Here is a 54,319-nt window from a genome sequence, read left to right as displayed (position 1 = left end):
GGTATGAAATTTAAGCTGTCTTCGAAACACAACCGTCCCAAGGTCACCTGCAAAATTTGTTGTCCATTTCGAATCTTCATCACTTGTTGGGCTACAAAAAAAACGTCAGATTTTATTTGCATGCCATCACAGTCTTACCGCCAAGTTACAGCAAAAACATGACACAACTAACGGAAGTCTAACACCACAACGCCATCGGCCGACTGGAAACAGGAGAATCATCTTCAGCTGTAGCCAGGTTTTTCCAAGTAGCACCAAGCACCATTACAAGACTGGAACCGTTATCGGACACACGGGACAACATGGGACCACTCCGAATCCGGTCGACCACGTATCACTATTACAGCACATGACAGATTAAAGTAAATCATTTCTGTTTTGATGTGTGAGGATAGCACTTTTTAGGACACAAAAGACTTATCAAACACCATCTGCTTGGAAACTCACTTGGATCTCGGCCATCTGGATGTAGAAGGTCTCAATCAGAGACGTGGTGTCCATCTTGTGGAAGGTCAGCAGCTCTCGCAACCCCTAAAAACATAAATAGAATATGTCATCTACTGACTCTATAAACTCTATGAACTGTGGATATTTGACGAATTCACACAAAACTGGACAATTGATGAACTCACCTAGAGAGACTTTTGGGAAAGGATATCCTCCATGTTCAGTCCTTTCCCTTTAGCATGGAAGAAATCGAGCAGAAGACCTAGGATGATTGCGGAAACGGGAAATTTAGTATTTTCCCGTTTTATAAATTGTATACCAGTAACAAGCAGCAGAGACTGGAAAGAGAACAAATGTTTATCCAATTGATTAAACCCAAGTTGAACTCTAGAATGTATAAATACTTTTAAACAATTTTACTTTACAAATACTGTATATTTTAATTCAAATTTCTTACACACCTGTGGGTGAGAAACCCATTTGAGATAATTGGTATCAAACATATGTGTGAGATCGAATTCCAGGCCCGTGATTGGCTACTCCATGGTGATGACCTGAGATCAGATCATGACGGACTACTTTCCTGAGTGTAAGTCATTCATAAGTTGCTGTGCTTCAGTCGATTGTTCACCTACGTCTGTATTGAACCACAGGACCGTGTAATTAATAATATAAATAAAGAAAGTCGTCCTCGTCTGCGAGTTTGTTTGTTATTATTATCAGTTACATTATCTGTTGTTATGACAACGTTATCGTTTTTCAGAGTGTAAGCCCCCTGAATGCCACAGCGACACATATGTCCCTCCTCTTCAACCCTCACTTCGAAGTCGAATAAAATTCAAAATACATCACGCAAACTAATACACTTCACAGTTTTAAATTCCCCCTTCTGTTTATCATTTACTGTCATTTTAGGCAAAGCAGAATTAAGTGACATCTGAAAATTAGGTACATTGTATATCACGCCAAATCACAAATAACGGCGTCATCTAATGTGTGTTTAGAAATCTAAATATCGGATATTTACTCGAATAATTAAAGAAGAAAAACAGCATATTAGTGATCACGGGTATCAGACAGACAGACAGACAGTTTATTCAGTAAGAAGGCCATAGGCCCACAATACAGACAATGGTTGATTGCATGAACTACCCATGCCAAGGAAGAAGTCGATTTAGTTTTCTCTTAGCCGTTGGACTTTATATAGATATACACATGTGTTATAAACAACATCAAAGTTTTCTGATGAAATAATTTCAGTAAAAGATGTTACAGTTTGAAACTTGATATACTGTTTAAGATACATATTTCTTAGGGCTGAATAACGCTCACATACAAGTAAAACATGAAATTCATCTTCAATAAAAGATATACCATTTTCTATACAATATTTACATAAACGTTCAGTGTATGGGACATTTGTGTATCTCCCCAAGTCAATTGCAAGTTTAAACATCTGAAACGAGTCATACATATTCTCATATGTACTGGTAAGGGGAGTGTAAGATATTTTCTACATTTAACAGGGATTTAAAATGTTTATAATAAAAGGTATCATATATACAATTGATAGAACTACACCATGATTGTTGAAGGTTATCAAATAATCCTTGCTTAAAAAGATGAATAAATACCGTCACATTGCCAACATCTTGTGTTAACCATACATATCCAAAACCTAATTTAAACAAAATATTCTTAATGTGAGTAGCCCATGTGGTGCGACCAGAATGGTCCAGTGATTTGAGCATTAAATAACATTGGCGAGGCAGTCTGCGCTCAAATCACTAATGACAATTCGTATATCAGCCTAGAATCGTTTAGAGTGTTTTGAGAAATACGCATACACGAACGCCGAAGTGTACGTTCCGCCATATTGGATTGTGTTTACAAAATGAGACGCCTATTTGATCAGGTATATTTCAAACTCAGATGCAATACATGCATCCCTGAATTCCTCAAACAATTTAGAAACAGATGACAAATGGTCTTTGTCACCAATGGAAATTATCAAGATGAACTCACGCGAAATAAATTAGGTATGGAAAAGAAAACTGTGCTCGGAAAACTGTACTTGCTGAAATGTAAACAAAGCAAAATTCAGATTTTATACTGTGTAGCATTTTTAGAGGTACTTTCGTCTAATTGTTGCCTACATTGGCTCGATCACGCGTTTGTTAATATTCATGGGAAGAGTATCGTTGCAGTAATTATGGAACTACACATATACATTACAATGATGTGGTAAATTCAGCAGAAGCCGTAAAAGTTTCCGTCCTGTGTGACGCCATGACTGACGCTAAATCACGCACAACGACGGCGGTAGTTATCTGCATTTCTGACTAATTCTCTTTGTTACATTGGAAAACACGGTAAAAAAATAACAGTACGCAGATTGTCAGAATGTTTCTGATTACTTACGTGACACATTTATGTATATACGATCCCTCAATCAACGAAAATCCTCCTCTGGATACACGATAAACTATCTAATTGTTTACATATTCAAGACATTATTTAAGTGGTGAAAGCAGTCATTTTGTGTTGTGTCGAAAAAACATCAAATTCCGTTTTACACATCGAGATTATCCATACCATGAACGAAAATTATGGGGGATATATATTAATCAAAATACCAGTGTCGGCTTTCTCAGACGTTATCAAAGACATAAAACCAGATATGACGTCAAAAGGAATGGTGTTATGTTTTAGGTATTTCATTACATTTGATGATAAGGCTAGTGCTCCATTAATAATGGTGCAATATTGGTCAAATTACACTTACACAATCAGGAGAATGTTGGAATCAAAGAACTAAGTTATAGGTTAGATAGGGCCATTACCTCTTTTTTATGAAATACGATTTTATCATTTTTTCTGGGTTTTTTTAATAACTAAATGTATACAGTTTCAATATGGATATTTGTGTTGGAATAGTTTGGTTCCTCGTGAACAAAACACCACGAAAATATATTGTCCTTACCCACAACTAAATCTCACCAAGTGACCTGACTTACAATAAATCAGTGCTAAGAGTAGTTGGTGGCCCCTCTTTGGGACCGCTCCTGGCTTCTGATTGGTCGGTTTCTGTGATGACGTCACTTCCGGTTCGGTCACGTGACCTCTGATGACGTCTTCAGGTCACGTGACCTGCGCAAGGCATTGTGGGTCACGCGTGCGCATCCAAGATGGTGGTCCTTCCGGTCTTGTGGTTCGTGCGCATCCAAGATAGTGGTCCTTCCAGTTCCTGGAGTTCCAGTCCGTTTCCGAGGGGGCCATCTACCCATTCAAGATGGCGTCAGGGCGCCTCCAAGAGGGTGGAAGGACGGGAAAAGGCGGGAAGGAGGAAGGCAGGAAGGAGGAAGGTGGGAGGGAGGAGGGGGGAGAGAGGAGGAGGGTGTGCAGGGTGTGTGTCGATTGCTTGTGGAGATGATAGCTCACTGAGACGACCTTATACACAGTCGATGACCCAGCAACTTTGTTGCTAGGTTGACGTCACATTGCCGAATGATCATGCAACAAAATTCCACAAATGACATCATCGGGTATTATGACGTAATTGTAAACTTTGAGGTGCAAGGTCACGTTCCACAAGGTGATAGTATTGTAGCGCAATGACAGTCGTTCGTCTAAGTTAAAGTATGTGAGTGGCGATCACCTTAGCGCTATGATAATGTTGTGGAACGGACACCTGAATTCTAAAGGTGAATCGACATGCATAGACATGGACGTGGTGTGTGAATGCAGGAAGTGGTCAGATGTCGATCTTGTTTTGTTTTTGATTTTTCTCTGGGGTGTGCATGCGGATTTTCCCATCCTAAAAAGACAACACAACACTCATTTGTGTTCAACTTTTTTAATCCCCCACTCACATGAATTAACACAACAAAACAAAAACCACAGGATTGGGGGCGTCCCTTTGATTTTTGTGAACATGAACTATTTTTTCTTCTTTACCACTAGGGTGTGAACGTATGTACACTCCTAAAACGCAGTGAACGTATGTACACTCCTCAAACAGGAACGTTGACAGTCAGGTGATCGTAGGTTCAGTGAACAAGTGTCAGGTCAATAAGGGCAGAAAGGTTGGTTCTTTTGATGTAGGGTACGCATCTGGGCATTCAGTCGAAAGGCAGGCATCTCATCCACAGAAACAGAGGTAGACCAACGTATCTAACACCTGATTAAAAGTCCACCCACGCACGCGATAGGTCAAGCATGTAGAGACAGTACACGCCACACATCGTGCTGTATCCATGTTGTAAGGGGGATGTATTCCATCGTTTTCACATTACTCTTCCTTGATCTCGATACTAGATGATAATACGACCTTTCCTTGATCTCGATACTAGATCATAATATGGACCACCCCAGCAGATGTCAACTCCGCGTTGTATAGCGTGTTGTAATGCTGCAATAGCCTCACACTTGTTCTTAAACCAGTGTGGGCCCTGCGATAGGATCCTCTCCGATTCACCAGGTGGGTAGGCCACTATTGTCCACGAATAGACTTTACTCATCAACGGACATTGTTAACTGTTGGTCTGGCACTTCATACAGCCGTACCGTGCTCGTGGGTTTCACCGAAGTGGTAAACGTCTGAAACCTGCATCACTTCGGGCTTTCCTCCCACATTAAGCTGACACGCCGCGATATGACTGGGATAATGTTAAAAGCGGCGTTAAACCCACCTCACTCACACTCATACAGCTGTATCGAGACGACATGGTTGATCTCTCCTTCAGTGCTAGGACTGTGGAGAGAGAGAGAGAGAGAGAGAGAGAGAGAGAGAGAGAGAGAGAGAGAGAGAGAGAGAGAGATAAAATAAGGAAAAGAAAAGAAAAAGAAAGATCATGCTTGAAAGGATCAGTTGCCTGATGTCAGTCAGCCACAACACAGGATGGCGTCATGTGGTGATGATTGGCTCGTCATCAATGATTTGCTGTGTGACAATACAAAACGGAAGTGCTGCGATGGTTCACCAGGAAAAGTCATCACCGAAACACATCCGTGCTGTATCTCACTCAGAACTTATTTGCCCAATAGCCGTAACATCACACCATCAGTCTGAATGCTCACTACATGGTCATCTTTAAAAATCCGAGAGATGCACCGCAGATTGACTCTCTGGCTCGCCAGCTGTTTCCAGCCAAAGTTCCTTTTCTGTGTGAAGCCTATAAAGACGCCACCCAAGAGCCTTACACTTACCTGTTCTTGGACTTGAAACCCACCATGTTGCAAGACCATCGCGTACGCGCCCGCCTGTTTTCGAGATCCAAGATGCCCCTGGTGTATGTGCAAAACCTATGAGATGTAGAGACTTTTATAAAAGCAGGCAAACCCCCACACCTTCCTTCAGTTGACCCACATCCATCATGGGGCAAAGACGGAAACAGGTTCATCCTACGAAGGGAAACAAAGACCAAGAGATGATGAATCATGTCTATGCCAGTATGGTCTCCCCCTCATCACTCCATCGACTTGTGTCCTCTCCATTTCAGAAGAAGAACCCTTCACCAGGATTGTCTCCCTCTCAGATGGCACCGTCAGCGTCAGCAGCAGCCACAAGCATGTCCTTCAACATCATCAGCACCCTTGCCAGCACATGATTTTCAACGCTTTCAACCTCTGCAATAGCAGCAGCAGCAGCAGAAGTCCCCGCCAGGCTCGTCTTACTCTTCAATGGTATGCTTGAACGTGCATCGTCAGGAACAACAACGCCCTTCCTCATCAGTACCCTCGCCACCCTCGCCACCCTCGCCACCACTAGATCTTCAACGCTTTCAACGTCTGCAGTAGCAGAAGTCCCCACGAAAGAAGAAAAAAGACAAGAGACTGTGTATTTTTCCGACAAGGGATGCGACAACCCTTGCCGTCAGAGGAAGAAATTGGCTTTTGCAGTGGTTAGCGATTGTCTGAGAGCAGGACACATCTCATTGAAAGCCCAACATATGACGTGGTTGCAGAGACATAATGAAAGCCTGACTTGTTGATCCAAGTCTTCCTATGGATGAACGTCTTGGCTACCTGATGCAACGCAGTGGTAGTGGAACACTTGCAGGGGTCTTGACACGCATTCTGTTGCAATGGCAACATTATCTTCAAGCACCAATCCTCAAACAGGGTAACACCAGGCGCCACCGACCAACAGCAACAACAACAACGACAACTACTAGGTCAAAAGTAAAGGCTCATGAAAATCTCATGAAAGTGTGTCAAGCTGATGCTCTCATATGATTGGCGCACATGCGGACCCAAAGAAAGTCCAAGAAGGCAGATCAACAGTTGCAACTCCCTCCTGCCACTACCTGATAAAAGAGAGAAGCTGCAGATCAGGTGCCTCATTCAGGCTAACACCTCCATGCAGGAAAGATGTCTCGGTGCCTCAGGAAACAGAAACACACTCTGTGTCATGTGCAAAGCCATTCTCAAACATGCTCCAGCCGATCTCATCCGTGCCCTTTGTGAATGTGTGGTGAACTTGTATGCAGGTAATATTCCCATGACCACAACGTCAAAACTTGCAACGACACGGTAAAGTCTTGAATACACTCATGAAAAAACATGTACCTTTAAGCAAGAAACGTAAACTTCTTCAACAGGAGGAGGATTATTAGGAGGACTCATTTCTCTTATTGATTCTGCCCTAGCCTCTTTGTTTGGAGGAAAGTAATAAATGGTCTGACACCAGGAAGGTTGGGATCAGTGTGAGGTGTGCTACCATGAAGTATGCACACAAGATGGTGTCGGTGCCTGAAGATACATGGCAAAGACTACAGGCCACCAAACAACGTCATCGTCAGACACTTCACACCAGAGGGAACCCTGACCATGGAAGGGAAACCTGTCCCTGGCACACACATGGTGGACTTGATCAACAATTTAGTGCATCACCGAAAAACCAAAGAGGGGCCTGCAGGTTGAACCATTTTGAGTCACCATTTGGCCAACAGACATGTCCCCCATGAAATAAATGGAAATCCTCATCGATGGCAATGGATGCAGAAGCAGCAGCAGCAGCAACACCATCATCACTCCACACCAAAAACACCCAATACCCACTTCCCCCTCCCCAAGTTCTCCCCGCAAAGTCACAAAGAGAGAAAAAGGAGGAGGCGATGGCAGCTGGATCCACAAGCGAGGTTGAAGAAGAAAAAGATAAGATGCCAACCCCATGGTTGATGACCCCACCTCCGTCTGATACCAAACAGGCGGCTTCATCAACAGGCGAGGTTCATGGATACCCTTTAGCATGACATAAGAAAACAAATCTCTCGCCTCTCTATAAAAAGGCCATTCATGTACCAAGTGGCATCAGTCTGAGAGAAAAGCGACTTACCAAGACGTGACAGGGCATTCTTCCCTCTGCTGCTGCAGGGAAACAAAACAAAGGATTTCCTACTTCCCTTTGGACGGCCTGGTTGGAAAAAAACTACTTTCATCCTGAACATCCTGCAAGTTTTGGAGGCTGGCGACCTTTGTGGAAAGCAGCACGCATCCACGCTCAAGGTGCAAGAACCAGTAAAAGCAAGAAGACAAATATGCCATCGCAAAGTCAAATCAAGCGTTGGTTACAAACCCAAAGTACCTACACCTTGAATAAACCAGCCAGACGTTCCTTTCCGAGAGACCACTATCGTGTGGGAGGCGTCGATGAATTGTGGCAAGCAGACTTGAGTGACATGACTGCAATTCAAGACGACAACCAAGTATTCCTATATCTGCTGTGTGTAACCGATGTGTTTTCAAAGATGGCATGGGTGCAACCCCTGAAGGCCAAGAGCAGTCCTGCTTTGACCGAAGGTTTTCAAACCTTGCTGATGCAACAAGCCAAAGGCCGACTCCCTGCTCAATTGCAAACAGACAAAGGCAGCGAATTTGTCAACCATGCTTTCCAGGCTCTCATGACGAAGCATGGCATTCATTTCTACAACAGTCAAAATCCTGAAACGAAAGCAGCCGTGGTGGAACAGTGTCAAAGGACTCTGAAAAATAAAATGTGGCGATACTTTACACAGCATGGGACCAGACACTATTTGAAAGTCTTACCCCAGTTCGTCAAGTCGTACAGCCGTCGTGTGCATCGGGCCATCGGTCAGCGACCTGTGGACGTCGTCCCAGGAGATCCCCTGTCAGAAATTCGAGTGTTAGACTACAAGGAGGAACAACAACAACAACGGCAGCAGCGCAAAGAGAAAACAACACCCAAAAGACTATCGTCCCCCAGGACAACATCCCCCTCTCTTTTACTGCCAGGCACCCGTGTACGTCTGAACAAAATCAAAGGCACCTTTGAGAAAGGTTATCTCCCCAACTGGACCACTGAACTGTTTACGGTGGACCGACTGGTCACAGGGAGAACACCTCCTGTGTATCGGATCAAAGATGATCATGGTGAAGTCCTCAAAGGAACCTTTTACCCTGAAGAAATACAGCCCTTCTTGAAAACAGATGGTGTGTATGCCGTGTGACTAATAACTGCATTGCATATTTTTAAGTACCACAAACGGTGAGGCATTAATAATACATTCTAACACCCCTCACGTACTTTGCCTCGATAATACCCTAATTACTTCATGATATACATGACGATGAATGAGCGGCTACAGTGTGCCTTTGTTGTCTATGGTACGTTTTATAGCACCTGGTTGTGTTCAAAGAACTGTTGACAGGGTGTCTAGCTGGTTGAGCCACATTTCAAAAATGACTATTGCCGAATGCATCACATTTTCAGCTGTGTGCATTTCACCTACTCTAGCCGGTAATTAATTAATCAGAATACCGATACCTTTAAATGAGTGTCCCACATTTAAATTGAGTAAACTCACCTCAATTAGCTTGTAGAGATTACTAAGCGCGGTGTTCTTTAGAGACCAATGGCGGTCTTAATTGACATTGAGTTAATCCTGTTATTCATAACATATTAGAGTGACGTACAGTTCACTCCATGTCAGAACCATGGCTAATACACAAGTTCAAATAAAGTTCATTGAAAGTGGCAGAGGAGGCGTCATTTTGTACTATAATGGCATTGGGTTTCGGTGTAAGAGCAGTCGTGGTGAAAGAAGATACTGGTCCTGTACTGTCAAGGAGTGCACTGCAAGGATCACAACTCAAGGTGAGTTGTCCCACGCCATTGATATCATGCGTCACTCCCACGACCCACTACCGTTCGAGTTTGAGGTTGATGCCTTTAAGGCTAGACTGATGGAGAGAGGGAGGACAGAAACGATCCAGCTGGAGGAGAAGTACGCCCAGACTGACGGAGGCGACCAGTTCCTATACCGTGTTAGTGACGACATCCTCATCTTCACTACAGACAAGAACATTGAACATTTGTGTGCTGCAGACATTGTATTTTGTGATGGTACATTATATTCCTGTCCCAAGATGTTTGATCAGATTTATTGTTTACATGCTGAGGTGTTTGGCCATATGTTTCCATTAGTATACTGTTTGTTGTCCAATCGAACAAAAGAGTGTTATGTAAACATGTTTCAGTAACTCTGCGATTTTGCTAGTAGGTGAGGCCTAGAGTTTTCCCCACTTACAATTCAGTTGGACTTTGAACGTGCAGCTCACAATGCCGTGATTGATGTATTTCCTGGGACGTTAGTTAGAGGGTGTTTCTTTCACTTCACACAATGTATCTGGAGGAGGGTTTAGACTGATTAGATTCATAGAGGGGTGTCCGATACTTCATTTTCATATATTCATTATTCATCAATCAAGATTCACAAATGTCATAACAGCATCCACGGAAAATGCAAACAATATAATTTGTGATATAGTATATAGAACAGGACACTATAAATGTACACATGTTGTAGTTTTTAAATAAGCGCATTAATAAGTGAAAATAATTTGACACAGTGTCGTGATATTGCTGAATGGTTGTCTGGCCACTCAGGGGCTGGCGTTGGGTGGCCTGCAGGGTGTTAGCAGGCACCCTGTAATTTTTCTCGCTTGGACTGCTCTTATTAATATTAAAATGCCGGATTGGTATCATGTCGCCTACATTCCACTTTGCCTACAGTCTTATCACAACAAGTTATGGTCTGATAGTCACACGTTATGGTCTGATAGTTACACGTCTACCCTCTGTGAAGAATGGACTGAATCGTGTGGTATTCAACAAGAGGACAAACAGTGGGTATTAATCTGAGAGATGTTATCATTTATGATGCACTCTTCACGCTGTCGGCAGCTTCAATCTTCTTAATGTAAACGCCTCCTTCCTCGACACACAGTGACTGACGTCTGCCTTGAGTCTCCGTCCAGGAACCTTCCCAACTGACATCTGAGAGGGTCTTTGTTTTGTTTGTTTGTTGTTTAACGCCGCACTCAGCAATATTCCAGCTATATGACAGCGTTCTGTAAATAATCACGTCTTGACTAGACAATCCAGTGATTGACAACATGAGCATCGATCTACGCAATTGGGATACGATGACATGCATCAACCAAGTCAGCGAGCCTGACCACCCGATCCCGTTAGTCGCCTCTTACGACAAGCAGAGTCGCTTTTTACGGCACGCATGGGTTGCTGAAGACCTATTCTACCCCGGATCTTCTACCCCGACCAAGGGAGCGACGGTAGCAGCTGAAGGAGCATCGAGTGTTGACACTTCGTCCTCGTAGATCTAGGCCCTTATTTTATACCCCTCGTTTTGAGAACTTTAATTGAGAATTAAAATAATTACATTAAAACATCATTTTCCGCAGATAAGCATCAAATGCTGTTTTAGTAACCTGCTACTCAGCTTTTAATCTTAAGATAAGCCATTAATCCGACTGTCCTTATTAACCATGATACAGTCATTCACAATGTGTTCAGCAGCAGTTCTTTAATCTTTTGTGCAGTGAGATGTTTGAATGTAATGAATATTTAAACCTGTGTTAACAGTCTGTTTTGTGATCTCACTGTGTGATAAAGCTGTATGAACAGACAATTTCTGTACTGTGAAATGTTTTAATAACATGTCGGGACAGTCTATTTTTGACATAGGGGTGTGCCAAATCCCCTACATAAAACCTGTAGGCGTATTGAGGCGTAGGCGAATTGAAGTGTTGGCAATATGGAAGTAACCCAAAATGCCAGCCATCGACGTGGGTAGCTGAACCCTTAGTACACACCATCGTTAACTTCGCTCACTTGCCTGTGAGACGGTCCCTATAATCATCTATCATTGGTTTGCCTACCTTACACAATAGAAGCGGACATTCCGTTAAGTCCCACAATAGAATAGTTACATTACATTATTACATTTTTCTTGAGGATATGAGACATTCTTCAAATATCTTTCTCCAAAAAATGCTTTTCGCAATAGAGTGATTTTGGTTTTCTTTTTACATTGTTTCTGACACATGTTCCCTGGATAGAACAGTTATTAGCGGTGTTGGTTTTGTCGTTTGATGTTTGTAATTATTATTTAATTTATTTTATTATTAAATAATTTATTAAATTTGAGCTTGAGCGTATGTTCAGGAAAGTAAGCTTAAACGTATTTTTATTTCAACTTAAAATTGGGATCTGTAAAGAAGACAGCGCTTATTTGAATACCTCTCCCGACATAGAAATCAGGTAACAAAGATAGTCACGGTGTATACATGCATGATATTTACACAAAAAATACCGTGGTGGTCAGATATCAAGTATGATCAGCAGTGTCCGGTTTTGATAGTCAGAATAATGGGGATATACGTAATATTAAGTACTACATAATGTACACATATAATTTATATTATATGTGAGGGTTTGGTGTATTATTTAAGTTTAAATCTACCGGAATTTGTTATTAAAGTATTGACAGACAGAAGAATTTCATGATTTGCTTAAGATGATAGGCCTTCACATCCGCAAAGTTCTGTATTGATATGATATCCTTTTATGTAATATAGTTATGGAAATGGTTTTGTTGGTTTTAATTGCATCTCAAAAATTGTGTTTACAATGTTAATACTCGTTTACACATCAGGAACCAGTCACTGTGTAATACAAACACCTAACCATGTAATACTGGTTGAATGACTCCGTTTATCACACAAGAAAACTTTAATAACAAAACGATTTAGTCCAGACCAGTTCGCGTTATATTCAGAACTAAACTTATCACGAAACATTATGATCGAATTCTAGACATGTACTAAACATTAGTTTGTTATGAGCTTTCCTAAGGTCATATTGACCGACACAAGATTGTGTGATTCTGTTCTCTCCTAGCTGTAACCGTGAAACAGCGCCTCAGCTAATGTGTCCACGAGTATCTCTGATTGGGGTTATGGCCAAAAGATCACCTTACGTTTGCAGTTGAAGTAAAATATAGTTATCAGTATTTGTTAAAATAAAAGAAGATTGACACTATTACCTTGAATGATGCAGACTAGCATGCTAGGAGAGTATAAGTCTATAATCCTAACTCGGTCAACAGAAAGACGTAATACAGTATGTTGTACCGCAAATGTAGCACAACTGTCACTCTGTGAATCTGTACACTCTAGTGTTACCAAGACTGGGTTCGGACGGAGATGAGACTGAACTGCTATGTGTGTATGTCCACTGGAGTCTGACGAGACCTGTGGGTGGACTGTGAGGTGGACTGTGAGGTGGACTGTGAGAAAACAAGTAAGCTGTTGTCAACCATCCTGTATGGAAAGTAGGATAGGACGACGCGGTCAAAAGTGAACATGAAGAGGGCACCAGCGATTACCAGACGAAGTTTATGAAAATGTTTCATAGTGGATGGTGATTGCAACTGAGGTTTCAAGGACAAACGTGGAACAAGGATAAGAACATCATTGACAGCATATTGTCACACTTTGTATGTGACATAAGAAGCTCTCGTTAATTATTTGTTTTGATTTCCACATTCCATTTAGTTTTATGTTCCTGGACATAGTAACGGGTTTCTCCACACCATTGTAACTACATCCTAATCTACTCAACTGTATAAGCACACTGCCTCATACCTGTATATATGCTAGTCGACCATCCTCTGTACATCACTTGCTTGATAACGTGTTAGAACCTACACTGAAAAGTCGCTCTTCATTGTACATCCATATATCTTATCCTTACTGAGTACTCCAATTTCTAATTGCCTCTCTAAGAAACTGTGCGTATCGTAAGGCACCATTATATATACGTACCACGGTATGTCAAAGTGCGCAACATCTTGTGAGGGCTGTGGAGTTGTCTAAAACAGTAAACTACGGTTATAGCGAGCACGCTTATAACGAACCCTACTTTTTTTGGTCCCGACTATTTGCTGTAGTTATGCTGTACATATGCTTAAAACGAACTACGGTTATAACGAACTAAAATTAGTAGTCCCTTTGAGTTCGTTATAACCGTACTTTACTGTAGTTAAAGGGCTGGCTTGTCACACGACAGACCCAGGTTTGATTTCGAACAGGTATAGGCATGTTCCAATTTCGTACACTGAAGTGATTACATGTTGATGTCGCCGCAAGGGCGGTCGGGTAGCCAAGTGGTTAACGCTCTCGCTTGTCACGCCGAAGACGGATTCGATACATCACACGGTACACGCAATGAGACAGATCCTTGTCTCTTGCAGACCCTACCCCGTGGAGCTCTCTTCCACTCCATAAAAAACACCTGAGATAACTGACCACTTTTCGAAAATTCATTTGTTTCAAGAAGCCTACGTGCTTAGAGACTAAACCTCTTTTACTTCCTTTGGACTTGGCGGCGGGGTTCGATTCCCGACATGGGTACAATGTATGAAACCCATTTCTGGTGTGATATTGCTGGAATATTGATAAAAGCGGCATAAAAACATACCCACTTACTTATGTCGCCCCAAACCTACTCCAGTAGTTTTTTTTAAATTACAGGACCCGTGAAGATCCGGGGTAGAATAGGTCTTCAACAACACACGCTTGCCGTAAAAGGCGACTATGCCCTGTCGTAAGAGGCGACTAACAGGAACGGGTGGTCTGGCTCGCTGATTTGGTTGATGCATGTCGTCGTATCCCAATTACGTGGATCGATGCTCATAATGTCAGTCACTGGATCGCCTTGTCCAGACCCTTTTATTTCCAGACCGCCGTCATACAGCTGGAATTTTGCCCAGTGCGCCGTTAAACAACAAACAAACAATTTTTAAATTACACCTTCCGAATCAGTAGCCAATATTGTTAAAGCGTTACAACGTTGGCTGGTCACGCCATAGAACCAGGTTCGAGTTTCTACATGCATACAATGTGTGAAGAACATCCTCAGCGTGTCCTTGTGATGATGTGGCTGGAGTATAAGTGGCGTTCAACCCAACTAATACACAACCTCGTGAAAAATAAAATGAAATCCACATTATACTTTTACTGATCAACAACTATAAGAATACATTTCCGATGACACACAGTGACCACATACGTTACACCAGCCAAAATACGTTGTTACAACTAGTTCATACAGAAAATAGTTCTGATTGCACTAACCAAACTAAGCGTCGAGGGTGGACGAGACACGGAAACGTGCAATGGTCACCCTTTCTTCCATTCGACACAAAGTTTCAAAACAGTAGTAAAACACCAATGATGAGCGTAAATGGGAGTTCCCCATCACCTCGTTGTCTTATTCCCAGGTGCCTGGTCGAGAAGCAGTGTACACTCTACCAGAAGCACCGGGATCTCGCCTTTACCTTCATCTGGTCCTCGTATTCTTTGGCGTCCGGTCGTCATCCACAAGCCGACTCCAACCTGGTACTGTAACAAACTCATCTTGTTCCTCATGGTATTTATGAAAAATGACTGGGTGGTGGGGGAGTATTTTCAGTAGTTATTAACATTATTAAAACACCAATCTGACACACTTCAACTGACATTGTGTCGAAATTTGACTTTGAGAATGTCGTTTTTCATCAGTGCGTACACACACATTATGGGCGTTGTATGGTTGTGTGACCCGTCGTCGTTTTCGTCGTCGTGCACAACCTCCACTCCAACACGTGACCCTAACCGGAAGTACCTTCAGCTGGTCGTTGTATGTATGCTTGTGTTTCCCGTCGTCGTCGTAGTGCACAATCTCCCCTCCAACATGTGTCCCTAACCGGAAGTACCTTCAGCTGGTCGTTGTATGTATGCTTGTGTGTCCCGTCGTCGTCGTCGTGCACAATCTCCCCTCCAACACGTGTCCCTAACCGGAAGTACCTTCAGCTGGTCGTTGTATGTATGCTTGTGTTTCCCGTCGTCGTAGTGCACAACCTCCACTCCAACACGTGTCTCTAACCGGAAGTACCTTCAGCTGGTCGTTGTATGTATGCTTGTGTGTCCCGTCGTCGTCGTCGTCGTGCAAAACCTACACACCAACACGTGTCCCTAACCGGAAGTACCTTCAGCTGGTCGTTGTATGTATGCTTGTGTTTCCCGTCGTCGTAGTGCACAACCTCCACTCCAACACGTGTCCCTAACCGGAAGTACCTTCAGCTGGTCGTTGTATGTATGCTTGTGTGTCCCGTCGTCGTCGTGCAAAACCTACACACCAACACGTGTCCCTAACCGGAAGTACCTTCAGCTGGTCGTTGTATGTATGCTTGTGTGTCCCGTCGTCGTCGTCGTGCACAACCTCCACACCAACACGTGTCCCTAACCGGAAGTACCTTCAGCTGGTCGTTGTATGTATGCTTGTGTGTCCCGTCGTCGTCGTCGTGCACAACCTCCACACCAACACGTGTCCCTAACCGGAAGTACCTTCAGCTGGTCGTTGTATGTATGCTTGTGTGTCCCGTCGTCGTCGTCGTGCACAATCTCCCCTCCAACATGTGTCCCTAACCGGAAGTACCTTCAGCTGGTCGTTGGATGCTTGTCTGTCCCGTCGTCGTCGACGTGCACAATCTCCACTCCAACATGTGTCCCCAACCGGAAGTACAGATTGCTTTCCCTCCTAACCCCCGTCACTGTGCTCGCGCCCCCCGGCAGAATGAGGGAAGAATGGACGTGAATCAGTTCCGACAGCAGACGACTAGGACCAAACGACCCTCGGTCGCTCCCTTGCCGGGAGATCTGAGGTCTGACAGGCGTACTGACACTGCAACCCATCAGCGTGGCGCACGAGGATCTGACAAATACCTCGACTGAAGATAGATACCAGGCTTCACTTTTTATTGTCTCAAACTGGGTACATCAGGCGTTGGTCCTCCTTTACATGGTTATCGGCACCGATAAGACCTCGTTGTGGAGGCGATGCATCAGACAATTTTCCTAGTCTGACGTGAAGTCAGCTCTATCTGAAATGTCCAAATATTTGTAATTGAATGCATATTTGTTTGTTTACTATTTCAGTCTCATTAAATCAGATACAATATTATTTTCAATTCCCCTTTGCGTGAAGATCTGATTTGATGATTTTGTTTACTATTTATTCCCTATGTTGAATATCAACACGAACTGACTTGTTACAATTTCGATTTTCTGATATGAAATATTTAGCGATATCATGAAATATTTATTTGTATCTTAGAATTCATCAAAAATGATTTGTGATATCTAAAATCAAGTTTGTGACATCCTAAAAAATGGTGAATTTGTTATAGTACATTGAGTTTCATTCGTGGTTGATTTCAAGGTCATGAATCAGAGAAATTCTTTGCAAAGGTGGTGATAAGAGAGATGGAGCTTGTTACGTCACTTCCGATATGGTCCGAATGGGTCCAGGGCATTTATCTTAATAGAATGGAGCCATGATATTGCTGACAATTTATCGAGGATGTCTTGAAATTCAACAGAAAGAGGTTCAGGGCGCTGTACATGTAATTCTGATGATAGTCGGTGGCAAACTGACTGAGGCTCTCCTATAATGTTGACCTTGGTAGTGACCTTGATATAGAGTGACCTCCCTTGACACTGGTTAGCTATTGTGTCTGGGGATATTGTTTAATCTACGAATAAGGTTTTAAATCCAGATGTGATGTGGTTAATGTATTACATGTTGCGTAATATGCACGTGGCAGCGCAGCAAGTGAGGTATGATCGGTAGAGTTGTAAAACACATTGATTAAAAGATTAACCGATAATACGTTGACTTATTAATCACTGTTATCTTGCACAGGGCATTTATATATTTTATCAAAAGTAAGTGTTTATGTGTGTAGGTTTACAAAAGCAGACGGAATGTGTCCATATCTGGGCGTGAAATGCAGTTGTAAAAACAACATACTTTGTTCAAAGGATTAGCCGATAACGTTGATTGATTGCTCATTGTTATCTAACTCTATGGATTTTTTAAAGAAGCGTGGACATCATGAAGATAGTTGTCTCGTGCAATGAGACACGACACCTATGTGAAACACCTGAAACAAACTTACGTGGTCAGTTGAGAAACAAACAGGGGTCATCATGTCCCGAAGCGCTCTATATATATTTTAAAAAAGTAGATTGTTTAAAGACACCTGACAGGGAACAAGTTCATCGTTCATTTATGTGGCTATCTGCGTATACATTCCTCGTACAAGGTAACTGCCTGATATCAAATATGTGACTTTTGTCGGTTGTAATTACAATATTTGCATTTTGATTTCATTCATTTGTTGTAGCAAGAATGCGGGAGTTCTCAGAGGTGACTGATCAAATTATTCCATTCGTAAATCATATCCGGCAATAGCAATCAGTTGTTCCAAAGTGCTACGCTTATGGTTATTATCATTTTACATAGATATAGTAAAAGCTGCAACTAAAATAACTCGATGTGGGAATATGTCATATCTGATACAATATTTCTTTTCCGATACTATTCATCCGATCATCCGAACAATACCTAACAGAACAGTGGCTGAGTGAGTGAGTATGGTTTTACGCCGCTTTTAGCAATATTCCAGGAATATCACGGCGGGGGACACCAGAAATGGGCTTCACACAATGTACCGATTCAGGAATCGAACCCGAGTCTTCGGCATGACCAGCAAACGCTTTAACCACTAGGCTACCCGACCGCCCCTGATGCTATCAGAACAGATGTTGATGAGGTCATTGCAATAACTGTCTGAAGAGCTCAGTGGGCTCACAAAAATCGACATATTGTTCATTACAGGGAATTGTAAGTTTTACATTGTGCTAAATCACACCTATTGCGATTGTTCCTGAAGCGGACCATGGCAACGTGACGTCATTCAGGGCACAGTGCATAATAAAACCTTTGTGTGTGACTTACATCATCAGTTCGTGAGGGAGAGATTATCATCGGGTGTTATGTCTCCATTATCACCATGCTAGTCTGTATGGTGGCGGTGCTTAGGTGCACGTTTCGTTTGCATCATTCTTCCTCCTTGACAAGGAATATAATGGAATTGAATTACCTCCACAAAAAGCAGGATGAGTTTGGCCAGACGTTTGGGAGATACACATTATTTGTTTTATGATTTGCAGATCATACTAAATATTCAATGTCAGTTAATTTTGCAACCGACGGCATCAGCTTTAAGAGGAGAATGCGGAAAACCAAATTGAAGTGAAACTTTTAGGTCGAAATGTAATCGAATTGAACAGTATGTAATCAGATTAAGCACCTTGACACAAAGTAAGGGTGTTACATCGAAAGACTATCAATGCGATCAACCTATGTATCGTGTCCCGGGCCGTGATTTGACTGGAATATTGCTAATGATTGCGTAAAACCCAACTCACTCACTCACACGTAACACCATAAGCGTTATGGTCAATGTTATGTTCATAAATATGTTTGTTCTTACCGATACTGTCTTGAAAGGTTGGTCGTCCACGATGCTGCGGAGATTCCATTCATGTCAGCTCGCTCACATCAGTTGGCACGTCTGTTACCAAGCTCCTAAGTTCCTATTTTATCAACATCTTCAGCAAGTAAAGTAATGTAGTTACAGTCGTTGCCCGCCGAGACGCCGTTTACAACTCTAGTTGGCGGTCCTACAGGGTTGAACTGTCCTTGTTGGAGATGGTTGACGTTGTGAAAATTAAGTCGCTCAGCATTATTTCTGAGGCAATACATCTCCATGGTAACGTAGGTGCCATTAGTTACCTCTGCCTGAAAACAATTACAGGACACATGTGGAGTCCATCATCTGTCAGGCGGTTGTAACTTACGTGGTAATTGGAACATCGTCGCTAATGACACAGCAATTATGACACGTGGTGTCGCATGTCTAAACACGTGGCGATAAGATAAATGTATTACGTTAGTTCAAATTTCTCGAGGACCAGCTCCGTGGTCTAGCGGTAGAGCGTCCGCCCGTTGAGTGGAAGGTCCGGGGTTCGATCCCCGGCCACGTCATACCCAAAGATGTTAAAAGATGGTACAAATAGTTACCTTACCTGGCGCTCGGCATTAAGGGAAATGGGCTTCACACATTGTACCCATGTTGGGAATGGAACCCGGCTCTCGGGCGTGACGAGCTAACGCTATAACCACTAGACTACCCGACCGCCCCTTTCTGTCAGTAGGTCAAACACAAGGGTCACACACAGTGTTGTTAGTATTGATTATTGCAGTGTTTCCCGTGTTTCTTTATGAAGAGGTTGCAGTAATTATTGCAGTATTCCCTATCTTTGTTTGAAGTGGTTGCAGTAAGTATTAGTGTTTCCCATATTTGAGGGTGCTAACCCCCTCCTCCCCTGAATCCAGAATACCTTCTACATTTTCACTCTGTGTCTCATTTGCTCACTCATGAATCCCGAATACCATCTACATTTTCACTATGAGTCACATTTGCTCACTCATGAATCCAGAATACCACTTTACACAAATCTCAAAAGCATTGAGAAAAGTAAAATTACTGAAAAAATATGTAAATAAGTATTAGTGTTTGTTGTACCAAGTGATTGAAGTAATCATTGAAGTATTACCCGTGTTTGTTGTACGAAGTGATTGAAGTAATCATTGAAGTGTTACCCGTGTTTGTTGTACGAAGTGATTGCAGTGTTACCCGTGTTTGTTGTACAAAGTGTTTGAAGTAATCATTGCAGTGTTACCCGTGTTTGTTGTACAAAGTGATTGAAGTAATCATTGAAGTGTTACCCGTGTTTGTTGTACGAAGTGATTGTAGTTATTATTGCAGTGTTCCCGTGTTTGTTGTACAAAGTGATTGAAGTAATCATTGAAGTGTTACCCGTGTTTGTTGTACGAAGTGATTGTAGTTATTATTGCAGTGTTCCCGTGTTTGTTGTACGAAGTGATTGCAGTTATTATTGCAGTTTTTCCAGGGTTTGTTGTACGAAGTGATTGCAGTTATTATTGCAGTGTTTCCCGTGTTTGTTGTACGAAGTGATTGCAGTTATTATTGCAGTGTTCCCGTGTTTGTTGTACGAAGTGATTGCAGTTATTATTGCAGTGTTTCCCGTGTTTGTTGTACGAAGTGATTGCAGTTATTATTGCAGTGTTACCCGTGTTTGTTGTACGAAGTGATTGCAGTTATTATTGCAGTGTTCCCGTGTTTGTTGTACGAAGTGATTGTAGTTATTATTGCAGTGTTTCCCGTGTTTGTTGTACGAAGTGATTGCAGTTATCATTGCAGTGTTCTCGAGTTTGTTGTACCAAGTGATTGCAGTTATTATTGCAGTTTTTCCAGGGTTTGTTGTACGAAGTGATTGCAGTTATTATTGCAGTGTTTCCCGTGTTTGTTGTACGAAGTGATTGCAGTTATTATTGCAGTGTTTCCCGTGTTTGTTGTACGAAGTGATTGCAGTTATTATTGCAGTGTTTCCCGTGTTTGTTGTACGAAGTGATTGCAGTTATTATTGCAGTGTTTCCCGTGTTTGTTGTACGAACTGATTGCAGTTAATATTGCAGTGTTTTCCGTGTTTGTTGTACGAAGTGATTGCAGTTATTATTGCAGTGTTTCCCGTGTTTGTTGTACGAAGTGATTGCAGTTATTATTGCAGTGTTTCCCGTGTTTGTTGTACGAAGTGATTGATTGGGATTAAATCTTAAGAGCTGGACGTCCATGGCAGGACCTGGCAGGATGGTGTGATTCCTGAAAAAGGCTGTTGTCAGTTTTGCCGTGTGATGTTGAACGAGCATGTCATGTTGGTGTGTTTCCGCGTAATTGTGTTTCTGCAATTTTTTCCACCTTTTTCACCAAATTTCTGCAGTACTTCATTCCTTCCATACAAATCAATCCCAATTCATGTAGAAATGACCAATTCATTTTTGGTATTAAGTTTGTATGGATGTCGGCAACATTGTGTCAGATATTTACTTTTAATTCTTTTGCGTTCTATTTCTGAAGAGCATATTTCAGAAAACAAGCGTCTTCTGGGAGGCAAGATCTATACAGAGGATCCTGCTTGTATAGCACTTAGTAATTTGTGTTCCCGTTTTTCCGTATCATATCTGGTAGAAAACAATAAGACAACGACAGTTCCCCTACACCCTACTCTCCTAGCTAGTACTTAAATAGTTTCTGTTCTTGTCTGACACAGGACACATTTAGACAGGAACCCCTACACCCCTCTCTATTTACTTGTTCATGTTCAAGTCCAAAACTGGACACATTTAGACAGGTGCCCCTGCATCCTTCTCTATGTATTTGTTTCTGTACTGGTCCAACACAGGACACATTTAGACAGGCGCCCATGCATTCCTCTCTATGTTCTTGTTTCTATATTGGTCAATCACTGGACACATTTAGACAGGTGCGCCTGCATCCTTCTCTATGTACTTGTTTCTGTACTGGTCAAACAGTGGACATATTTAGACAGGTGCCCCGCATCATTCTCTATGTACTTGTTTCTGTACTAGTCAAACAGTGGACACATTTAGACAGGTGTCCCCGCATCCTTCTCTACGCTCTTGTTTCTATACTGGTCAAACAGTGGACACATTTAGACAGGAACCCCTACATCCCTCTCTTTGTACTTGTTTCTATACTGGTCAAACAGTGGACACATTTAGACAGGAACCCCTACATCCCTCTCTATGTACTTGTTTCTATACTTGTCAAACAGTGGACACATTTAGACAGGTGCCCCGCATCATTCTCTATGTACTTGTTTCTCTACTTGTCAAACAGAGGACACATTTAGACAGGTGCGCCTGCACACTTCTCTATGTACTTGTTTCTGTACTGGTCAAACAGTGAACACATCTAGACAGGCACCCCTACATCCCTCTCTATGTTCTTGTTTCTCTACTGGTCAAACAGTGGACACATTTAGACAGGTGCCCCGCATCATTCTCTATGTACTTGTTTCTCTACTGGTCAAACAGAGGACACATTTTGACAGGTGGCCCTGCATCCTTCTCTATGTACTTGTTTCTCTACTGGTCGAACACAGGACGCATTTAGACAGGTGCCCCGCATCACAGGAACCCCTACATCCCCCTCTATGTACTTGTTTCTCTACTGGTCAAACAGAGGACACATTTAGACAGGAACCCCTGCATCATTCTCTTTGTACTTGTTTCTCCACTGGTCCAACAGAGGACACATTTAGACAGGTGCCCCGCATCATTCTCTATGTACTTGTTTCTCTACTGGTCAAACAGAGGACACATTTAGACAGGTGCTCCTGCATCCCTCTCTATGTACTTGTTTCTCCACTGGTCCAACAGAGGACACATTTAGACAGGTGCCCCTGCATCCCTCTCTATGTTCTTGTTTCTGTACTGGTCAAACAGAGGACACATTTAGACAGGTGCCCCTGCATCCCTCTCTATGTACTTGTTTCTGTACTGGTCAAACAGTGGACACATTTAGACAGGAACCCCTGCATCCCTCTCTATGTTCTTGTTTCTCTACTGGTCCAACAGAGGACACATTTAGACAGGTGCCCCTGCATCCCTCTCTATGTTCTTGTTTCTGTACTGGTCAAACAGAGGACACATTTAGACAGGTGCCCCTGCATCCCTCTCTATGTACTTGTTTCTGTACTGGTCAAACAGTGGACACATTTAGACAGGAACCCCTGCATCCCTCTCTATGTACTTGTTTCTGTACTGGTCAAACAGAGGACACATTTAGACAGGAACCCCTGCATCCCTCTCTATGTTCTTGTTTCTCCACTGGTCCAACAGAGGACACATTTAGACAGGTGCCCCGCATCATTCTCTATGTACTTGTTTCTCTACTGGTCAAACAGAGGACACATTTAGACAGGTGCTCCTGCATCCCTCTCTATGTACTTGTTTCTCCACTGGTCCAACAGAGGACACATTTAGACAGGTGCCCCTGCATCCCTCTCTATGTTCTTGTTTCTGTACTGGTCAAACAGAGGACACATTTAGACAGGTGCCCCTGCATCCCTCTCTATGTACTTGTTTCTGTACTGGTCAAACAGTGGACACATTTAGACAGGAACCCCTGCATCCCTCTCTATGTACTTGTTTCTGTACTGGTCAAACAGAGGACACATTTAGACAGGAACCCCTGCATCCCTCTCTATGTTCTTGTTTCTCTACTGGTCCAACAGAGGACACATTTAGACAGGTGCCCCTGCATCCCTCTCTATGTTCTTGTTTCTGTACTGGTCAAACAGAGGACACATTTAGACAGGTGCCCCTGCATCCCTCTCTATGTACTTGTTTCTGTACTGGTCAAACAGTGGACACATTTAGACAGGAACCCCTGCATCCCTCTCTATGTACTTGTTTCTGTACTGGTCAAACAGAGGACACATTTAGACAGGAACCCCTGCATCCCTCTCTATGTTCTTGTTTCTCCACTGGTCCAACAGAGGACACATTTAGACAGGTGCCCCTGCATCCCTCTCTATGTTCTTGTTTCTGTACTGGTCAAACAGAGGACACATTTAGACAGGTGCCCCTGCATCCCTCTCTATGTACTTGTTTCTGTACTGGTCAAACAGAGGACACATTTAGACAGGTGCCCCTGCATCCCTCTCTATGTACTTGTTTCTGTACTGGTCAAACAGTGGACACATTTAGACAGGAACCCCTGCATCCCTCTCTATGTACTTGTTTCTGTACTGGTCAAACAGAGGACACATTTAGACAGGAACCCCTGGATCCCTCTCTATGTACTTGTTTCTCTACTGGTCCAACAGAGGACACATTTAGACAGGTGCCCCTGCATCCCTCTCTATGTACTTGTTTCTCTACTGGTCGAACACAGGACACATTTAGACAGGTGCCCCTGCATCCCTCTCTATGTACTTGTTTCTGTACTGGTCAAACACAGGACACATTTAGACAGGAACCCCTGCATCCCTCTCTATGTACTTGTTTCTCCACTGGTCCAACAGAGGACACATTTAGACAGGTGCCCCTGCATCCCTCTCTATGTTCTTGTTTCTGTACTGGTCAAACAGAGGACACATTTAGACAGGTGCCCCTGCATCCCTCTCTATGTACTTGTTTCTGTACTGGTCAAACAGTGGACACATTTAGACAGGAACCCCTGCATCCCTCTCTATGTACTTGTTTCTCTACTGGTCAAACAGAGGACACATTTAGACAGGAACCCCTGCATCCCTCTCTATGTACTTGTTTCTCTACTGGTCCAACAGAGGACACATTTAGACAGGTGCCCCTGCATCCTTCTCTACGCTCTTGTTTCTGTACTGGTCAAACAGTGGACACATTTAGACAGGAACCCCTACATCCCTCTCTATGTACTTGTTTCTATACTGGTCCAACAGAGGACACATTTAGACAGGAACCCCTACATCCCTCTCTATGTACTTGTTTCTCTACTGGTCGAACACAGGACGCATTTAGACAGGTGCCACGCATCACAGGAACCCCTACATCCCCCTCTATGTACTTGTTTCTCTACTGGTCAAACAGAGGACACATTTAGACAGGAACCCCTGCATCATTCTCTTTGTACTTGTTTCTCCACTGGTCCAACAGAGGACACATTTAGACAGGTGCCCCGCATCATTCTCTATGTACTTGTTTCTCTACTGGTCAAACAGAGGACACATTTAGACAGGTGCTCCTGCATCCCTCTCTATGTACTTGTTTCTCCACTGGTCCAACAGAGGACACATTTAGACAGGTGCCCCTGCATCCCTCTCTATGTTCTTGTTTCTGTACTGGTCAAACAGAGGACACATTTAAACAGGTGCCCCTGCATCCCTCTCTATGTACTTGTTTCTGTACTGGTCAAACAGTGGACACATTTAGACAGGAACCCCTGCATCCCTCTCTATGTACTTGTTTCTGTACTGGTCAAACAGAGGACACATTTAGACAGGAACCCCTGCATCCCTCTCTATGTTCTTGTTTCTCCACTGGTCCAACAGAGGACACATTTAGACAGGTGCCCCTGCATCCCTCTCTATGTTCTTGTTTCTGTACTGGTCAAACAGAGGACACATTTAGACAGGTGCCCCTGCATCCCTCTCTATGTTCTTGTTTCTGTACTGGTCAAACAGAGGACACATTTAGACAGGTGCCCCTGCATCCCTCTCTATGTACTTGTTTCTCCACTGGTCAAACAGTGGACACATTTAGACAGGAACCCCTGCATCCCTCTCTATGTACTTGTTTCTGTACTGGTCAAACAGAGGACACATTTAGACAGGAACCCCTGCATCCCTCTCTATGTACTTGTTTCTCTACTGGTCCAACAGAGGACACATTTAGACAGGTGCCCCTGCATCCCTCTCTATGTACTTGTTTCTCTACTGGTCGAACACAGGACACATTTAGACAGGTGCCCCTGCATCCCTCTCTATGTACTTGTTTCTGTACTGGTCAAACACAGGACACATTTAGACAGGAACCCCTGCATCCCTCTCTATGTACTTGTTTCTCCACTGGTCCAACAGAGGACACATTTAGACAGGTGCCCCTGCATCCCTCTCTATGTTCTTGTTTCTGTACTGGTCAAACAGAGGACACATTTAGACAGGTGCCCCTGCATCCCTCTCTATGTACTTGTTTCTGTACTGGTCAAACAGTGGACACATTTAGACAGGAACCCCTGCATCCCTCTCTATGTACTTGTTTCTCTACTGGTCCAACAGAGGACACATTTAGACAGGTGCCCCTGCATCCCTCTCTATGTACTTGTTTCTCTACTGGTCGAACACAGGACACATTTAGACAGGTGCCCCTGCATCCCTCTCTATGTACTTGTTTCTGTACTGGTCAAACACAGGACACATTTAGACAGGAACCCCTGCATCCCTCTCTATGTACTTGTTTCTCCACTGGTCCAACAGAGGACACATTTAGACAGGTGCCCCTGCATCCCTCTCTATGTTCTTGTTTCTGTACTGGTCAAACACAGGACACATTTAGACAGGTGCCCCTGCATCCCTCTCTATGTACTTGTTTCTGTACTGGTCAAACAGAGGACACATTTAGACAGGAACCCCTACATCCCTCTCTATGTACTTGTTTCTCTACTGGTCCAACAGAGGACACATTTAGACAGGTGCCCCTGCATCCCTCTCTATGTACTTGTTTCTGTACTGGTCAAACAGAGGACACATTTAGACAGGTGCCCCTGCATCCCTCTCTATGTTCTTGTTTCTGTACTGGTCAAACAGAGGACACATTTAGACAGGTGCCCCTGCATCCCTCTCTATGATCTTGTTTCTCCACTGGTCCAACAGAGGACACATTTAGACAGGAACCCCTACATCCCTCTCTATGTACTTGTTTATCTACTGGTCAAACAGAGGACACATTTAGACAGGTGCTCCTGCATCCCTCTCTATGTACTTGTTTCTCCACTGGTCAAACAGAGGACACATTTAGACAGGTGCCCCTGCATCCCTCTCTATGTTCTTGTTTCTGTACTGGTCAAACAGAGGACACATTTAGACAGGTGCCCCTGCATCCCTCTCTATGATCTTGTTTCTCCACTGGTCCAACAGAGGACACATTTAGACAGGAACCCCTACATCCCTCTCTATGTACTTGTTTATCTACTGGTCAAACAGAGGACACATTTAGACAGGTGCTCCTGCATCCCTCTCTATGTACTTGTTTCTCCACTGGTCCAACAGAGGACACATTTAGACAGGTGCTCCTACTGGGTGAAGCATACGCAAGCGCACATCACGAGGAGTCGATGGATGGTCATAACAGTAAAACATAATGTACCATTGATTACTGATATCGGTTTATAATAGTAAGGAGTGAGTTGGGTTTAACGCCGCTTTGAACATTATTCCAGTAATATCACGGCATTGTCTTATATATAATGAAAAAAGACATAATATAGTGACTACATAATAATGGATATGACAGAAGTTTATTTGTAAATATACATATGTACATGGTTATCCATGGCTGTCAACATTTTGGATGACACCAGATGTTACTGTGAGAGTTGTCCCTGCTGAGTCTGTCGGTTCCCTTGTCCTGGACTGGTCCTTATGCTAATTAGTTGTATGGGAAGAGACGAGTAGGTAGAGGCCACACTTTGTCTGAAAGGAGAAGTGTTCGTTTTGGACAACATCTGAGTTATGATTTTTTCCCAAGTCTATTATTTACATGCACATGTAGCCTTTGACAGTGAAAGGAAATTTAATACAGATCACACTAGAAAGGCATGTGCTTTGTTACAAAAGAAACTATGAGTTTCATTATTAGAATACACCTTTCAGGTGCAGAGATTTGAAGCTTTCATATCATGACCAGTTTACACATTCAGTTGTTTTGTTTGAGATTCTATGCCATACTCGGCAATTTCAAAATATCTTCTATAAAAACATGGCACTTGTCTGATACCTCCTTGCTGAGGGCTTCAACTCACCACTATCCAGTGCGGTGTCGAAGGGCTTGGTGTAGGTGTTGATGTACTCGCTGGGCAGCAGCATACAGTTGTCATCCTCCTCCAGGAGGTAATGGATTGCAGCTGCAGCAGGACAACAACAGTCAGTCATGTGACAACAGTCAGTCATGTGACAACAGTCAGTCATGTGACAACAACAGTCGGTCACATGGTGACAAGTAGCCAATGATTAGGAACACATAGAACACCCAGCAATAATAACCTGAGCATGTCATACCACTGAAACATCAGAAGAGCAGTCCCATTGTAGAATACTGACAGTGGTGAAAGATAATGCTCATTTTCCAAAAGATGCTGGTCACTAAGTAGTTAGGCTAAAAAAGAAATAGTCTTGGTTCACAGGCACTGTCGCATCACAAACCCTGCCACATGTTTTGTTTGTATTTCCATTTTCAAATAAAAAATAAAAAAATCCTTAAATATTCCGCGTCTCGAACACACGACCCTAGCAGTGTGCACTGTTCTATTGTGCATCTTGAGTGTTATGGTCATGGCTGCAATAGGAAATTGTGTGCTTGTTTTGCTGCCTGCAAATTTGGTCATTGAAAACATGAAATTTATGATGAAACATCACAAGACATGATGAATTTCGAATTCAAGGGTTTTTGTGTCCTATATGTCGGACAATGGAGAGGTAAAGATTACATGTGTATTTGTCTTGTAAAGTAAGTTGGAAAAAGCAATCAGCTGTTCACACATTTTCTCCCCGCTCTATGGGTGATTTAAGTTAAAAAATACTTAATCTTATGGCCAATATCGCAAAAAAATCCATAGGAATTTATAGAAAGACCGAAGACTTTGTATCTCTAATGACAAATGTTTGTTGCAAGGCTAGTCCATGGCGACCTGATGTGATATGCCCATCAGTTCATACACGATTTTGTTGAAATTAATGTACACAAATATGAATAAAATCATGGCTAAGAGTAATATAATGGCTTACAAATGTAAGTCCAGATACACAATGAACTCTTTTATAGCCAGATAGTGTAATAACAGGATTAACTTGCGTACTTCAGTAGGGGATTTGTTGTCATGCTTCTTCCGGTGTTGCGTACTCACAATAACGTTTTCGCATTGTGAAATAAAATAAAATCTCATTGTTTGCTTGTATTATGCACACACTGTTAGTCCAACTGTAGTCAAATATTGATTCCAGTATTTTACTCATCAAGGAATACATTAATGTAGGGAGGCCCTTTCCAAATTTGATTTGCACAATTATCTATTTGGACATTTTCTGGTTAAACACCCCATCCTCCCATCACATCACCAAAAAGATCCCACCCACCCACCTGCACGATATTTTCAAAAGCCATTCCCTGAGAACCAATTCTTTTATTCGAGCCTTAGCTCGGTAATGTCAGCTGTCCTCATGGACCAACATGGTACAACACCTACCATTGTCTATGACTGTAAATGTTTTCATAATCTATTTTCAGTCCCCGGATCCTAGGTTCTGTCAGCTTGATAAGCAGCAAGTGCAATGTCTGCTGTCTATAGCCAGGAAACACTACTCCAAGGGAGGTCACCCAAGACACTAGGGGCAGATAACCAGGAGTGACCATATCATGAGTACACTCTGCATGCTCTTACTATTTGCATTCTTTGTAATATCGTATTAGATCACCTGTTTACAATGGTTTAAGTATCTTTTGAAAACTTCAGGAGTTCATGTTAGCTTCCAATTTGGAGTTCAATGAAAAGTTATCTTGGGGACAAAACCTCAATCCCTTTTCAATCATGTCACACAGAACTAATTACCTTGTTGTGGCAGAAACTCAGGCACATTCTGGTGCAGAGAGTCCATGGCGTTCTTGAAATTGAGCTGAAAGAAGTAAGTGAGTGAGTGAGTACCGATAAGGTTTTACGCAACTTTTAGCAATGTTCCAGCAATATCACAAACATTGTACCCATGTGGGTAATCAAACCCTGGTATTCAGCGAGATGAGCAAACGCTTTAACCACAAGGTTACTCCACCGCCCGAGCTGAAAGAAGACACAATCACATGCAGAGCTGAAGTACCCTACTTTCAGACTAGTGAACAATACTACTGGAATCCAAAACTGACTCCAAGAGATCAGTGAAATGGATTTGTTATATTTATAGTTTCTTATTTGCAAAGTCCTGTTTCCCTGCATTGACTAAAGCTTCAGTTGTAGCAACAATGACTGATGATCAGGTCGGCTACATATTCACTTCTTATTGCAACTGACACAAAATGAGGCTCGCTTTTGTTTCGCTAGTTTGATACTAATATTGATATTAGGTCTCTTGGAGAAGTCAGTTTACCATATTTGTAATTCGCTATGTAGATTTCTGTTGATTATAGTGGTGTCCAACGGCAGGCACTTATTGCCCATGATACAGCCTTAGCGACACAAGGGCCCGATGGCCTGCAACATGTCTGACAAGCCAGACATTCAATATAATGGTCATAATGTAATCACACAAGGTATGTCACATCACGACACAAAGCCATGTGCTTATTGACCAGCTTTGCACCTGAATCACTCCTATATTCCAGCTTTTTGACACTTGTTTTGAAAGATGACCCGACTCACTCTGGTAATTCAGTGTTGTGAAAGTTATTTCAAAACTCACAACTGCAATAGTCACCTCACTATTAGCTAGTATAGCTACACCTTTCTGTTTTTCAGGACAAACTGTTGAAATCCTAAAATACAAGAGTCATTTTCTGGCTGATATCTACATCCAAGTTTTACAGTTGGTTTCATTCTTAATACATTCATTCACTTTTTGTAAAGGAGTAACCATCACTCCCAGCAGAGGCCAGAAGGGACAGGCCCCCTCTTTCAATATCTTACTTGCCCCTGCTTGAGATTGCCAAAAGTAACACAATTTATTCATTTTAACATTCAGAGCCAATGCCTTTGGTGTGACGAGCAAACGCTTAAACCACTTTGCTACCCAAAACTGCCCCCATAAATCTGAATTTCAAAATAATGACATACCTGAAGAACAGCTGTCATAAACTGTGAGGTACTGAGTATCTCCACAACAAGAGTTAAAATGTTTGAATATGAGTGCTTTGGAGCTTCGTATGTCCTACTGACAAATTTATACGAAAAGCTGAATTCTCAAGTGATACATGGATCGATCTTTACACCAACCTTGGGAGTTTTGCTGATGAACATGCCCAGTTTCAGTAGCTGTGTGAGGACATCTACGATGAGTTTGTCTGTAGTTTCTGACGGCTCGAAAGCCTCGAGACGGTGAGCTTCAATGTCCAGTGTCCGGAATGTCCACTGCTGATAAAGGCGCTGGGGAATGTGATGCAACGTTAAGGAATACACCACTGCTCAATACAGTCACAGTTCCACATCATAACTCCTGCCATCACCTTCCTCTCCACGATCATCAGAACACAGTGGCATGACCATCTTCCAATACCAATGTAGACAAACGCAGCCATGCCATGAGAAGAGACAACTATATTATTGTGACTAGATACAAGAAATAATACATCATGACTATGAACTTAATTCTGATAGAAATGTCATGATTTAAACATACAGTGCCTCATGGGCACAGTCATTTTCATTGAAAGCACTTGCATGATTTTTTATTTCCTGTCTTAACAAACCGGAACTATGAAATTCAAGATTCTCCCCAGCTAGTTGCATATTCCTCTATCACTAAAACGACTTCCTGTCATGCAACCATTCAGCATTATTCGGTGAATTCCATTGACTGTGTCTTACAGTGATGTTCAAGATTAACATGTGAACATGACGTGTCTTTCTCTATTGATGGAATATCAAGGTGTTGTGTTTCAAACGGAAGTGGTTATTCATGTTGACTGGTGTGAAAAAACTAGAAAATGATTGGAATTTGTCAAACTGGAACAGACCAAAAAGATAAAACTCCAGTACATCTTATTTCTTCACGATCAAGCCTACTGCTGTAACTTGTAACAACGCCTCGGCAGACGATGGGCACAGAATACAGCTCATTATCACTGAATGCTATTGCTAACATAGAAACTGATAAAATGCCTGAGAAGAGAAAATTGAATGCAGACACAACTAACACATGTGATAGTACAGATGAACGAAAGTCAAAATTATACAAAGTAAATCAACGAGAGGTATTCCCAGTAACTGGCCACTTCTTAAGTACACATCATGGTTAATATATGACTGGCATAAAAAAATTATATTTTGCAAATTTTGCCAAGAAAGTTGAAAATAGATGGAAAACTATTTATTTCTTCAATGGTTCAAGGGGTTTCAGAACCAGCAAACTTCAAACTCAGGTTCAAGCCAGTGAACATTTAAATGCATTAGGTGTTCAATGTGCAGTTTTGACTAAACAAGGAAAATCACAGTTGTTAAAAGTTTATAATTTGGTGTCTGTTTCATATTTGTATTTGTAAGTATAGTAGTGAGAAATATCTCATGTGATGACCTCTCTGTACTTTACAACATCACAACATTGATAGCATTTAACATTTTGATCTGACGGACTAGCTGCCTTTTATTATAGTTATTGGGTAAAAAAGACAAGGCACACCTGAAATCAGCTCACATACCCTTGGGCACAGAAGATTTTTTACTATTTTCCAGCCCTGCTCTTATTATATCTGACGATTTGACAGTTGCATAATGGCAGAAGTAAATAATTATTACAAATTACTTCTTAGTTGGTACTTCTGTGGTTCCAACTTCAGTTTTGTGTCATTTTCTTTACAGGTAACAGCAGCCTTTGAAATAAGCACTAGTTCCATAGTCCTTACTAACCTGCCTAATAGTAAAGGTATCAGAAGTAGAAATTTGCTCTTTCTCAGGGATTTTGCTACATGTTATCATTATAAGGACTAGCGGACTAAAACTGTTAGTTTCTATCGCTGTAACATGTCTCTACATTGAAACCACAGTATGTTTATCTCATAGGTCTTTTTACTCTAAAACTTTATTCTGGATGAAACACAAGACAACATCATTGACCTTCTCTGCAAACTCTCCACAACAACCCATCAGTGACATCCTATTCTCCAACAATTCCATGTCACAATGCCGTTGTTATTGGACAGGGTGCAGTTTTCTACTGTCATAGCCCTCGTGACAGTTCTGGTGTGTTAATCACTAGGTTTCTAAGAAAAGGATATATCGTGAGAAATAACGAGTATCTTGGCCTTGGAGATGAAACCCTCGTCTGACGTCTGACTGTAATGCAGGTCCTTGACTATCTCCAGCAGCATGTCCGAGGAAGTCTGCAACAGCCGATATCAGTACATCCTGAATAAACCTTCCGCCACTCGTAATAGCATTTCTGTCATATTACAGCATATATAAGAGAACTACAAATAAATCGAAAAGAACAATGAACCAAGTGTGGTTTATTTCATGATAAAACATTGTTCTATCATGACGTCATTTCTGGAGATTGCACTCGCAACTTGATGATGTTGTATGTTGGACGACGTTATCTTCTATAAGGGCATTTCCAGTGAGTTGGTCCCCATAGATGTAGCTGGGCATCGCAGATATATGTCATGGGTGAAGGATCGCACCAAAAAAAGGGAGAGATATGATAATCGGTATTGGGAGAAAAGGTACAGGTCATCGACGTGAGGATTATGACAATATGCCGGAAATACCCATCTGGGCATAAAATTGAAATTTCCAAGGTCAGATTCCATTGAGGGAGTCATCATTACTTAAATACAGGTTAACATTTTTGAAGCTTGTACATCTTATCATCATCCTTAAAGAGGCTGTACCTATTTTGATATCTCATGTAAGAAATGAACGACCGCGCCCCTCATGGTTTTTTCTTCCTGTAGTGTTTATTACTGTTAACCATTAACAAAGACCACTCATCGTTTATTTATTAAACACAATAGAGATATTTCAGAGGACTCTGCCACCCATTCCCCTTCCTGGAGCAGAATCTATCCTAACATGTCATAAATATTCTCCTTTATTGATAGTACCCATCTGGAGCTACAGTGATGAAAGTGATCATTGCTCACAGGTTGACTACAAATTCTAAAGACAGTTCTTTAAACACTTCTTATGACATTTGGTTGTAAGGAATTTATATTTCATGCAACAATGGAAGCAGCCCCATCCCTACATTGTTCAGAGTGCCCCAAACCTTTCCAGCCACATTTCATTTTCAGGGAACATTTGGTCTTCACATAATCAGGTGCCACCAGACCTCACCAATAGCCATTCATATTCATCTTTGATCGCTGATGTCTATATACTTAAGTTATACTGTACACAAGATATTTTCACACCTAGTTCATGATATATGCCCTTGACCTTCAATGCAACCCAATCATATGTCTGAAACATTCCCCAGGGGTGAAAGGAGGTAGACTAGGTATGGAATCTCTAGCTTCTGTCAAAGGAAACCACTTGTGGCAGTCAAATTTCATCAAACACATGAAGGGGCGCCCCTTGAGGCACCACATAGAGATGAAGGTCAATGAATTAACACAGATTGAGTTAGGGTTGGTCAAATAAACCCAGTATTGTAGGCACTTTAGCAGGGTATAGGTTTTAACAGGGAGTAGTGTATATATGTCTTTAATACACTGAAACAAATACATGTTTCCACTGATCATGACATATTTCCTGTCACAGTGAGTATGCTGTGTATGAAGCTGGGAAGAGTATGTTTGTGGTGTGCTGTGTGCTCTGTAGCTCACCTCCACCACATGTACGATGTGGGAAGAGTATGTTTGTGGTGTGCTGTGTGCTAGGTAGCTTACCTCCACCACATGTACGATGTGTTTCATGTAGATCAGCATGAGCCCGGTCACCGACACACTCTGGTGGACATTCTGAAGATTCTTCAGCTGTCTCTCATAGTAATCTGAAACATATACCATCACTCTGTCAGTCTACTACAGCTGTGCTATACTGCCTGTTATAAATTTAGGATAAATAAATAGAGAATCTCACCCGAGCGTCTTCTGATATCAAATTTATCAACATGAGTTTATAAAAGTGGATTTCTTCCAAAAAATATGTAAACATTTGCGATTTCATGTTTTAAGAAAGTATTAAATCACAGATGATTCAACTACCGGTAGAGGTGCTTGTATTTACTTGCAAGTACAGAAGCATCCCAATGCCCACACCCACCACCCACCCACCGACTGACACAAACAGACAGACAGACAGACAGACAGACAGACAGACACATTAAATTCCTCAAAGCCCTTAAAGTCTTAATGTATCACTATGTACTTTCAGTTCGAAAACACTTCTTTCGGACCTTGGAGTTAATAAAGACAGCTTCTTAAGATCCAACCATTCCCAAGTCTCAGAACTGCAGGGCTCCAAGTTAATTATTTACTTACTTGTTGACATCTAAGTAAGTATATGAAATCACTAGATTAAATGAAATTCAAGTGGCCATGCGAATTCACACTACTAATATTGGCATGTAACTTTACCTATTATTGTGATGAATAAAAGATTATGTTGATTTACCAATACAGTATGCAGTATTGAATTTAATCCTCAATTCATCCACATTTTTCTTATCAGTTTAGGTGTCTACTGCATGAAATTGTAGAGCAATAGCTAATTTAGATACAGACTAGGGCTGGGACGGGTAACTCGGGTACCCGGGTCGGGTGGGTACTGAGAAGGACCCGGGTACCCACAGGGCTACCCGGACCCGTGGTTAGTCACGCGATATATTATTTAGTGAAAATAATTATATATGGTTACACTAAAGTCACTAATGTTCGCATTTCTTTCTGACTATGCACCCATTCCTTCTGACTTTTCATATGGTTAAATAAAGATAAAACTTAATTCAACTTCAGTGTATGAATGACCAGATTGTTTAATACATGTCCTGAGACCTACAGTGGGTACCCGGGTAGAGTCGGGTAATAGGGTGGTGGGTACCCTGGTAGTAAATTTGGACCCGTCCCAGCCCTAATAGGGACAGTTAACAAAATCATTCTTTCCAGCAATAGATCACAAAACATTGTATCTGAAGATTTGTGGTATCGCAACCAGTCAAATTCTAGCAACCATGATTCCTTAAAATACACATGATAGAACATTCTCAACTGTTGATTTCTTTTCTTGGTGATAGATTGATCAATTTCAGTCACGTTAACTTGAAAATATGATGCAATCATTTATTTTCCTTTTGAAATTCCTTTCCTATTGACAGGAGTCACCATGTTTACGCGTCTGTGTCTGAACTACACTGCAAGACTGGATAAGATGAAATAAACTAGAGTTACTTCTCTTAGAACGATCTATTAAACTCGCTAAATGCTTTGCCAATGATCATAAGTGCATCTGTCTCTAACTGAACTCAAATATAATTACAGACACGGCTAATATAACTGATAGTAGATAAATTAATGATTGTGCCTCACTCACAAGAGATAAGTGTTTTAACATGGTTTGTTGCATTTCCAAAACTTCACTGGCAAATGTGACCAATTCTCTGACAGCTTGCAGCACAGGGACTATACAAGTAGAGGGGCAACAGTAACTGCAGTATTTAACACAGCCAGACTTCACAACCACCTCCAACATAACACTGACCTCTAATAGCCACACCAACAACATTACATGAGGCAGGTATTTCCAAAGAAATGTGTAAATATAAAATTCCATACCTATAGAGGAAATCATGCATCAGGAAGGGTTGACAATGATATAACACAAACACCCACCCAAGCAATTTGATAAATGTAACTGAAAATGCTACAAGTGGCTTACCGGTACTTACAATCAAACTGGAATTACCATTTCATTCCTATTTCTTACTTTTCTTTTTAAGAAATGATTTTTATGATTATAATACAAATACCACCAAGGCATATGTTATCAGACACTATTCAAATGAATGCTCAAGATGCATGGCTTTAAACAAAAGCCTTACTTTCTCTAAATATGTAAAGTCTACCATGAATGAGGTAATTATACAAATACACTATCTGAGTATATTCCCTCCACCTCACAACACGACACAGTGTGTTAATCTCTGTACTCACTGCCGGCTTCCATTCTGTCAATGTCCTCATCTCGTAGTTTGGAAATGTATACCACACGATGAACAAGGCTTTTCTGTAACAAGAGACAAAAGTTATAATTAGACTTTTAGACAAAATAATAACGCTCTGCAGGGGCAAAATTTTGAAAAAAAAGAAAAAGGGTGCACATAATATTAAGGATGCAGTTAACAAGTAGGGAGTATGAAAAAGGGGGTTGCACATTTACAGATCCATAGGGGGGTTGCAGGGGGTGGGCGCCCCCTTTTTGGTGCGCACACCCCCTGCACCCCTCTTCTGGATCCATCATGCATTATCAACCTCAGTGTGCCTGATGTAACTTTTCTCCACAACATGCTATTAGCAGGACTAGTAGGTTGGGGGACAGACAAGTGACAACTAAACCTCGGCTAGCCAACAGCAACTAGTGTTAAAACAAATCACCATTCTTTCTGTATCTGTTGAATCATGCCGTGTAACTTCAAAGTAATTTTTCTTGGGCCAGTCAAACACCCGCTCTGCTTTCTTGCCCTTCCTTTTTGTCTTGTCAACCAGAGCTAGTTTAGCCCGAGCACTACCATCAGCATTTGTCTGATCCCCGGGGTGAGACTGGTCAGCCCCTTCCTGACCCCCGTCTTCCTTCTTCACACCAGACATAGCGCACACTACAAGGTCCTGTACCCTGGTACCTTACTGCAGGGTGAGCTCACTGGAACCCCCCATAGCAACACCCACTCCCATGTAGAAACATACCCCCTGGGTAGCTCCTTACAGGTACTTAGTTGCAATCAGAACTGGGATAATTTCTCACCATTTAAGTAGGTGTTGTTAGTGGCAGTGACAGGACTATTGCTTTCTAAACAAAGCTATCACCTGCTAGATCAACATTGCGATCAACTTGTCCTGGCAGGTGGTGATTGATTGTCACACAATAGCAGGGCACCCCCCACTCCACCCCAGAATTTTATTCCTGTCCTTTACTCACGTTGGTCTCCCCCATCCCCCTAACAGATTGAAGACCCCTCCCCTACTGCCCCCCCCCCCTTCAACACAGCCATATTTAAGCCAGTACCCTCATGTTCCCCCCTTCCCAGCAACCCGGTAGTGACTGAGAGCTGAGAGATAAGGGTGACTGTCAAGACTGAGCCAGGTGACCATGGAAAGTCTGATGGAGCCATGCTCCACAACAGTCAGGACACGACACTCCACAACAGTCGGAAATCTACACAGCAACAACAGTTCACAACACTGTACTGTTTGTGTAGGGTCGTAATTATGAAAGCCAGACCAATGAGATAGTATTCAGCCAATACAGCAGCAAAAGAAGAAGCTATGCCAAACTTTATGGTAAGTATAAAACCAGGGTATACAAAATGACTTTACAAACATGGTTACCACCTAGACATGTAAACTTCAGAGAACATGTATATCAACATTCCATAATTTGAAATTCCTTATAAGACTGCCAATGGCACACTTTAAGGAACAGTATGTTGATGGTTTTGGGTGTTTCTAAATCAGGCATGAAATAACTTTTAAGTATGATGTCACCTGTCTGATTCAGTTCTTAAACCAAAACAATAGAGCCAACAAAACAAGCGTTATGCAGAGTAAAATGGCTTCAGTCTTTGTTTTTAATAGAGGCAAATTGAAGAGCTTGTGTGTTTTACTTACGACTGAGTTTTAAAATACCGACTGTCAGCTTTATTGGATAAGAAGCCAGTGTTTATCAAAGCCCAAATTACAATATAAATATGCCTCATATGAAGCCAATCACTCTCCAACCCAGGGTTCCGTGCGTCCAGCTGAGTACCTGTCACATCGTCACATCTTACACAGTCCATTCATGTGTTTCATTTTTTACAAGTCTACACATTTTAATAAACATACATCATGAAATGTTTTACTTCAGTGGGAAAATAGCCAAAAACATGAAAAACTGTTATGGAAGCCTTTCGAAGAGCTAGCGATATGCGTACGGTCACATTAATGTGTAAAGCTATATTGTCATGCACCTCACTGTCGCAGTAGTAGTATATCTATATAATTATGCACTATGTGTAAAGCACACCAAATGGCTTGCATTAGACCAGAATGAGTGCATTTGTTTACAAACAAGAGAACAGTCTGGCCACATGATAAACCTACACCCATGGAGTGGGCAATGGAGCAGAAACAGAATAAGGCGAGCAGAGTCGATTAAGCTCATGGGTCATAAGCTATTGCTTACAAAGCTTCAGAACAGTCAACATCCTGTCCCTTTAAAATGCATAACTGCATGGTCACTCCTAAGGGTGAAACAATACACCAATATTCCGATGAATCGGGATACTTGACCCACGATACGATATACGATAAACGTGGGCCCATTTATCGATACGCCACGATATGGAACGCAAATCTCAAGTACAGCGTTTCCTCGCTATTGTGCCTTTCAATAAACTGCTAACTTGGTTATAGTGTGCGGTAACGCATAGCTCCCAAAAACGTACTTACATTTTTAATAAGCTCAGGTTTTACACGACAGATGTTTTTCCCCATCTCAAAAAACATTACCAGTTGATCACCGCAAGCACATAACACTGGAAATACCAGTCAGTAAAACCGAACTGAAGTACGCAATTCAATACCATCATTATACTATCTTGTTATCAAGACATGTTCATCTCTGGACTTGTGTTTGTAATATATTTTACTAATTTTATTCAAAATTTCATTAAATATTGTTTTCATTACGTTAGGTGAAATCGTGTGTGAAGAGATACAGCAACTATGGTCAGATTACCGCTTTTGAAGCACTGAAACAAACTTTAGTTGCTAAAGAATGGATACATATATTATAAATGCCATACTTTGACTCATTAAAAGTCCTATTTGTGGCAATTTGGCTAATATATGTCAACATAACGTTTTCGCAATCCAAATACATGTAGCGAGGGAAGTCCCTGGTCAAATTGTTCCATACATAAAAATATTCTGCAACAGCATTCACCAGTACCAAAATGCGACACTTGTGGTTCTTATAATTATAAATATATATATGTAGTAAAAGCTGCAACTAAAGTAACACGATATTGGAATATATTATTCCTGATAAAACAATAATTTCAGATACAATTTCTTCGACCATTGCATCAAAATTCTTTGAAGTTGTATCACTTGTGGAGTACATTAATTATTTTCTGGTGTTTGAACTTTGAATTGTTTAGAAGGAAAGTTAGGGAAAGTTCCACTTTGAAGCTTAACAACGTCAGTAGTCTTGTTATTATAAAATAATTTTGACTGTTCCAAAATCATGGAAGGTGCAATCTTGACATGCTTTATCTTTGCGTATCGAGATACGTATCGTATCGTTACCACAATATCGAAATGCGTATCGAATCGTGATCTTCCTGTATCGTTGCAGCCCTAGTCACTCCATGCACTTGACATAGCCTAAAAATATCTTCTAAAAGTCATATACTTAAACACTTTGGAAGCACATGGTGGATTTTGACTCTTGATAAGTAAGAAGTTATTGGAAGCTTGTATGGTATGACAATGAGAATCAAGATTCAAAGTCAGACAACATTATGGCAATGTAGCATGCCTTCAGGCCTCACTACCACACACCAATTTCTTTGTTTCCTGTCCGTTCACTGAAAACTTTATTTCCAAAATTCCACTACACGTTTTCATAGTGTTTCAGTATATTTAGGACCTGCTTAAGGTCACAGATAATGAACTTTGTATTTATTACTTGCCCGTAGAAGATACCCCGTTCAATAACAATAAGCTGCAATGAGACACTGTTTAATACCAGAGCGTGTGCTTACGTACTGTCAGAAAAAATAAATCACAAACAAATATTGAAAACCCTAATCATATTGCCGGATAAGGTTTCACAAACAATTTTTGAAAACACTCAACATTGCTGGGCGTATTCAATGACACTGCGTGTAGAGACGATAGATACCAAAGAGGAGCTAATGCACACTTGATAACCTCAGCAAGCTTGTTGCTGGCTGATATCACGGGGCATTGTTTCACTGGTTTAAGTCAACTGGATTTAAAAAATAAAGTTTGCTCTACCCCATGTGTAGGGTAATAAAGTATAGTTTGGCCCTCAACTATGATAGTTGTACTCTGAGCGAGAGGTGGACATGTGGTTATGAAACTTTTCAAGGATTGCTCACGCCTTTGTCCTGGGAGACATACATAATTTGAAGGGAACCAATGCCCACAAATTTGCAAGTACCCTTTCGGAAAAAAATATATCTTGGTTTTTCATTTGTTCATCTGCATCACATATTAGTTTTGTTACCCTGCTTTGAGGTCAGTGAAATGTGTTAGCAAAATGGGTCAACACTCAGAGCTAGCTTGATGGCTGCCTAACCCAAACACAATGGTTTGTTGTTTGGTGTATATTATGAATGTCTAGAATATTTCACTAACCTCAAATACTGGCAATTTCGGAAAGCGTCTTGCCCAAGAAGACTGCCACAGGGAGGCCCCCACTTCTTGATCTGATGCTGTGCTGTAAGTGAGTGAGTGAGTTGGGTTTAACACCGCTTATAACAGTATTCCAGTTATAACGCAGCATGTCAGCTTAATGTGGGAGGAAAGCCCGAAGTGATGCATGTCTCAGATGTTTTCCACTTTGCTGAAACCCACGAGCATGGGTATGGTGCTGACAAACCTAGATACATAATTGGGGCAAACTGGGATTCGAACCCACAATCATAGGTGTCTGGCATGCCCAAGGGATGCAACTCTCCACAGGGAATCGCGGCGCCTTAGACGACTGGGCCACCCGTGCCCCCTGATTCTGTATTGTAATACCAACATTTTCAAGGTTTATAGATGGTCCTCTGATACATACACGTTGAAACAATGTTAAAATAATGTTGAAACAGCATTGAAACATCAGTTCAATTTTTACATGAAATCAATTTTCACATGCTGCACTCAAATTACTTGGCGTTCATCAAATCAACCACTACTCTCTTGTCATACGAGTTGCCATAGGCTTGGAACATAAGCACCATGTAACACCTTGTATTATCTACCATCTTCCCGAGGCAAGGGAGTAAGCTGACTGTTAAAGTCCAGTTTCCATCCACCCTTGCCAAATTAGGCTGAGATTTCTGGGCTTGATCGTAGCGCCACCAGTGGCTATTATGAGTTTTGTCCCTCCTATAGACCAATCAGATTCCACCTCTCATATCACTTGCATTTGCTTCAAATATTATGGCATCGCCAAGTGAAGACAATATGATTGATAATAAAGATCTATATTGTAATAAAACAGGTCCTACTTCGCGAAGTACATCAAATCATGTGATCAACTTGATTACAAACATGAAAACATTTGAAAAATATCTGTTGATGCTAAGTTGTCGGCACACATGCTTTGCATATCCAGCAATCCAGGCCAAAATATAACTCAATCATTCCAGCCTAATTAGGCAAGGGTGGAAACTGGACTTTGATAGTCAGTTAACTCCCTTGCCTTAGGAAGATGATATCAACATAATACCACAAAGTTTTGTTTTCAGCAAATTTAGTTTATAATTCTTGGCGATGCGATAACATAGGATCCAGAAAAAATTATCAAATCATTACCTCCTTAGTGAATCAGATCATGACTGTCGTGGTCAAACTTCGAGGTACGCATTTTTGCAATTAGTGAAGCTTTTTCACGAAAGAGATTAAACATTAGAGAAGAATGTTGAACACTTTCCATTTATAAACTTTTAAAGTTTATTGCACTGAACAGAGCAAATGTGTCTGAAAGTTTCCTAGCGCTTGTAACACTGTCTCTATTTTGAAAACACCATGGGTTACCACCCCCCTTGCCCTGTGATTACAAGGTGTACAGTGATTTGAGTGTACATTGTAATTTGAAGGCATCAATGATATCTCAAGGCAAAGGTGCCAATAAAGAATTACATCCCTTTAAGGAAGAGTTACCATTCTTTTCACACATTTCCAATATAAGCCTCAAAACACTCAGCGATCTGAGTGCAGCATTTTTCTCAAATTTGCGTACGCCTCGAAAGATTAGAGTTACGTCCGGACCTGATCCTAAATGAATATATCAGATAGAAATTTGATGATGCTGCTGCTGCTGTTGATCAATGTTTTATGCGAACACAGTTGCCACATAGTTTTGAAGCATAATTCACTGAACGAAACAAATGCATGCTCATAACTTTCAAACACAAGTTTGATGCATTTTTTTCATCGCACCCATTGTTTTGGCCACAATGAAAGTACAAATTGCCAATTATTTTCTAAGAATGAGGTTTTGCTAGTGGTCTTGGGTCTTACCCGTCTACGAACACAGGTACCATGTCCACCAGTTATGAACGACAATTGAGTGAACTATTCAGTTTCAGGTAAAAACAACCTGCCAGCCGCTGCTCGGTTATCACACTGGTGACTTGGCCTAGTTGTGACTAGTGCGCACACAACAATGACACAGTGCATGAAAGATATAATTATCAATTACCTTATTAAGAGTTCTATTTCTCTCTTCAATATAATCTAAAAGAGATGTTCTGTGATTATCGAGCATGGAATCCTCATGTTCGTCTATCTCGGACGCCATTATGTTATGATCACCATAGTGACGCTCGTTTCCCCTAAATATAGACAATCTCACGTTCGGCTATTTCCGTCAAGCCTGGAAAACAGTTATGCCAGCGCCCTCTGTTGGCAGATTGCTAAAATGATTGCCAGATTATAATTGTGTTCCTATATATGACGTTTTCCCAAAATGTTTTAGGGAAACATAACTATAATATGATTATGAAAGACATTTGTAAAAGTCAAGCTCCTCACAACGATAGTCCATTCGCGGAGCTCTCTATACTATGTTACCGAAAGTTTAACGAAGGTGTCACGCACTGGGAAGGAGCTTGTGTAAAAGTTTTAAAAGGGAGGTCACTCTAATTTTTTGCCAAGTTTATAAACTGGTTTCACTGTAGGTAAGCGCCACAAGCTTATAAACTGGTTCCACTGTTGGTATACGACGCAAGTTTAAGCCTACAGACGGCGATCCATTCTCCCACATAGGGCTTAGATTTTCTAAATGGTCGTAGCTCTAAAATTATCGTAAGGAAATCGTAGGCTACCTTAGCTTATTTTCGAAACTGACGTTGCCCTAATATATGGTAAAACTGTCATAAATCTAAGATAGTCCCATACCTGTTGACCAGCATAGAACCTTTGCCACAGGCCATATTTGACGATTCATGTTTTTATATGTTTCATTTTTTTTACAAGTATACACATCTAAATAATCACATGTCATAGAACGGTTAACTTTTATTGAGAAAATATCATAATTGGTGAAAAGGTTCCGTTTGCGTAGTTATCGTATATACGTCTTTGATGGGTTGTTCAGCTCCACGTGCTGTCATCGAAGCACTTCGGGGATCTAGCGATATGGCCTTTGCTTATATATATATTGTGAAGCGCAACTGTCGCAGTTGTTTGTTGTTGTTGTTTTTTTTGTTTAAGGCCGCACTCAACAATATTCCACCTAAATGACGGCGGTCAAACGATGATATGCATCAACCAAGTCAGCGAGCCTGACCACCCGATCCCGTTAGTCGCATATTACGACACGCATAGTCGCCTTTTAAGGCAAGCATGGGTTGCGGAAGCCTATTCTACCCCGGATCTTCACGGGTCGTCGCAGTTGTAGAAGAACATAGATCTATATAATTGTGCAAAACAATAAGTATAAATATATATATTTTATCATGCACCCCACTGTCGCAGTTGTAGTAGAATATCTATATAAGTATGCAAAACAATATGTAAAGCGCCCCAAAAGGCTTGCATTGGGCTAATCTGTTCTGATTTCAGAATAATCGCGTTTGTTTTCTAACAGTTATGAACGCGCAATTAACGTCCTTATTACCGATGCCGAGATCTTTTTTGACGCACATTTTTATGAGTTCGGAAAAGTGAACGTTGCGCAAGGATTCAGATCGCGCGGCACTGGGTGTACCTTTGACGACAAAATTTTGCAGAGATTTCACATATAGGACTGGTTTAAAAAGAAGACAGTGCATAGTGTTGCCAAAGATTTTGTAATGCCTTAAAATAGAAGCCTTTTTCGCTTCTTCTTTCCGCTATGACTTCAAAAGATGAGTGAGTGATATAAACACGCAGAGTGAGTGAGCGAGTGAGTTGGGTTTAACGCCGCTTTTAACATTATTCCAGTTATATCACGGCTTGTCAGCTTAATGTGGGATCAAAGCCGAAATGACGCCGGTCTCAGATGTTTACCACTTTGGTGAAACCCACGAGCACGGGTATCGTGCTGACAAACCTAGGAACATAATCGGGGCGAACCATAGGTTTCCGGCGTGCCCAAAGGACGCAACTCTGCCGAGCGAATTCCGGCGCTTTAGACGACTGAGCCACACGTGCCGCTCACACGCACAGGAAACGTGGCATAGCTCCGCAGTGCGAATAGAACCTGGTCATTGTACCTCGTCTCTCTTGATAATATGCAATGGATCAAATCAATAAGTTCCCGTAATTGTTTCCTTTACGTGGAATCTAAACTGTTTCAACACAAATTTCAGTATTAAAACCATTTACTTTTAGGTATCATCACACCTCATAGGAAATTATGAATATAGTAAAAGCGAAATGGGTGGCCCTATTTAAATGTAAATTAGTATTTAGATTCAAACTCCCGATTGTGTACGTGTAATTTGACTAATGTTGCACAGTTATCATTATTGGATTGACTAAAGGTGTTATCATTAAATGTACTGAATTACATATTGTTTTTGCTTGGCGTCATGGCTATATTTATATATGTCTTTGACGACGAGGGAGACGACATTGTGATATTAATTAATAAACATCTGGCCTATTTTTAGTTCATAGTATAAAATGTAATAGATTGTGAAGTCAATATTTAAGAACTGATGAAACGTCATTAAAGTATACAAGACAAGAGGAGTATTAAGCGCATCTAACATCAATATTCTGTCACCCAAACGAAAAAAATATTTTTTTTGAATACAGTTACATTCTCCTTCTAATAATGTGTACATATAATTATAAAAATCAGTATCAGTTCTGTTAAAGAAACATATCAGTTTTAGCTACAAGATAAAATGATGTGGCTGTCCATAACCTGTTCATACGAAATTACCTGAACGAATGTTACACTTCTAAGGAAATACTTGCTTCAGTTTTAAACATTTATATTTCATTTCCCAAAAGTAAGCAAGATGGAGACACGGTATTTGTCAATTTCTTTATTTTCATTATGTAAACAACGGTCAAACAAACATTAGATTGAAGTTTCAAGTATTGTGTGGCCTATGTATGATGTTGAACAGTAGATCTTGTATGTATCCAAAATGCAGGGGCGATACTACCAATGTAGCAGAAAAGCAACTGCTTACACCTGAGAAAAAACACATGTACAATTAGTTTTAGACCTAAAAATGCACATTTTCAAAACAATAAGTAAAACTTAAATTACCATCTATGCCTTAAATTATTCATTAAAAATCTACATGGTCGAACATCATGCTATTTTATTGTCTAACTTGATAATCAGAATCTTTACGCACATTAGAATTTTAGTGGAAGATGGTTTATCGGAGCAGTGCAACCCCTGGACAAAATGCCAGTGAGTTCTGCAACTACAGCACGTTCGTTTAGCGCAATGAGGCAGACCAAGACATACCTCAGGTTAACAATAGCCAACGCAAGAATGAGCTCGATCTTTGGCACTCCTCCACATCCACGAGGAAATTGACAAAGCGATTGACGACTTTGCTGGAGGACGGGACGGAACCCCCGAATTGCCAATATCTTTGCTCTGCTAATGTTAATTTTGTCGAGAGCACATTTACTTCACAAACAAGCTTTTTTGCTTTTTTCTTGCATTCGAGACTGACAAATCGGCCGCCGCCTGTCAACTATAGTGGAAAGGTAGGAAGGAGCCCAGTCTCGCCAACTCAGCGCCTACAAGTTTAGGTAGACAAGACCCCAGTTTTCAAACGAATGACCCTCGTTGAGTGGTCCGCGATGACGGCTACAAAAGGTCCCAACATAACTCGCTAAAAAGATTTTCTCCAAACGATCTGGTATGGTGACGTATATTATACTTAGATCTTCTATTTGAACCCTTTAGATCTGTCATTTTATATGGGTCTAGATCATGCAGATGACAAGAGTTTCAAGCGAACATTTTGGCAACCTGATGCCATTGACATGATCGAGGAAATGGTGGGCGAGCTAAAATCCAAAATAATAGGAAAGACTTCCGCCCGTATCCCCCCTCCAAAAGGTATATATGTATGCATTGCTGCTCAATCCTTTTAATAGTATATATTTTTTGAGGGGAGAATAATTATCAAATGTTTGAACATCTGAATCAGATGTAGGATTGTGTTGTTCATGGTACGCACTGCAGACAGACATGAGAAAGAAACAAAGTGGAATTCTCATGGGAGCGGGTCAAAACAGCCACATGTCAGAACGGCCTTTAAAGGTCAAGTGAAAACGGCCACAACCCACAGTCAAAACGGCCACAAAAAAGTCATTACTGACAGAGAAAGTAAAGAAGACAACTTCAAGTATTGTGTCACATTAATTGTATTGTTATATACTTTGTATAACAATTCATAACACCATATGCACATGTAGCGGCCATTAAATTTCCGAGTCCCGTGATGGGATTCGAACCATGGACTTTCTGATCACAGGTCGGACGCCTTGTCCACATGACCAAAGAGGTTAACCCCGTCAGCAAGCTGACAAGGTAAGGATGTCATCTGTGGGATGACTCCACGCCCTGCTACACACACTTTATGTATATCTTAATTCAGCATGGACTCAGTACTACACAAGTGATAACACAGTTCAATATCACAGTTCCATATCACACATTAAAACCTTGGTCCATGGTTGAAGCGCATATGTTCAGCAGCTCAGATGGTGTTTGGTCGCCTACCTTGTACAATCTCCAGGCTGGGAAGATTTCTTCAAGCTGTTGTTTTCCAACTGTTTTCATGCACTGAACACTTCACAGGTATTGTATTTGTAACAGTGTTACATTAGGGGTTTTACGTTGACTTCACAGCCCTGTATTTCATTGATGGGGTAGGTGGGGTTGAATAATAAATAATATGCTTAATAAAGATAAACCAACATACCCCCAAAACTGTAAATGTTGGGGGTAAAAGTATAAGTAATTAAGTAAGATTTATACATATATAAATGTGGGTATATTAGAGAAGAAGGGGGCAAAAAAAGGATAGAAAAGTTTAAATTAAATGGGATAATAATAATAATGTCACAGTGTAGCTTAAATAAATATAAAGCATAGAGGGATATAATGATATAAAACAGTTTAAGCTGTTTTAACTATATGAGGGCCTACTAAATAAAGTAAAATGGTGGTAAAGCCTAGCTTAAGTCTAGAAACTTTGGCAGGGGAGTCAGGGAGGCGAGGTAATGCAGTTGTTTGGGGTTGTGTGGCCTCGTGCGAGTGAGTATGTGGTGGTTGTCCTTGACATTGGTGGCTGAGCTGGTTTTCAGGGTTCTGTTTTAGTGGTATGGATGTGGGTGATTAGTATGTTTTACTAACTTTTAGAAGACCATCCACTCTGGAAATCTTGATCCCGATCCTTAATATAATATTGTTGTTATTTCAGATAAGTTTAGGGCAGGGTTTATTTGAGATGGTCTAAAATATTTCTGTGATGTTAGTGTTGTGGATGAATTTTATGATAGTGTTGGAGATTCTGGGAGGGTTAAAGGGGCTGAAGAGTAGAGAAATGTTGTTTTTATTGTGAGAAGGGATAGGCTGATAGAGTGGAGAGTGAAAGGTCTTATAGACAGGACAGCTGTTACAAACATGAATAAGGTCCTCCAGGGAGTGGCAGTGATTGCATTTTCTGTTATTAGAAATTATTCAAATTATAAGAAAGTTGGATTGATTTAGTTTTTTGCTTCATGTAGGTCTGCTGATATAGCTAGCGATATTTGTCATCGTGCTGTTTGGTGATATGATTTAGTTTATTTTTAAGCTGTGGGTGGCATTTAGGAAGCTGGCAAAAGATGTTTGGTAGACTTTTGACTTGTGAGCAGGGCTATGGTATTTTTTTGCAGTGAGTTGTCTAATGAGGAGGGCAGCTGCTATGAACTCTTTGAGTTTGTTTGTGTTGTTAATTTTTTTTTATGGTTATGGTTGCTGATGGTGTTTTTAAGTTTTGAATTTTGTTAGCTAGGAATTGTTTTCTGCTTTTGCTGGGTAGTGTGAGTGGGGTTATGGTTGTATGGGAGTTTGGGTGGCTGTGGTGCTGTTGGGAATGTGGGTAGTGATGGGGGATGGTAGTACTCGGGTCAGGTGGGTCCTGAGTAGGACCCCGGTACCCACAGGACTACCCGCACCCGTGGTTAGTCACGTGATATATTGTTTTAATGACAAAAACTCACTATGGCTCAGTGGTTACACTACAAGTTGCTAATTTACGCATTTTTTTCTGACGATGCACACATTCCTTTGGACTTGAAAATGTTTGAGTAAAGATAAAGCTTCAGTCAACTTCAGTGAACGCATGATCTGATTGTTTGATACATGTATCTAAATAGTGTTTGGCCAGGGCTGTGGTAAAACAATTACCAATCAGACATTTTGTTTCCAACTCTTGAGATCTGCAGTGATTACCGGGGTAGGGTAGGATGATAGGGTGTCGGGTACCCGGGTAGTAAATTTGGACTCGTCCCAGCCCTAGATGGTAGGGTGGTATTGGTATGGGGAGGGTGGATTTAAGTTGGGTTTGGGCCTGTGTATTGACTATAGTCGAGGCCGGGGTATGGATTTGGGTGGGTAGGGTGTATTTATTTGTGTGTTGGGTTTGTTGGGGCCTGGGGGATGTATGTCAGCTACGATGTCTGTGTGTGTGGAGGTGGGTCAAGAAGTCAAGAGGTGGGTATTTGTTTTGTTTAAGGTTTTTGTCTTTATGGTTTGGGGGAAGGGAATGGGAGGAACCAATTCTAGAGCCTAGCGTTTGGTCTGAAGTGGAATGAATTCTTCGTGTGAGGTATGTATTGGGGTATGATTGCAGGTTTTGGTAGGTCTGTCTGGTGTATGTTTTTGTTGAGTTTAAGAATGTGTTGTTGTTTGTTTGGACAGGTGTTTTGGTTTGCACTGTGACCTTTGGTGTTACAATTTATACAAAATGGGGCCATCATGCAATCTTGTATTACAGATAGGAATTTTATTGAATGTCATATCATTGTAATTTGCATAGGAATTCTTTACCCTATTACAGACAGGGATTTTATTGTGAGCTTGAAGAGAATCAACCATTGACACCCTGAAAAATGCATGTATTTCTTACCAGAATATGTTAATTAATTTTAACATGCAGTTTAATTTTGATTAGTTTAAATAATCATACCAGCTATACATTTCTGCATCCCTCTGTAATCGGAATATAGTACATTGTATGTCTCATAACCCTGTATTAGATACCATAACTCTTCCATAATGTCGCATGTAATAAGAAATGTTCAATCTTGTCGTCATGATCGTCATCATACCTTAACAAACATGTACATTTTCTTTTACAGAATCGGCTGTACTACACCATGGCAAATCCAAGATTTGAGCCTCTCATTGAGTTTGTGCACAGTAATGAGAGAGGCTCGTCAGCCAGGAACTGGAATGGGAGATCTAAGATCAGAGACAGACACACCCCATTGTGTGGGGAGGATGTGCGTGGCTTTTATGAAGCTGTCATTTCTGAGACAACTCCTCATGTTCCAAAAACCTCTTCACAGCAGACCAAGAGAACAAAAATATGTGACTCAAAAGCTAAACAAACAAATACTGTGAATCGATCTGTAGCAAATTGTGTTTCTAGGGAGAAATCTGATGACCAATGTAATGTTAGCGATGCACATTCAGTCTCAAATGTTCAACAAATGTCTGTCTCAAGCATCTCGAGAGATAGTGACATGAAGATGACACGGTTAGAGCTGCGGCTGCTGCACAAGAGTCAGGAAGGTGATGTACGTGGTGTAGAGCAGGCTGCAACATCCGGGGCTAATATCAATGTTAAGGACCCGTATGGGTGGACGCCTCTCATGTGCTCCGCCTATGCTGGCCACATGAGGGTGGTTCAGATCCTCCTTGGCCTTGGAGCAGACTGGGGTCTATGTGAGAGGAAGGGGAGGACAGCCAGGGATCTGGCTAATAAGGTTGGTCATGGCAGTATTGTGAAGCTCATTGATGATACCATAGCTGACTTTCAATTTTCCGATGATGGATCAAGCTCCAACCAACGAGTCACAAATGAGGAAGGTTTTTTCTGTGAAATTTGTAAAAGACATTTTTCTGAAGGGACAGAACGCTCTCACAAAACCTCCACGGTCCATTTGTTTAACTGTCAACTAAAACCTAAGAAGCCAAGCTACCTCATCTCAGAGTCCAATGTTGGATATCAGATGATGCTGAGAAGTGGCTGGAATGCAGATCGAGGTCTGGGACCTCGAGAAGAGGGCCAAAAGTACCCAGTAAAAACTGTGTTGAAGAGGAACCGTGAGGGACTCGGGGGTGAACAAAAGAGCACGCCCAGAGTGACTCATTTCCCACCGCGGGATGTTCGAGCTGTTGCAACGGTAAAGCCGCGTGGGGAGAGGCGAGAGTCGTTGAGGTCACAGTCCCGTCGAGCCATCAAGAGGCGGGAACGGAAAGATAAAGAGTGGGAGAGAAATTTAAGGCGATATATGAACTCTGATTAAACTACGTAGATAAAACCCTCCTTGTTCCACTGTTTCTTCAGTTGTTTCCTCCATGGTGAGTGAAGTGTGGTGTTTATTTCTTTTTAAAATAATTGTATAATCATCTCTTGTAGAGAGTTTACAGGCAATTCACAGTGGTACACTGAGAATGGGTTTCACCAATTGTTGGGAATTGAATGGTGGCATTATGACAAGCTCCCACAAGAAACCTTAACTGAACGCTGAATATGTAACATTGAAAAATTCATACATAGGTTTCAAAACAAATGGTTTGGTACTCCCGCATGTTTAGGAACATCAAATTATCACAGGGATATAAAAAGGAAAATATCTTTATTTCTTTTCATGAGTTGGATTTGTATCATCATGCAATCAATCACCTGGTGCAGCTGCTGAGGAAGAAAATATTTATTTTCCAGAAAAAAATGTATGATGTGGAATTTGGATTATTGACCCAGCTTTAATCTTTGATCTTCACATACTCTTACTTTTTTCATGTTACTACATTTTAAAAGGGCAAGTAAAGTCAACATTGCAACGTTGCAGAATACAATCAGTTGACTAAAATTAAATTTGAAATGGAAAATATCGTAAAACGGAAGATAAAAACAAGAGGCAAAATTGTCCCCTAAACGAAACATTTAGGCACTGAGGGGATTCCCCTTACTGGGTTTAAAACGGGTTACCAGTGCTTGACACCCAGCGGAATTTCAAGATCGGCATGGCCCCAAGTTTGCCTGGTGTTTTATTGAGCGTCTTCCTTCTTGTCCAGCACCTAGTGTTACGGGTACAAATTCACCCGAGAGTGGTGATTGGTAAGACAATAGGGGATCAAGGGAGGCATCTCACATATGACACAACTAATTGGGGAATATCTCACAAAATATAACAACACAACTGATTAGTGAACACTATTCACATACACTGTACTAAATGAATCCTCTTAAAATGCATGTCAATGAGTGAGTGAACGTAATCATAAAGGAATTGCAGACAAGAAACAGTTTTCCACTGTGGCAAACTTGCAGGTTGATTTACAGTCTATTCTTAAGTCAAACAGGAATCGGCCCTTGGGATTTGCCGGATACAAGTTCTTGTCTAAGACCAGACGTGTTCCCAAAAAGGATGCCCAACCATCATTTAAACCAAAGAAGACTTTGTCACAAAGCACAATTATATGTCACTGAGCAGTGGGTCAACGCCAACAAATCGTCTCGAGGGAAGGAATCCATATATGTACACATTCACTGAGATTCTGCAGGTTGACCAAGATTATCCTACGATCAGAAGTATCGAAACATAGACTGTGCCCGTGAGTGAGTGAGTTGGATTTAACGCCGCTTTTAACAATATTCCAGTTGTATCGCTGCGTGTCAGCTTAATGTTGGAGGAAAGCCCCGAAGTGATGCAGGTCTCAGACGTTTATCACTTCGATGAAACCTACGAGCATGAGTATGGTGCCGACAAACCTACAAATGTAATCGGTGTGCGAACCGGGTTTCGAACCCTCAATCAGGTTCCTGGCGTGTTCAAGGGACGCAACTCTGCACAGCGAATCGCGGCGCCTTAGACGACTGGGCCACCCGTGCCACCCAGTGCCCTTGAAAGGGAGGAGAGACAAACGACCAACCAGAATTCTTTTTTGACAATATACAGGCTCGTTTTTGTTTGCAGTAGTATAAGCATTTAGAAAGAATCAAATTTCTATTTGTAGAAGAAGCATTATTTCTAATATTCGGAAGTATATGATATAAAGTTAGAATATGAATCTGTCGTAAATGATCAAATGCAGGACACACATGCAGAAAATGAAATTTGTCTTCCACAATTTCTTCTGCCAGTTTCATTTTCAAGCCAATGTGAACAGCATCTAAATAGAGATAAACATGTGCGACATTTACAAATATGTATACAAGTTAACTACTCTTCATAGTTTAAAGTTATGGTATATTGGGTATTGAATGACATTTCTTAACTCTGTTGTAAAGCACTGACCAATAACTGTTGGAAATTATCTTTTAGTGTTGTGTAAGCATAAGTGTAAATACATGATCATTTCCTGGAGCTTGTGAAAGCCATACATTTCTGAAACCAAGAGAAACGGTGTTAGTCTTATGTTTGTGACCCAGTCAGTTTGACCATTACTGTCATACAAGACTAACATATTGTGCCATGTCTTGAGTAAGCGTGTACATGGCATATTTGATAACGTGGTACTTAAACGCTTTCATCATTGCATTTACATAGAGGGGAAATCTACCACTTTAATCCGAAACAGCATTATTTTATGTATAACATTTAAAAAGATTTACACTCATATAACTGAATTTTCTCGACAGCTTCCATTTTATGAAACCCACTTATCTCGGAGCCATATACTATCAAAGG

At 41.3% G+C, this 54,319-nt stretch overlaps 2 protein-coding genes across 4 annotated transcripts; one reads left to right on the top strand and one right to left on the bottom strand.

The window, feature by feature from the left end:
* Positions 1-27,614: 27,614 nt before the first annotated feature.
* LOC139468805 (testis-expressed protein 47-like) lies at positions 27,615-44,035 on the bottom strand. Of its 3 annotated transcripts, none has more exons than XM_071250946.1 (8): positions 43,976-44,035; positions 37,154-37,226; positions 34,892-34,995; positions 33,278-33,382; positions 31,281-31,439; positions 29,910-29,973; positions 28,107-28,208; positions 27,615-27,777 (listed from the first exon to the last, which is right to left on the bottom strand). In XM_071250946.1, the coding sequence occupies exons 2-8, from the start codon at positions 37,164-37,166 to the stop codon at positions 27,734-27,736; spliced, it is 591 nt and encodes a 196-aa protein (XP_071107047.1). In that variant the 5' UTR covers positions 37,167-37,226; positions 43,976-44,035; the 3' UTR covers positions 27,615-27,733. The 3 variants fall into 3 exon arrangements, with proteins under 3 accessions (XP_071107047.1, XP_071107043.1, XP_071107046.1); XM_071250942.1 differs by lacking the exon at positions 43,976-44,035 and adding an exon at positions 43,644-43,958; XM_071250945.1 differs by lacking the exon at positions 43,976-44,035 and adding an exon at positions 43,463-43,547.
* A 3,154-nt stretch (positions 44,036-47,189) lies between these two features.
* On the top strand, positions 47,190-51,931 carry LOC139468758 (G patch domain and ankyrin repeat-containing protein 1-like). Its single transcript, XM_071250889.1, has 2 exons — positions 47,190-47,465; positions 50,759-51,931. Exon 2 carries the CDS (start codon positions 50,777-50,779, stop codon positions 51,929-51,931), a length of 1,155 nt encoding a protein of 384 aa, XP_071106990.1. The 5' UTR covers positions 47,190-47,465; positions 50,759-50,776.
* Positions 51,932-54,319: the final 2,388 nt, after the last annotated feature.

Source organism: Haliotis cracherodii, unplaced genomic scaffold (genome assembly GCF_022045235.1).
Source record: "Haliotis cracherodii isolate W230 unplaced genomic scaffold, xgHalCrac1.p SCAF_2, whole genome shotgun sequence".
Taxonomy (NCBI): Eukaryota; Metazoa; Mollusca; class Gastropoda; order Lepetellida; family Haliotidae; genus Haliotis; species Haliotis cracherodii.
This window is presented reverse-complemented; position numbering and strand designations above follow the sequence as displayed.

What these genes read in the sequence shown, in the direction of transcription:
- LOC139468805 (XM_071250942.1), bottom strand. Translation starts at nt 43,742, where the DNA reads ATGGCGTCCGAGATAGACGAACATGAGGATTCCATGCTCGATAATCAC. An exon ending in TGACAGAATGGAAGCCGGCA is followed by an intron (nt 34,996 to 37,153) that starts GTGAGTACAGAG and finishes TATATGTTTCAG; the next exon opens with ATTACTATGAGAGACAGCTG. An exon ending in ACATCGTACATGTGGTGGAG is followed by an intron (nt 33,383 to 34,891) that starts GTAAGCTACCTA and finishes CGGCTGTTGCAG; the next exon opens with ACTTCCTCGGACATGCTGCT.
- LOC139468758 (XM_071250889.1), top strand. Translation starts at nt 50,777, where the DNA reads ATGGCAAATCCAAGATTTGAGCCTCTCATTGAGTTTGTGCACAGTAAT.